This window comes from Drosophila willistoni, unplaced genomic scaffold (assembly GCF_018902025.1).
Source record: "Drosophila willistoni isolate 14030-0811.24 unplaced genomic scaffold, UCI_dwil_1.1 Seg153.1, whole genome shotgun sequence".
NCBI classification, from domain to species: Eukaryota; Metazoa; Arthropoda; class Insecta; order Diptera; family Drosophilidae; genus Drosophila; species Drosophila willistoni.
In genome coordinates, this window is record NW_025814115.1 from 30,446 (window position 1) to 99,197 (window position 68,752).

The 68,752-nt window shown below is 39.0% G+C and overlaps 1 long non-coding RNA gene across 3 annotated transcripts; it reads left to right on the forward strand.

Annotated features, from left to right (window-relative positions):
• Nucleotides 1-38,351: 38,351 nt before the first annotated feature.
• Nucleotides 38,352-44,209, forward strand: LOC124460913. 3 transcript variants are annotated; one of them, XR_006954847.1, is made up of 2 exons: nucleotides 38,352-38,369; nucleotides 42,875-44,209. It is a non-coding gene; the product is annotated as an uncharacterized LOC124460913 (long non-coding RNA). The 3 variants fall into 3 exon arrangements; XR_006954846.1 differs by lacking the exon at nucleotides 38,352-38,369 and adding an exon at nucleotides 42,715-42,781; XR_006954848.1 differs by lacking the exon at nucleotides 38,352-38,369 and adding an exon at nucleotides 42,793-42,820.
• Nucleotides 44,210-68,752: the final 24,543 nt, after the last annotated feature.

The following is a 68,752-nucleotide window of genomic DNA, read 5'->3' on the forward strand; positions in this document are numbered from 1 at the left end:
CTCTCTTTTCTGAGAACGTTGCGATAATATTTTATGAATCACAGCTGCTGATCGTTTCGAACCAAATTCTTTGCGCAGTGCTGCTTTTAATGTCTCGCAATTGTTTTTACCAAGTTGACTCCGAATAAATGATTTAGCTGCTGCAGCTAACAACTGTTTGGCGTTTATAAAGGACTGTAACTTGTACCATTGTACTGTAATAGCACACTCTTCTATCTCTTGTACCCACAAATCAATGTCGGGACTACCTGAGCCGGAAAAATAGGATACACTGCCCTCAACATCTTTTAAGGTGTACCAAGATCGACTACAATTGTTTATGGGCAATTCGCCTCTAGCTGTAACTACTGATTCTACTTCTTCATCCTCGCTATCTTGGTCTTGAATATCGTAATGAGTAAGAAGTCTATTCTGTAGATCACGTTTTCTTCCCACTGTGCTTAGGTTCAATTCGGCCAACTTATTTCGCAAATCTGCGACTCGCAATGCCATAACCTCGTCAAGCTCCATATTAAAATATTTTCTTTTGTTCAATACCAATAATTAATGCTAAGGTTAGTTTTAGTAAATTCAATTAAGGTTAGAACTATCTATATCATATAGTCCCCAAAAAATTTACCCAAGTCCGCTCCTGTCCCACGAAGTCTTCGTTTAATTTCTGCCAGCAGGTTGTCTGTCCTCTTCTAACGTTTTGTCTCTTGCCGCGTCCAGCTTCTGCCTCTGGTTACCTCTGCCTCTGTCGACGTTTCACTTCGCGCTACGCCCAGCTTAGCGTCTGCCAACGGGTTGCCCCTGCCTCTGCCGACGTTTCACCTCGCGCTACACCCAGCTTTGCCTCTGCCGACGTTTTGCCGCACGCTACGTCCAGCTTTGCCTCTGCCAACAGGTTGCCTCTGCCTCTGCCGACGTTTTGCCTTTGCACAGTGGTTCAAAGTTTGAAAGAAATGTTCATAAAATGATGCCGAGTGTTTAGAATATTTTTTTTTGATTTTGGATTTGTTAATCTTTGAATATGAATCGTTATGCGGTAAAGTTTCGAGCTATATTTTTTTTTAGAAATTACAAATTAATAATCATTTATTTAATTAATTAATCATTTATGAAATTGTAAATTTTCTTATATATTATAGAATCGTTTTGGGTTTATTTTATGACTTAACTTTGTTCTCAGAGATACTACTGAATGAAATATTAGATTTTAAGAAACGAATGATTGTGGAAAATTTAATTTAAGTGAACAATAATGATATTTATAATGAGGTTGAATGATCTGCCCAGTTGCAGATGGTACAAAACTCCAATGCTCAATTGCATGTGGAGTGGTGTAAGGAAAAAAAAGTCTTCTCCTCTTCGATTTCCAGAAAGAAGTCATTTTTATATTTAGTTTTCATGAGTTAGAAGCTCTTCATGAGCCATGTAACAGAAGCCTTTAGAACATGTTAATGTAAATACAGTGGTAGAAATTCCGATAATTTTAAACAAATAATATAAGAAATTGAAGAAATTGATAAGAATTGAATCGATGACGTCTCCTCCAACATACTCCCCCATTGAAGGATGAAGTATGACTCCTTCAATTTATAAAACGTCATCTCTTAAAGGCAATGGAGAAAGTTTGCAGATTGGGCGACGAATAATTCCTTTCTTGGTGCGAACATCGGCTACTCTGACCCTTCCATCTACACCAAGTATGGCTTCGACCACACGACCAGTAATCCAGTATTGCGGTGGAAGATTGTCTTCATGGATGAGAACTAATTGATCCTTTGCTATGTTGTTTTCGGGATGCAACCACTTAGAGCGTTCTTGTAATTGATGTACATAGTCGCGCTTCCAGAGTTCCCAGAAGCGTTGCTTGAGATAGGTCACCCTTTGCCAACGAGATAGATAAGAAAGTTTTGAGTCATTTACTACCGGTTCAGGGATCGCTTGCAGTGAACATCCGATCAATCAGTGTGCTGGCGTCAGAGCCTCCCCGTCTTTGGGATCATGGCTGTGAATGGATATTGGACGGGAATTTAATATCGCCTCCACTTCAGTTGCAATCGATTGAAGCTCTTCATATGTGAAATGAGAAGAGGTCAAATTTTTGATGAGCAGAGTCTTCATTGACTTTACTGCGGCTTCCCATAAGCCTCCAAAATGGGGAGCACGCGGTGGAATGAAATTGAATTCAAAGCCGGCATTTCGACTAAATTCCCCCAGATTTTTTGCATTGAGTTCTGAACAGAATTGCCATTTGAAGCCTTCAAGTTGCGAACATGCTCCGACAAAGTTGGTGGCAATGTCACAATAAATCCTTTTGGGTATGCCACGTCGTCCGATGAATCGCTCCAAACAGAGAATAAAATTATTAGCAGATAGGTCAGCTTTTGAAGAAAAGCAAACAAATATATGTTTTGTAAGGAACTTTGCTTCGAATGCGGTACGACGTAAGAAATGGTCCACATAGATCCATTCCGCATATCAGAAACGGGCGTTCGGCCAGGAGACGGTCAGCTGGGAGGTTACCCATGATTTGTCGCATTACGACAGGTTTGTAATGATAGCAATGTGTGCAACTTCTAACAACCTTTCGGAACAATTCGCGAGCATTTACAATCCATAATGTTAGTCGCAGAATCGCTATCAGAACCTTAGCTCCCGCGTGAAGGTTTCGCAAGTAAATATCTTCAATATATTTATAAGTGAAATTATGAGTCTTCGGAAGCAATAACGGCATTTTAGCGTCCAATGGTATGTCAGCCATTGCAAGACGGCCTCCAACACGGATAAGTCGAATATTTTGAGAACCTATCTGTTCATTTGAGATGAATGGATTTAGCTTTTGAAGCTCCGGCTTCAGACTTCGTCCTGCTTGTAAGTCCTTTAGTTCTTTCGCAAACACATCACTCTGAATGGAAGAGATTATATGATTAAGAGCCAATTTAAATTCTTCTACTGAAATGCTTCTTGTAGCATTTATCATATTATTGCGGTTAATAGAAAACTCGTAAAACGTATGCTAAGACTCTCACAATCATACGAAACGATGATAGTCTACTAATGATCTGCTCAACTATGCTCTTTTCTTTATAACTAGTGCTACATTTCAATACAAGTGTGTTTTGCAATTCTAATTCTTTGGGCTCGAAATCTGTCTTTCTTTCAGATTTCGGCCAATGTAATGCAAGTGTTAAGAACCTTGGTCCATGAAACCAAATTGTCTGCCTCAAATCGCACGCTTCACAGCCACGTGAAACAATGTCGGCTGGATTATCCTTTCCAGGCACCTGACTCCAAATGATATCCTGCGATTGAGCTTGTATGGTTGATACGCGATTGGCAATAAAGCTTTTTAGAGTTGATGGGTGCATTTTAATCCAATGGAGAACGACAGTTGAATCTGTCCAAAAATATGTTTTGCTAAAAAGACCATTTAATTTGTGTTTGATTTTAGTCCATGTTTGGCAGAGTAAAACGGAAGCACAAAGCTCTAAACGAGGTATGCTTTGCGATTGAGTGGGCGCAACTCTCGATCTCGAAATGATCAATGAAGTTACATATTTTCCGTTGTCTAAGACCCTTGCGTATATGCAACATCCGAAAATCCTGGATTTCACACTTATTTTTCGGTGATGTGTTAACAACGATTTACGCGAACCATGTCAAGATTAGATAAATCCCATTAGATAAGTCCCAGTCCAAGCACTCGATCCACAAGTCTTGGATCAAGATTTTGTAGCGTACTACGTCTGTAGCGAAATAATCCTAGCAGATCATAGAGCCTGGCCATGATCGATACTATTCTTCGCTTTGTTGGTATTGCAGTTAATTGAAGATCAAATCGAAATAATATAAGATCTTCAGTTGGCAGCCACGACATGCCAAGAGCCTTGGTGACATCACTATTGAGATTATATTCATAATCTGTTGGTGCCCCACTAAAATTCCACTTTGTCAATTCTAAGCCTGCCTTGGAGAGCAATTTGGTAACTTCATTCGTCTTAGCATTGAGATCTTCTATTGAGTCAGATTGAGTCCATAAAGTAGATCGTCGACGTACATATCCTCAGCTAATACAGCAGCTCCAATTGGAAACAACTCCTTATACGTCTCTGATAAAAACTTTAAGGACCTGATTGCGAGAAATGGAGCGCACGACAACCCATAGGTAACAGTATTCAATTGAAATAATTGAATAGGTTCTTGCGGTGACTTTTTCCACAAGATTTGTTGGAAACTTCTATCCTCAGGTGCGACGAGAAATTGTCTGTACATTTTTGTTATGTCAGCTGTAATAGCATGGCGATACAAACGAAACGAGAGTAATGTTAGGATTAGATCTTGTTGAATAGTAGGACCAACCATGAGAATATCATTTAATGATTTATTTGATGATGATTTAGACAAAGCGTCAAATACTACGCGAAGTTTAGTTGATGAGCTCTGCGGTCTAAGGACACAATGGTGAGGAATAATGTAATGATTTCCCGATTGCAAATTATCTAACGAAGCCTCCATGTGATTCAACTTAAGATATTCATCTAAAAAATCGATGTACATTTCCTTTAATTGGTGTTGAGATGCAAGCCGTCTTTCGAGTTGAAGAAAACGTCTTTTTGCACAGGACAACGAGTCTCCAAGTTGTTCAGGAGATTCCTTGAAAGGCAACCAAACCTGTATGCGCCCTGAATCCAGGAATTGTGTGTACACCTGAAAGTGAGTTTCACATGCTTGTTCTTCTGAGGTTAACGAAATATCTTAATTTTTCCATGTGTTTCATCCATTTTCCAAAACCTTTCTAATAATATGTTAAGGTCCTGCTGTTGCGTTAAATTACAAGTGTAGTGTTGAGTTGATTGAGGTTCAGCAATCTTACACCCGACGATCCATCCTAATGCAGTTTCCACTAGATGAGGAAGACCAATTCCTAAACTAATTTTACCAGTCTTAAGTAGATCAAAAAACTCCTTTACGCTAAGCAATAAATCTACCTTTATGGGCTTATAAAAGAATGGGTCGGCTAACTCAATTTCTTTGGGAATGGCCCAATTTGACACATCTAGTCTCTCTTCAGGCTGAGGTAGAGATATAGATTTAGTCACGATAAACTCCATATTCCATTCATCTGGAGATATTCTTGAACGAATTTTGGTAGATACGGAATGTTTCATATGTGTACGTATTTCACCGATTCCAGCAATCTCATAATGATCGTAACGAAAAGCCTTTTGGCTAATTCTTCAGTTATAAAGGTAAGCTCAGAGCACGAGTAATGCTCTTGCGAGCTGAAACCCACCAAGTATGTCTTGAATAAAAACTATTGCTGTTGGAAGTAATCCCCGCCGAGCGTGGCGAGTCAACATTGATGTTGCAAATGTTTTACTTTCGTCATGTGTATTATGAATGATTTGTTGCGATTGATTATGAATAGAAGGTCCATCTAGTTGATAATTTCCCTGGACATTTGAATCCTTATGCATGTTTGTGTGATGTAAACCTACACAATGACGACATGTATTCAATAAAGGACACTTTGAGGCTGGATGACCCTTATTGAGGCAATTCAAACAAAATGACGCTGTTTTAACAATCTTAAATCGCTCAATAAAAGGTAGCGAATTAAAAACTGGACAGAATGCTAACCTATGCTCAGTTGACTGACATTGAATGCATCTACTTTGGGCAGCAACAAATACTTTGGAAGTACTATGAATTTTGTCTCTGACTGGTCTTTCCTCTTGTCGGTTTCGCAGATACCCTTCCAAATACTGACAGTGTCGACTGAGAATTTGATAACAGTCCAGGCCCAGTCTGGCAATTTATCATATTCTTGAACGCGATCGTATGCTTGTTTGGATTCAAGATCAATTTTTGACATAACAATGTGAATAAGTACTGCGTTTAATTCATCAGCTTCAGACCCAGACAACAATGATCCGCGTAGAGCTGAAACCGTATCCAAAATTGTACGTAGGGTAACAGCGTCTGCCTTTTTCATGCTAGCAATGTTAAATAACTTGAAATATGTTCTACGAAAATAAGAACTTGCTTGTCATATCGCTCGTTGAGGCGATCTAGGGCCTTGGGATAATTTTCGTCTGATACTTGAAATGGCGAAACTACGCTTAGAGCTTGGCCAGATAGACAACTTATTAGATAGTTGAATTTGTCAACATTGGACAATGAGTTGTCTTCATGTACCATGTTTGTAAATGAAGTAATAAATTTTTTGAATTCCCCATATTTGCCGTCGAATTTAGGTAATTTGAGGGATGGAAGCCGATTATGATGTGCCCCATGATAAGTCGATCAATTAAAGAAATTAAGTTCTTCTGGTTTTTCCTTTTTACTTGCGTCAATGCGCCGTAATATGATTGCCTTTGTTTCGATAAAAAGATTTTCTATCTCTGCCCGATTCGTGTCTGCTGGATCTAGCTTCTCAATATTGGTTAGAACTTGTAATGCTTGTTTAAAATACGACTCAATAATTTGAGACTGACAATCTAATATAATAGGATCATTTTCAAGATCGATTCTAGCTCTTAAACTATGAATATTAGATTGCAGTTGATTCCGTTGTTGTCTGAGAGGTAGAAGCTGCGTTTCATTTGGTGGAGACATTTTGGGCCCTTAACGAAAGAAATGTAGAAAGTTAGAAATGAATTAAACGTGAGCTAAACGAATTCTAATTTTAATAAAAACACTCAAATGCATTAAGTTTCGCTCAAGAGCTTAATACTCACTCCGCTGTGCTTAATACTTAGCACGTGTTAAAGCTTACGAGTGTTTTACATGTGAGTGTAAAGCATGTGAAAGCTTCACGATCGCTAATGAGTGGTAATTGAGTCAAAATTTGAGTGGAAATTGATACTGTAAATGCACACACTCAAGTTGACTTAGGTTATGATAGGGCTCCACGTAAATGTCCACGATGATATGTCTTGCAAAGGCCAATGATGAAGAAGTCCGATGACGACTATCCAAGATGATTATGTAATGATGACGAAGTCCAATGATGAATGTGATGATGATGTAAGCTGAAAAGTCCAATGATGACTGTCCAAGATGATGTAACGATGAATGCAATATAATGAACGAATAAACGAATTTATATAGTTTTTAAGTTTTTATGTTGGGACTTGCGAAGTGCAAGGTCCTGTCACGGTCGCCAATGTTTGATCTGGCCAGTTGCAGATGGTACAAAACTCCAATGCCTAATAGCATGTGGAGTGGAGTAAGGAAAAATAAGTCTTCTCACCTTCGAATTCCAGAAAGAAGTCAATTTTATATTTCGTTTTCATGAGTTAGAAGCTCTTCATGAGCCATGTAACAGAAGCTTTTAGAACATGTTAATGTAAATACAGTGGTAGAAATTCGGATAATCTTAAACAAATAAAATAAGAAATTTTAATATATACAAATCTAAGTTAACAATGACGTCTCCTCCAACAGAGGTAATTTTCCAATTTTTCTTTTTGGGCAATCTAATGTGAATAAGGACGTTTTCTTTGGGATTTTCCACTAGCGCTGAAACGAAAATCATGGTAGGGTGGGTAGAGAGCGCGGCTGTAAATACACATATGCAGCCAACACTAGGACTATTTTCTTCTAGTCTTTTCTCTCTATTCTATTTCGAGTTTCAGCACAGGGACTTTATTTAAAGTTGCTGACGTGTGAGTGGGTGAAACACATTCATCAAAGAACCACTCCAGCCGATTGTCATGCTAGCCGCATTAAGAGTCACGCAGATGAATTGTGTTAACATCAAGATAGGCCTCACACAATAACGTATAGTTGCCGATTCAATGGTTGGTAAGCCTTTGTGGTTTCGTATTTATGGATATTTAGTTGCCCATCAACAGCATTGAGACTTTGTACGTTACAGTAATTTTTGGCGCCCGACTGAGGGGCCTATTCTAATAGGTGCAACTCAAAAAAAGAAATTAAGATTTTTTTTAGAGAATGGAACTATGGGATTTAGAGGCAAGAGACTCCAACCCAACCGCTTAAAAGAAACCTATGTAAATTTCAATTTCCCGTTACTAAGCAAAAAAAAAAAATAGTAACAGAACGCAGATATCAAGAGTAGTCCATAGTGATAAATTAAATTATTACTCCCGAATTCACTTAGAGTAACCTGAAACGAAAAATTATTTATAAATTGATTTCAAAAAAAAAATATCAAAGAAGCTAACATCAGCTATGCCGAAGTTTATATACCCTTGCAGTCCTTGGTAATAATAATTTTACATGTTCAAAATTTGTTTTCTGCAAATCAATTCATCAATATACAAACAAAACAATTTTACTCTATATTTTACAATTTGTTCTTCTTCTTCTCTCATTCCCAAAGCAAAGCAACGCACGCATACACATACAGTTCATGTAGCGTTGCGTCTGTGTGTGTATGCATGTACTCTGTTGATGACGAAAGACGTAGTAGACAACAAGCAGCGCTGCCGGCAGATCTGGGAGCAGAGCCTATTATTATATTGACTGTACCTTGTCATCACATATGTAAATTTCATAGCATACTCCGATTTTTATGAAAATGTTTCTTCTAGTTCTTCTAGAGCTATATGATATAGTGGTCCGATCCTGATGGTTTTCATATATATTTTTTTCATATATTTGTCTAGATTTCGACCTTATTGAAGTTAATCAAAAATTTGTTTGAGCAGGCTTCAGGTCAATCTTACTGATTTATTTGTAAGACTTTAAATCATAGGCAGCACAAAAGGTGAGCAGGTTGTCTGTATAGCTATTTCAAGAACCACCAAGTTCTATCATCAGCAGACTTCGCTAAAGAATCCACAATTGTAATGGCCATACCATATCTTCAACACTAAAACTAGTTGGGAATTACATTGCCAACTAAATGAAGCGAAAAAAGAACGGCAAAGCTTGCAACTGCAGATTCCACCTTTTTTGTGTGCATACCCATGGGCGCCAGCTGAATTAGTGTAAAGGGCTTCGCCTTAACCAACTAATCGTCGCGCCCAAATATTTTGTAATAGTATATTGTACTATATGCAAAAAAGGGGGTTTTTACACTTTTATAAAAAGGGGGTTTTTACACTTTTATATAGTACAATATACTATTACAAAATATTTGGGCGCGACGATTAGTTGGTTAAGGCGAAGCCCTTTACACTAATTCAGCTGGCGCCCATGGGTATGCACACAAAAAAGGTGGAATCTGCAGTTGCAAGCTTTGCCGTTCTTTTTTCGCTTCATTTAGTTGGCAATGTAATTCCCAACTAGTTTTAGTGTTGAAGATATGGTATGGCCATTACAATTGTGGATTCTTTAGCGAAGTCTGCTGATGATAGAACTTGGTGGTTCTTGAAATAGCTATACAGACAACCTGCTCACCTTTTGTGCTGCCTATGATTTAAAGTCTTACAAATAAATCAGTAAGATTGACCTGAAGCCTGCTCAAACAAATTTTTGATTAACTTCAATAAGGTCGAAATCTAGACAAATACCAAAAACGGAAGGCCCGCCGTTTTACACTTGCTGTAAAAACCCCCTTTTTTGCATATAGTACAATATACTATTACAAAATATTTGGGCGCGACGATTAGTTGGTTAAGGCGAAGCCCTTTACACTAATTCAGCTGGCGCCCATGGGTATGCACACAAAAAAGGTGGAATCTGCAGTTGCAAGCTTTGCCGTTCTTTTTCGCTTCATTTAGTTGGCAATGTAATTCCCAACTAGTTTTAGTGTTGAAGATATGGTATGGCCATTACAATTGTGGATTCTTTAGCGAAGTCTGCTGATGATAGAACTTGGTGGTTCTTGAAATAGCTATACAGACAACCTGCTCACCTTTTGTGCTGCCTATGATTTAAAGTCTTACAAATAAATCAGTAAGATTGACCTGAAGCCTGCTCAAACAAATTTTTGATTTTTTTCATATATATATTTTTCCCTGGTAATCAAAAACCCCGAAAAAAAATTTCAGACCGATAGCTCTTAAGACGGCTGAGTAAAACGCATTCGAACAGACGGACGGACGGACAGACGGACAGACGGACATGGCTATATCAACTCAGCTTCTCATGCTGATCAAGAATATAAATACTTTATGGGGTCGGAAACGTCTCCTTCTGTGCGTTACAAACATCTGACCAATTGTATAATACCCTCTGCAAGGGTATAAAAAAAAGGAAATTTAATAACATTTGGTGGATTTGAAAACGCTATCAAATATTTAAAATGCCATGAACACATAGTGATGAAGATTGCGAGGAGATGTACAAGTTAGAACTGAGTTAGCATGAAATTTATATTCAGCGACGAAATACCTGTGTATCAGCACCCGAGACGTTTAGCCCTTTGTGATAAGGAAATCGTTGATAAACAAATTCAAGAATGGCTAGCAGAGAAAATAATTAAAACTAGTACTTCTGAGTACGCGTCTCCAGTTGTCTTAGTCTCGAAAAAGAATGGTCAGAAGCGTTTATGCTGTGACTACAGGAAATTAAACGAAAAGATTCCTCGTGATAACTTTCCTATGGCTCATATGGACAGCGTTTTAGAAAAGTTACAAGGTGCCAATATGTTTTCAACTTTAGACTTAACAAACAGATTTTTCCATGTACCGGTAGTACAAAGCTCTCAGAAATACACTTCTTTTGTTACTTAGAGTGGACAATATGAATTCCTGTGTGTTCCTTTCGGTATTTCAAATTCACCAGCTGTATTTACAAGATTCATAATGGTTGTGTTAGGAGATTTGATTAAAGCAAGCGATTGTGTAGTCTACATAGACGACATCATCATTCCAAGTACAGGTATCGATGATGGTTTGGCCAAGCTAAAACGCGTACTAGACGTGTCAGGCAATAACGGTTTACGAATTAATTGGAGTAAATGTCAGATGCTGCAATGAAAAGTCCTATTTTTAAGGTATGATGTGGAAAATGGTACCATAACGCCGAGCAAAGAAAAGATTAGGCTGTTTCGAATTTTCCTATCCCAAGTAGCAAAAAGGGGTTACAAAGATTTTTGGGTCTAACTTCCTATTGTAGAAAGTTTATTGAAAGGTATGCAGTAATCGCGAAACCGTTGTCCGATTTAATGCGTAAGGATTCGAAGTTTGAATTCAAACTCGCTTTCGAAGAACTAAGACTAGACTGTGTTGACTAAAGAACTCGTCCTTAAATTGTTTAACCCGAAATTGCAAACTGAAATACATGCGGATGTTTCAAAATACGGATTTGGGGCAGCTTTGATACAAAAGCATCCAGAGGATAATTCATTTCATCCCGTTGAATATATGAGTCGTAAGACAAAATTGTACGAAGAAAGGTATCATTCTTACGAACTCGAAGTGCTTCCTATAATTGGAGCACTAACCAAATGGCGTGTTTATGTCGTGGGATCTCGATTCACAATAGTTACTGATTGTAACGCATGCGCTATGACCATGAAAAAGAAAGATGTTCCTTTGAGAGTTGCTCGTTGGGCTATGTATCTTCAGGATTTTGATTATGTCCTTGTGAATTGATTGTAGTGCCTTCGGCAATGAAACATGAGATCATGGTTGTATCCCACTAGGAGCACAGCTAAAATGAGTTTAGATAATCTAGCTTCAATGGTATAAACACGTAGGGAAAGTTCAGCAAATCATCAACGATACGGCTCCAGAAGTACAAAGATAGCTCCTTTTAAAATTCTAACCGGTATTGACATGCGTAGAACAGAGGATGTAAACCTTAAAGAACTACTCGATGATCTTCTAATCGAAGAACTAGCAAAACACAGAAAAAACCAGAGGGCCGGGGCTAACTTCAACCGCGTCAAAGTTTGTATAGCCTTGCAACTTTTACGGTAACTCTTTCCTTACCTATAACCATCAAAATGGAAAAACATTCAAGCTAAAAAGGTTAATGTTGGCGAAAGAACTACAATCTTAGCATAGGAAATAACGAAAATATTGATCAAAGTCACTGTTTTCCACCGATCATTCCTATGGGAGCTATATGATATAGTTACCCGATCTTTATCAAATTCGGCACAGTCATTAACAGATATATTAAACTAACAAATGTTTAATTTGAAAGCAATCGCGTCAAAAGTAACAAAGTTATTGACAAAAGTCACCTTTTTCGAAAGATCGTTCCTATGGGAGCTATATGATATAGTCACCCGATCTTGATCAAATTTGGCATGTGTAATTAACCAATATTAAATTTCATGACAATAGCTCGGAAAATAACGAAGTTATTAAGAAAAGTCACAGTTCGTGACGTTGCCATTTGTATGGGAGCTATATGATATAGTCATCCGATCCGGCTAAATCCGAAATAAACAACGCCTGCAGTATATACAAGTTTACATGCAATATTTGAGCTCTGTACCTCCAACGGTCTAGGAGGAGTTTGCGTTGATCCAGACGGACGGACAGGCGGACAGACGGACGGACATGGCTATTTGAACTCGTCTCGTCGTGCTGATCAAGAATATATATACTTTATATGGTTGGAAATGCTTCCTTCTATGCGTTGCACACTTCTGACCAAAATTAATATACCCTTTTTGCAAGGGTATAAAAATACGAATGGAGGCAGTTGAAAATATATAACAAATTCAGGAGAACAAGAAGCCAGCTAATCTAAAGAGAAAAGAGAGAAAACGATTCAAAATAAATGATTTGGTTGCTATTAAGCGTACCCAATATGGCGTTAATCTGAAACTTAAAGGAAAGTATTTAGGACCCTATAAAGTAACGGCGATTAAAAATCATGGAAGATATGTAGTAGAGAAAGTTGGACAGGCGGAAGGGCCTAATAGGACATCAACTGTATCGGATGTATATGAAATTGTGGGGACCGTCATTCGGGTCGAATGTACCGTCAGGAGGGCCCAATGGGGGAAATGGCATTGAGAGAGAGCAATCCAAAGTGATAGAAGAGAAGAGACAAACACGTAGTGGCCGAACTTTCTAGTAGTAGTAGAGAGGGTAGGGCATAGGATCATTATATAAGTTGAGAGACAGCTTGTTAAAGGGGCCGTAGATTATTCGCAAAGAGACTGTCAAGTGAATCGCACGTCAAGGTCCATAAGTAGTCCAGTGTTATTTCTATAAGTATGTTTAAATCTTAACAATATATTGAACTCGATTGTCATCAAACAATTCAAATATTAATAAATAAATAAATATAGTAACGATCATTAAATCAACGCTACATAATATATACATATATCTTTACGAATTCTCCAACCAATCAAGAGATATCTGCTCAACGAGATTTGCTATAAACACTGAAAGAAAATGACATCAGAATTCTTAAAAACAAGTTGATAAGAGAAGTGGCATGACCGAAAAATCAAAACAAAACGGAAATGAAAATGTAATTAATCATTTTCAACCTCTTGTCAACCTTGCTTCAGATTTATAACACTTTCTTTGCGAATTAAATAGAGAACTGAACCACAAAAAATAAAAAGGACTATCTAGAAAATCAAAGAAACGAGAATGCACAATTTAGTTACACATTTATATTTTGAATTATGGAAAAGATGCTTTGAAACATTTTCAGCCCTGTTTTAAATTAGGATTATTGAAAAGTCTTCTTCCATGTGAAATTCATACAATTATTACAGCCAATTCCGCGATATGTTAATATAGAAAATTTTTTCTTCATTTTTATGCAATTTTGATTGGCAATGGAAACGTCTGTTTAATATCAATTTACGATATTAAACTTGAAAGTTCGAAAAAAAAACATGACGCAGAGCGTGCATCCGAAATATGAAGAAAATAATGTTGTTTCTATATTGAGCAATATGATTTATCACCTTGGCTTTGGAACTATCCTACTGGGCCAACTGTCTGGCAGCAATTATTCCTTTACGTAATTCGTCCTTCATCTTGGTCTGACTGCCCCGCTGGCTAAGGGCACGTCCGATCATTAGGACGACAGTGCGCATCAGGATGGGCATAAATCCGCGAAGTGGAACATAAGCCATTTTTTCTAATGTAGCCCTAAGGATCTTAACAATTTCACAAAAAAAAATATTTCTAAAAAATAAAATAAATTTTGTAGTCAATTCGAGAGTAGAGACATTTTTGGTTGTGCTCGAATTGAAACTGAAAAATATTCTGAGCAACTAACGTGTAGCTCCAGTAGGTCGAATGAGAACTTCAAGCAACGGTTGCTTAAATTGAATAAAATTTGGTAATTTTCTTGAATTTTCAACCTTTTTGACGTTAATCAAAACTGGGGATTAGCCTACTTGAGGCGAAGCCCTTTGCCGTAACTCTGATGGTGCCCAAGGGCACTTTTTTTTTTAATTAAACTTTATATAAAATGATTCAATAGTTTCTTGGCAGATCATTTGCTTCTTATTCATCTTTAATATATTTAAATTGAATTGTACTACAGCGGAGAAATTCATTATAGATATATACATATATAAGTGATGACAAGATGTTTCTATTCACTAATTTTAATAAAATACAAATTAAAAAAGTAAAATGTTCCTGTTCACGCCACCGGGTGAACAGCAGAGAGTGAGGGGTCCAAAACCGAATTCGGTCATACTGAGGAGGGTGACGAAGGGTTCTCCTGTAAGTCGCCATATTCAATCCAGTACGAGCATCTAACCCGGACACCCGATCTCTCATTGCTTTCGATAATATACCTTTTTTCAACCCGAAACATTCTCGTGTGTGTCGGGACATCTAACATGTAACATAAATAGAAATAAACCACAATTAATCTTAAACGAAGTTCTCGCGCGTTTTAATTGCATTACTCACTCACCAGACCCCTGCAGAAATTGGCACCCGCCAACCACTTGCGTCTTATTTGGATCCTTCCGCCCCTCCACGAACATTGGTCCTTCGAGCCGGATATCCTTCCGCTATTCCAGCTTGCATCGGCGGAATTTCTGATAAGTACAACATTTCTTATTATATCCCATTACAAACTTACAAAAGTGTGAGGTTTCCCGCTCTTCCATAGCAACCTACACACTTCTGTATACTTGTATGTACATACCTGACCTGTTCCAAGGGTTACATGGTATTTCCCGATCATTTTTGTGTTTAGGAAGTGCATTTTTTTCCATTCTTCGAAATTCTGATTGTCCAAAAGTCCAATTGCATAGCAATACATAAAGGTGTTTAATAATCGAGAATGAATTTATAAAGTACCACTTACCTTTACTTAATGTGTAAAGTACACTTCACGGGCTGATCATTAGTCCATCGGCATAAATTATTTATGTCAAATAATTTTTACATCCATACATACATATGTATGTACATACAAATGTAATAATTTTTGCCGCGGTAACCACACTCCCGTGACTCGGTCACGACATCCATATTTTCCTTCGTGATTTTCGTATTGTGCAAAAATATTTCAAAATATTTTCTAAAGAAAAATAAAAACCTTTTATTTATATGGAATTAATATTTTTGCTTGTCTCGGTGCATTTTGATCTTTTCCTCACAGATCCATGAAATTGATCTTGTCCGTTTAACGAATTAATTCCAAGTTTTTTTTTTTTTTCCTTCGTTGAAAAGTTATCGGCACTCCCAATCCTACTGATCTCAATTTTTCCATATTTTTAAATAATACTTATAAATTTTAACATTTTTCCACATTGTATAAATTTTAATATCCAAGTGATTATATATCCTTATAATTATTCACACAACTGCGAGGAAAATTATAAATCCTTCTAACTTCATTTATGCGATCTTTGCTTATTCATTGTGGTCATTAAAAAGAGGAGACATTTCTCCTTCTCACTCCTCCTCTATCCTTAAATTATACAGTCCACTTACAGCTTCGTTTCGATCTCCTCGCTTGAGAGCTCTAAGACCACGTTTGTTGCCATTCGATTCGTAATAGCTCAGAGGACACTCTACGATGTCTCTTTCCGACTTTGTTGCAGTGTGCGAGGAATGCCTCGCACGGCGTTCGAGGCTCGCGAGGCCCAGGCTTTAGCTGACGATGTGCCACTCGTCTCTATTAAAATACACTTAGACCAGCTTAAGTCACTTTGGGCAAAAGTCGAGGCAGATTTTCACGATGCTATAAAGCCTTGACGGCTCAAAAGAACGACGATAGTCCGAAGCACATAGCTACAATTAAAGCTAAGCATGATTATTGTTATATGGTATATGTTCGAGGCGGGACTTTGTTTGGAGAGCAAATCGAGCAGTTGTCCACAAAAATGGCTCCCCCACCAGTCAGGCTCTCCGTCGATTCCACCCATCAAAGCCACACAGTTCCCCCGTGCGAAGTAGAAATCTTTAGCGGAGACAGCCTGGCTTGGCCTACATTCCGTGATTTGTTTACCGCGATTTTTATCCATAATCCAAGCCTAACACAAGTGGAGAAACTTTACCACTTAAGTTGCAAAACTCGCGGTGAAGCCAGAGCCATTGTTTCTAGGTCACCCTTGACCAATGAAGGGTTCCAGTCCGCGTGGGATAACCTCACTGCGCGATACGAAAATAATCGATTATTGATTATGAGCCAAGCCAAGCAGCTTCTACAGATCCCAGCTGTAACACAAGAGTCGGGCAAAGCGTTGAGAGAACTGCAGACCTCAATTCAAGGTTGCTTAACCGGTCTTGAGCTTTCCGGAGCTCGTACAGACAATTGGGATATCCTTCTTATAGCAATCTGTACGAGCAAAATGCCCAAATCCACCCTTCTGTTGTGGGAACAGTCCGTTCCAAATAAGACCGCCGTTTCATCCTGGGACGACCTTTTCGATTCCTAACTGATCGCCACCGTGTACTAGAGGCCACAGATGTCCTTCAACCAAGCTCTAGCGGTCAGACCTTTCCATCCGTAAGCCGAAAACCTACGGCACGAGCTCAGGCCTTTTCCGCTCAAGTGCAACAGAGCTCAGCACCTGATGCTTGTATAATTTCGAATCCTGCGTCCTCCGATTCTTCCAGCAGCCCTCATGTAAACGTGGGAAGTTACTTCGCCTCCACTCGCAACACTGGCCTCCTGGGTACTGCGAGGGTAACTATTCATCATCGTGGCCAGCAGTTTCAAATCCGCGCTTTGATTGATATGGGATCCGAAGCGTCCTTTATTTCCCAAAGAATGTTTGAATTGATTAATCCTCCAAGCTGCAAAGTATCAACTAGCATTCGCGGCATTGGGCAATGCGATGCTGGTAGCGGCGACAAAGTGTGCCGCTTACAGATTTCTCCTCCTGACGAACCGCTGCGACGGTTCCAAGCAGTCGCCGTGGTGATGCCTAGTATAGCTGAAGCACTTCCGTCCCGCGGCGTCCCGAATAAGGTGAAGCAGGATTCGCTTGACCTTCCGCTCGCTGATCCGCAATTTCACCAAAGAGCTCCTGTGGATTTGGTGCTTGGAGCCGAGCTCCTTCCCACTATCCTTGGGGAACGAATCATCAAGAATGTTGGTGATTCCTTCGTGGGGATCGAGACGATGTTCGGATGGGTTCTCTGTGGATCCGTTACTGGAAAATCCAGAAGGTCTCGGTCCACTTCCTCCAGCAGTCCGAAGATGTCTCTAAGGACAGCAGCACCATCCGATTTAGAACGCAGTTCCAATTGCTTCAGGTGCCGCGTTTGTCAAGGGGCACACGCGCTCCGTCAGTGCCGACAGTTTCGAGGACTACGAGCTGACGACAGTCTACGGGTAGTCTTGAGCAACGGATACTGCCCGAACTGTTTGGTTCATGAGCATTCCAATGGTTCCTGCAGGAGCACAGCAGGATGCCATCGATGTGGCAAGCAACACCACACGCTCTTGCACATCGACAGCTCAGTCGCCTACATCCAACCCAAAGAGGAAAGACCCGAAAGGCACCCGCCTTTCATTCGGACTTCTATCCAGAGGTCATCAGCCATCGTGCCGCCTACTCCATCTGCATACAAAGTTCCCCCTCCATCTCCACCCGTGTCTTGGCGATCCAGAACGCTGCCATCCCGCATCCTTAGACATGTCCAGCGAGGCAATTGCAACTTGTTGCAAGGGGGGCGGTATGTTCACGCCACCGGGTGAACAGCAGGAGTGAGGGGTAGGGTTTTTTCCAAAACCGAATTCGGTCATACTGAGGAGGGTGACGAAGGGTTCTCCTGTAAGTCGCCATATTCAATCCAGTACGAGCATCTAACCCGGACACCCGTTCTTTCATTGCTTTCGATAATATACCTTTTTTCAACCCGAAACATTCTCGTGTGTGTCGGGACATCTAACATGTAACATAAATAGAAATAAACCAGAATTAATCTTAAAGGAAGTTCTCGCGCGTTTTAATTGCATTACTCAATCACCAGACCCCTGCTGAAATTGGCACCCGCCAACCACTTGCGTCTTATTTGGATCTTTCCGCCCCTTTACGAACAGTTCCAATAAATAAATAAACATTTTTGGGGAAAAAACCATGGAATAACAACTTGTTTGGTATTATCTTTAGGAGCATATAAAACACACCCTTTAAATGTTCATTTATTTATTTAAATCTCAACAATTTCTAAGAATTATTGAAAAAATTTTGATCATGTTATTAAACTTAAACTTAAAGTAATAAACATTTTAAATAAATTTGTCCTTTTCTAACTCTAGAGTATTATGCATTTAAATTTCTCCAGTTATATCGTAGTAAACAAGAAGATTTGAAATAAATATTGACGGATTTTACGTTGGCTAATATGAAAACTTATTAGAGTTAATACATTGAGAGCTTAAGAAAAGAGAGAAAGAATATGTAATTGGCCTGCACCCACAAGATCTTTGAGACTATGGCCATGGTACGGATCCCTTCTTTTAGGTGAATATTTTCGTTACTTTTTACGTTTTCGTTTCGTTTTATTTTTTTGTGTGTTGACTGATGTGTCACGGCTGTCAGTAAATAATTAAAATAATTTTGCAACTAGATTTAGATTTCATGTCTTTTATCGACGCTAAATGAAAATGTATCTCCTCGTATATGTAAGTTTGTTTGTATCCGCATATATATATATTTATATCTGCATCCAAGGGAATCTAAGCACAGTCGGTCAATTAGTCATCATTTAGGTGGAAAATCGTCTGGGGATGTCATAAATTGGGGGAAATTTCAACATTTATTATGTCTTTGGGAATTTTCAAAAAAATTAAAACCAAATTGAGTATATATACTTAAGTACTATTGTTTATTTGGAAAAATAGCACAGTATAGCAAAGAGGCGTATCAAGAGGGAAATGTAAAGACTTTTAAATTCAAAATTTGAGGTTCAGTTTAGGAGTCAAACTCTATCAATCAAAAAATATATGTATGCACATATATCCCAGAAGCTACTGAACTTAAGTTGCTGCCAGGTGGTCTACTCCTTGCCACTATGACGCCATCAAACACATGCCACAAAATGATTATGATAAATCGCCGCATAAGAGTCTCATCTGGGGAACAATCGAATAAATAATGTATACATATATCTTTACGAATTCTCCAACCATTCAAGAGATATCTGCTCAACGAAATTTGCTTTAAACACAGAAAAGAAAATGAAATCAGAATTCTTAAAAAAACAAGTGGATAAGAGAAGTGGCATGAATGAAAAATCAAATCAAAACGGATATGAAAATTTAATTAATCATTTTCAACCTCTCGTCAACCTTGCTTCAGATTTATATAACTTTCTTTGCGAATTGAATAGAGAACTGAACCACAAAAATGAAAAAGGACTATCTAGAAGATCAAAGAAACGAGAATGCACAATTTAGTTACACATTTATGTAAGACATAGAGATACCAGATAGCTGGCAACACACCGTTCTACACTGTTTGTTGGGTAGTCTGGCTCGGAAGCAAGTGTTCGTTGGGTAATCGGCTCTCAGTTGGTAGTCTCTCTCGTTGGTCGTCAGCCGAAGTACGAAGTTGTCTCAAAAGTTGTGTAAAAAGTCGATTTAAAACTAGTACATGCATCATATATATTTACTCTGTATTTACATGAACCTGTTAAATAACCATTATAATAAACATTAAATTAATCTAAACCTTACATTTGGGGGCTCGCCCGTGTCAAATACAAAGACTTAAATGCATATGTGATCGCGAAAAGTAGAGTGTTGTTTTGTTAAAAGTTGCTAATTTGATATATGCTGCTAAAAAGTTGTTAAAGTTGTTACAAGTAGCTAAAAACATTAAGTTGTACTATTCAAAAACAAACCATCCTTTGCAGACGCGTGGTCTTAAAAATCAGTTGCATAAAGTTGTGAAATTCGAAGCCGCCGTAGCGTTGCAAGAAAATTCTCGAAGTTAGGCGAAAAAAAAGGGAAAAGAGACAAAACAAAAAAGGCGCGAAATATCATGTCGACGACTCAGGCGAAGAAAAAAGTTGCCAAAGCCAAAAAGAAAATCGTGCTCGAGAGTATAGTTCTAATATTTAAAACAAATCTCAGGTAAAAACAAGTTCCTAAAATGGCAATAGATTGGCGCATCCAAATTATTAAGCCGAAGCCAAAGTGGACTGATGCATCAAAATGTGCTTAATTTAATGTTCGTCCAAAATTCCAAGGTTTTAAAACGGAGCAAACGAAGAAGACGGTCTTTACCGCTAATCCACAAGTAATCGTGAAGGCTCCTTTGGCCACGTTTCCCGTGAGGTACGCCCACTCACTAGAAGTCCGTCTAGTCCGGCCGATAACGTGAAAAAAATGGCGGTCAAAAGCCTGAAGCCAGTTGGTAAAGAAGTACAAAAAATAAAAAAAATAAAAATGAATGGCTTAAGGCCGCAGCTAAGGTTGATCAACTGGAAAAGTTCAAGAAAATCGTTGCTAAACATCCCCGAGAGCTGGCCATCCGAAGAGGACACACCAAGATAAATATCGCTAGAAATGACCAAAAAGTTTTGGTTAAGGTGAAGAAAGAGAAGGACAAAGCTATAAGCAATAAGGCCATATATTTTTTTTTTTTTTGCATTAGAATTGACAACGATTCTACAAATTTTTTAAAATTTCTATAATGACTTTTTTCGACCCATATTTGTATTTAAAAATAAGTAAACATCTGGATTGTTAATGCAATTTTATATCTTTTGCTCTTTACAATGGGGAAATTTGGTTGTTTGGTAGTTCGATTGGGCGTCCTTATTTAGGACCGGAACTCATCCAATTAGCTATTGCTTTCAGAGAGCTAAAAACAGGCGAACATGGCCAATTTTTCTAGCTAGCAGACTGATGTACATTTTTACATTTGAGCAGTGACAGTAATCGATATGTATAATTGATTATAAGTTTAAGTTATATTTTTTTACTTGATCCTTAGAATAAGAAGTAGATGCAAGAATATCCAAGTAAATGGTGGAAAGGTTTATATTGAATAGGCCCAAATATGTAATAATTAGGAAGTAACACCAAAAGCTTTCCTAAGTTGTTATGGTAACAATGGAATAAGTGTTTAATTCCACTTAAAAGCCATTCCCTCAATATTCCACTGTAAGTATGTCTATGTCCATTTGCCTAGTTTACCTGCCTCATTTCCTACTTCCATACTTCACATTCTAGAAAATCGTGCTCGAGAGTATAGTTCTAATAATTAAAACAAATTTCAAGTAAAAACAAATTTCAAGTATGTAAACATTAGGAATATTTTAAAAAAGCCCGCTCCTCGTCTCAGTGAATTTCCCCGATAACCGAATTTGGGCACACTAAAAGGGTATAATACGCTAAGGCGGGGTACGGGCACACTTTCTTGAATATAGTCAATAAGACCGCATGGGCACTTTATTTTAAAATAAATAAAATCCGGAAATATAAAGACAATCCCAAGGGATTAATTACTTTAAAAAGTAGAGAGTTTACAAATCAGGTGTGGGGTTTGCCCTTAAGAACCTATTTTCATGAAATACACCGAGATCATTAAATTAAACAAAACAGCATTGCTTGAGTTGCTAGCGGCCAAGGAAGTACCTTGCGACAAAGAAGCGTCAATTTACCAATTGCGAGCATTGGTAAAACAAGTCATGGCACAGAATCAGTCTGGAGAGAGTGATGTACCCGAAGAGCAGGCAGTCAGCCCAGCAGTGTCTGCAAATGTGCTTGCCGGACAACTTGTGGATGTTGGTCCGGTGCCTCTTATTGAGCAGCGCGGCGTGGGAAACATTGAGCAGCCAAGTACACCGGATCAAGTGGGTGCTAACCAGTCGCCGACGATGTCTCGTGAGACCTCTGTAGGATCAGACGCGAACGTGCATATTCGTGAAAGCGCACAAGCGAGCGAAACCGACGAATTGGCTTCGATTCTTAGTAGCATCGAATTGTATACAGCACGTAAAAATCTGGCGGAGCTAAAAACACGTGTTATGGAGCTGGAGGAGAACTTAAGCGGACCGGAATATAATTGCCGCATGAACTTGAAAGATGTCGAAACTACTGTACCTAAATTCTCTGGTGATGGTGATCTGTCCATTCACGTATGGATTCGTGAGCTGGAGAAAGCAGCAACAGTGTATGTACTGAGTGATGCCCAATGTTGGTCGTTGGGCAACCGACTGCTGGAGGGATCTGCTAAAGCATACATGACATATGAAAAGACTACAACCTGGAGCGAGCTGAAGGATGCCCTTGTGAAGGTATTTGGCCTACAAATGACAAACTACGAGATTGCTAACCAGATGAGGAAGCGCTCAATTGGCAAAGGAGAGTCACTCTTGCAGTATTTCATCATTATGCGAAATATTGCTCAGCAGGGCAATTTTGAAGACACCGATGTGGTCAAATACATTGTTGACGGACTACAAGATCGAACCGGATTGTCAGCTCCTTTGTATTATTGTACTTCTCTGAACGAATTGCGAGAGAAGATGATGCGTTTTCAAACAGTTCAGCCACCAGCCAAAAACTACGTTCCTCAGGCTCGTCAGACTTACGCCTGCTGCAAAGGATAAGAGATGTTTCAATTGCCGCCAGATTGGTCACTTAATGTTTGACTGTCCACACCCGGAGAGACCAAAAGGAAGTTGTTATCGGTGCTTCAAAGTGGGCCATCAGTACCGGAATTGTCCAATGCGAACCCAGATCGCCGCCATGAGCTCTAGTGAAGACCCGGACACCATTGATGATAAGTCATTTATTCAATTAGTAAGTTTAAGAATATCTTGTAAAGGGGGATGCACTGATGTTAATAATATTTTTGCCCTATTAGATTCCGGAAGCCCAGTAAGTTTTGCCAGTAGAGCGTTGATGCCGCATTTAGATTGCGTTAAATATATGATGAGAATATGTCTGACAGATACAACACCATTTCATAGTAGTCCTAGAAGGTTATCATATTATGAAAGAGGAATCGTTTCTAAAACGGTTAGTGAGTTGTTAGCCAATAATGTAATCCGACCAAGCAACTCCCCCTATGCGTCCGCCATCGTCCTAGTGCGAAAAAAGGATGGCAATATACAAATGTGCGTTGATTATCGAGGTTTAAATAAGAAGACTGTGAGGGATAATTTTCCATTGCCTTTGATAGAAGATTGCCTAGAATACCTGGAGAGCAAGACCGTTTTCTCCGTCATAGATTTGAAAAGTGGCTTTTACCATGTAGGCATGGAAGAGGATTCAATTAAATACACAGCATTCGTTACACCCGATGGGCAGTTCGAATATCTGAGAATGCCTTTTGGTCTAAAGAACGGACCAGCTGTATTTCAGAGATTTATATCGAACATACTTAGTGATATGATTAGAGATCGAGAACTTGTAGTATATATGGACGACATTATTCTTGCCACCCGCACCGTAGATCAGCATCTTAAGTTGTTGGCAAAACTGTTAGATCGTTTTATTCAGTACAATTTAGAGCTCAATTTGAAGAAAAGCATTTTCCTACAGAAGAGCATAGATTATTTAGGATATGAAGTCAGTGAAAAGGGAATTTTACCAAATAATACACATTTAAAAGCTATTCAAGAATACCCAGAACCACTTAACAGCACAGCGTTACACTCGTGCTTAGGCTTATTCTCTTATTTTCGCAAATTTGTTCCGAATTTCTCCCGCATAGCTAAACCGTTAACTGAGTTGCTTAAACAAGGTGGTCCATTTCCGATGAACAAAACCGCTAAAAATGTATTTCTTACATTAAGATCCGCCTTATCCAGTCCGCCCGTATTAGCTATCTTTAACCCTAACTACGAAACTGAGTTGCATACTGACGCCAGTTCAAATGGCTTTGGTGCCTCTTTGATGCAAAGACAGACTGATGGTAAAATGCATCCAGTCTCTTATTATTCCCGTAAGGCGACAGCCGCCGAGTCCCGTTATCACAGTTTTGAGCTTGAAACTTTGGCCATAATATATGCCGTGCGCCGATTTCGCGTTTATTTAGAACACAGACCATTTTTGATCGTTACCGATTGTAATTCATTGGTCCAAACCTTGAGTAAAAAATCAATAAATCCCCGCATTGCGCGGTGGTCGTTGGAATTGGAAAACTTTGATTATACCATTGCTCACAGACCCGGTTCAAACATGGGCCATGTAGACGCATTAAGTCGGCAAACCGAGTTGTTAGAGCATATTGTAGAAGGTGATTTTGATCCTTGCGATTTATTAGTGAAGAGAGACCAGAATGCCCCAATTGAACCTTGTGAACCGCATATTACTTTTGAGGAAAGTTGCGTTAAACTGTGTGAGTCTGGTAGAGATTTGACCAAACTGTGTGCCATTCAAGATGATAACTCATGTGAGTTAGTTAAATCGCCTGAGTTTGAAAGCGATTTTATAGAACCGTGTGTCCCCTCAGAGAAAAATGAGGTTAGTAGAGATTCGATTAGACCGTATGCCGTTTTAAAACAGAGTTGTTCAGAATCGTGTGAGATAAAACCGTGTGAGATAAAGCCTTGTGAGATAAAACCGTTTGAGACAAAACCGTGTGAGACAGACCCGTGTGAGATAAAACCGTGTGAGATAAAACCGTTTGACACAAAACCGTGTGAGATAGACCTGTGTGAGAAAAACCCGTGTAAGATAGACCCGTTTGAGAAAAACCCGTGTAAGATAGACTCGTGTGAGATAAACCAGTGTAAAATAGAACCATGTGCTCCTTTAGGGAAGAATTATTTAGGACCGTTTGGGACAAACCCGTGTGTTCATTTAGCGAAGAGTTGTTTCAGACCGTGTGAGCTATGTTTAGAAAGAAGTCGGTTAAAACTGGTTAAAAATAAACCTTGCGTTTCTTTAAATGAAAGTTCTGTTGATCCGAGATTGAGTAACCAAATCGAAAGAAGTGACCAGCTCGATCGAAATGAGTCGGCAAACCTGGTTGGTGTAGTGGGTGCGTCTCCGCAAGATGTTGATTTATTATTGCAGTCAGAACAAATAAGAGATCCGGATATCCGTAAACTAAGAGAAAATTTAGAAAAATGCAATGATGTTGGATTTGAGTTAATAGATGGTATAGTGTACAAAAGAAATGCTAAGGAAAGACTGTGTTTGTATGCACCGGCTCGCATGCAAGGGGAATTAATAAGAAGGTGTCACGAGAAACTAGGTCACTTAGGCGTTGAGAAATGTGTAAACAATTTGAAAGAAAAGTACTGGTTCCCATTGATGAATCCAAAGGTTGAGTCGTTTATAAAAGATTGTGTGCCGTGTATTCTACATAGTGTTCCAAGAACTATACATAATAGAACCTTGCATAGTATTCCGAAAAGTCCGATTCCATTTGATACTATCCATGTTGACCACTTAGGTCCCTTACCGAGTGTTACATCAAAAAGAAAGCACCTTTTGGTAGTGATTGACGCATTTACAAAGTTTGTCAAATTGTATCCCGTAAATTCCACTAGTACCAAAGAAGTAACCGCCGCGTTAGAAAAATATTTTAATTATTATAGCCGACCAAGAAGAGTTATATCCGACAGAGGTACGTGTTTTACGTCGTTTGAGTTTGCTGAGTTTGTAGAAAATCGAAATATTGACCACATTAAAGTAGCGACTGCTGCCCCTCAAGCCAATGGGCAGGTCGAACGTGTGAACCGTGTGTTGACCCCAATGTTGGGAAAGCTGTCAGAACCTTTAGCCCAAGCCGATTGGTATAAATTAGTTAATCGTGTCGAGTTCGCTATTAATAACTCAGTACAGTGTAGTACCGGTAAAACTCCGTCAATGTTGTTGTTTGGTTGCGATCAGCGAGGCCCCTTAGTAGACGAATTAACCGAGTATCTTGACGAGAAATTTAGCTCAGAAATCCTCTGTAACCTTGAGGCCACTAGGCAAGAGGCAAGTGCGAAAATTCAATTATCGCAGGAGCGCAATGAAAAGCGGTACGCCTTAAGGCATAGGGCACCATTATCCTATAGAGTCAATGATTTTGTTGCCATTCGCAATGTAGATGTCACTCCCGGGTCGTGCAAAAAGTTCGCTCCTAAATACCGTGGTCCTTATAAGATAAATCGAGTTCTTCCAAATGACCGTTACGAAGTCACTGATATTGACGATTGTCAACTTACTCAATTGCCCTACAAAGGTATCTTAGAATCAGCCCGACTCAAGCCGTGGATGCATGCGTGTGATAAAACTGTGAGTTTCTGTTTGTAATATGTATTTGATAAGCAGTATTTATATGTATATTGTATGTTTGTTGAATTGTATGATCGAGGTCGATCAAATGTCAGGATTGGCCGAATGTAAACATTAGGAATATTTTAAAAAGCCCGCTCCTCGTCTCAGTGAATTTCCCCGATAACCGAATTTGGGCACACTAAAAGGGTATAATACGCTAAGGCGGGGTACGGGCACACTCTCTTGAATATAGTCAATAAGACCGCATGGGCACTTAATTTTAAAATAAATAAAATCCGGAAATATAAAGACAATCCCAAGGGATTAATTACTTTAAAAAGTAGAGAGTTTACAAGTAAAAACAAATTTCAAATAAAAATGCCCAGACCTGACTGGCCTAACTTTAATAAACCCGGAAACGGCAAATTTAAAAAATTAAATAAATTAAATAAATGAAAGTTCCTAAAATGGCGACAGATTGTCGCAACCAAATTATGAAGGATGCACGAAAATGTGCTAAATTTAATGCTCGTCCAAAATTCCAAGGTTTTAAAGCGGACAAAGTTAAACCTAAGATCCAAACGAAGGAGGCGGTCTTTTCCGCTAATACACAAGTAGTGTTTGCATTTGCTGCTACATAGCAGTAATTTCAATAAAAATATTGCCCTGCTCCACTACTGCTCTGATTTCGAAGGGCTACCTAGCATAGCAGAGAGCACAAACGGAAAACGATTGCTCTTCTGCTCTGCTCCGTGGCATACATCGTCGGAGCATAAAGTAATAGCAAGAGCAAGAATTTTCGATACGCTATTTGTAGTTGTAGCAATAGCACAAGCATTAAAAGCGAGATGAGAGCGGAACAAACAAAGTAAATTTTTGTGCTACTGCTACGCAGAATATCCTTTTCTGTTTAGGACATTCAGAGGAAACTGTAATTCCACAAACTGGGAGCACATCAGGGATAAATCCAACATGCAAGTTAACATGGACAAGAGGGTATAGCGGATGCATCTGCAATATTACCAGTGGCCACGATCGCTGGGTAACATGAGTCAGCCAATGCTTTTGGTTCTTGGATTTGGCGCCTACACTCACAGTTGCTTGGCGATAGGCATCAATGTATTTCGCAAGGTGAAAGTCCAAGGATCAACTCTGGAGTGATGCCACTTTGTTGGTTGATGTTGTTGTGTTTGGCTACCCTGGTGAGCTGGCAATTGCCTTTCTTTCCTTTCCGGTATCTGCCCCATACCCTCCCGCACCCAACTCGAAATTTGGTTATTCAGCTCGCGCGGTACCCGTAAAAAACCCAGCCCATGCCCACCTCTTGTCTCTACCAAATATAGCCGTTAAGACGTTAATTTCAAATTGTACGAATTTATTTTTCATGACATTGGCTATACCATAGTATATATGTATACGAATAAAGCAAATTAAAAAATTAAAAATTTCGTCTTCAAATGAAGGAAAGTTGTCGATGGCACGATCCAAATGAGATGAGTCTAGTTTAATCAGTAAAATATTTTCCAAAGTGTCGTGGTTTGACCTATTTCGATTGTCGGCCAGTACAAGTCTTAATGATGAAAATGCTCGTTCTATTGTGACCTACATAAATAAAATAAAACCAGAGGGCCGGGACTAACTTCGACCGCGTCAAAGTTTGTATACCCTTGCAACTTTTTTGGTATCTTTTTCCTTACCTATAGCCATCAAAATGGAAAAACGTTTTATCTAAAAAGGCTTCTGTTTGCGAAAGAACGGCCTACGATCTTAGTATAGGAAATAACGAAGATATTGACCAAAGTCACTGTTTTCCACCGATCGTTCCTATGGGAGCCATATGATATAGTCACCCGATCTTTATCAAATTTGGCACAGTTGTTTATATGTGTAATAAACTGACCAATATTTAATTTCACGACAATAGCTCAGAAAATAATGAAGTTATTGAGAAAAGTCACTGTTCGTAACTTTGCCATTTGTATGGGTGCTATATGATATAGTGATCCGATCCGGGTGAATCCGAGATATACAACGCCTGCAGTATATACAAGCCTACCTGCAAATTTCAGCTCTGTAGCTCTAGCGGTCTAGGAGGAGTTTGCGTTGATCCAGACCGACGGACAGACGGAAAGACGGACGGACAGACATGGCTATTTGAACTCGTCTCGTCGTGCCGATCGAATATATATACTTTATATGGTCGAATATGCTTCCTTCAATGCGTTGCAAACTTCTGACCAAAATTAATATACTCTTGATATATACTATAATATACCCTAATATACCCTGAAACCTCGGATCTAAGTATAGGCATGCATCAAATCCAACATTCGATACACGTTTTACCGTTCGAGTATCTATGCTTTCAATTAGGGTTTTACCAATTTTAAAACTGATAGAATTTTCGCTATCTGATCGTGATAGCCAAATTTGATTAGTAGTCAGCTTACATGTGAGCCACAAAGCATAAAAATTGCCATAGTGCAATTGCTCTTCTTGGAACTTTACTATAGTTTTTTGCAGTGAGTTCATTATACATGTGTGTAGGATCGCGGTATGGTAGAGGTGATTTCGAGTGAGAACGGGTATCGATGTAATATCGATTAAAAACGATATACGATGGTGAGGAGTGGTCAGTCAGTCCGAAGAGAGTCAGTCGAATAGAGGGAGCCGGTAAAGTTGCGTCTCGAAGTGTGAGCAGTGAAATCAAAAATAAAGAGAAACATTGTGAAGTAATTAATAATTTTACTACTAAGCTAATAAACTAATAATAATAAAGTACAATAAAGCTGATGAAAATAAAACCCAGTGTGTGCGAATTAAATCTCTTCTACTTGGTGAAGGTTGAATCTCCTCAGCTTGCGAGGCTCGTCCGGGAAAATGCTGAATCCCACAACTTGGGGGCTCGTCCGGGATGCGTTTGACGGTAGGACTATTCATCAATCATCAAATTGTTGCAGTCTGAGATCCGTTATTGTACATCAGTCATTAAATTGTTGTACAAAAAACGTTAAAAAAATGGGAAAAATTGTGAAATCAGTCAATTCTTGGATGGCGTGACGTGATGAGAAGAGCAGGAAAACGAAGAGGCAACAAGAGAAAAACCTAAGAGAGGAGGCACGAGGCACAGAGAGTGTGAACAACGAGGTACAGACTGTGCGAACGACGAGGCACAGAGAGTGCAAAACCGAGACGAGAGAGCGACGCTCACACCGACGGCGGCATCAACCCCAAGAGTGTGTGTGACGCGACGATCGAGAGCAGAGCAGTGACGAGGCAGCAAGACACAAAGAGTGTTTAATAGAGCAGCACTCACACAGACGACGGCATCAACCATCGCAAGGGTGAGTGGCGAAACTTACAGAGTATTCAGAGGGCGGCGATCAAGCAGACGTTACACCAAGAGAGCAGCATTCACACAGACGACGGCATCCAACCATCGCAAGTGGAAGTAGTAAAACGTAGAGTGCGTTATTGAGGCCGACAAGACACAAAGAGTGTCCAGAGAGCAGTATTCATACAAACGACGAGAAAGAGTATCCAGAGAGCAGCATTCATACAAACGACGACAAACAGTTTCCAGAGAGCAACGCTCACACCGACGGCGGCATCAACTCCAAAAGTGTGTGTGACGCGACGATCGAGTACAGAGGCGTACGCAGCGATTTTGGCTTACGAAAGGGACGGCAACAGAGTCGAGATACAAGAGCAGGTATTAACTGAGCAAGAAAGGGCCATAACCAAAGTGTAAAACATTTGTATAACATTGTAGATTGATATCAATTAACTTAACCCACTAACGTTAGCTTAAGATACATATTCAAAATTTGTTATATAATTTGTTTGAATTCAAATTATGCCACACGACGAAATCTTGCAACTCACGGTATCTGAGCTTAAAGAAAAGTTGAAAGAAAATAACTTAAGTATTAAGGGAAACAAGGCAGAGTTACAAGTAAGACTAATATCTTTTTTCGAGTCAGGAGTTGAGGAAGCATCCTTCTACGAGGATTCACTAGAGCGTAGCTTACAAGTAGTAAACGATCAACAAGAGGTACAGAGTATAATGGCGTTTACGCTAAGAGATATACAAGATTCATTAACTGTATTCGATGGCAGCCAGCAGCAAGATGTCGACAATTGGCTTGCAGATTTTGAGAACTGTGCAGAGACAGTCAAATGGAACGATTTACAGAAATTCATTTATAGTAGACAATTGTTAAAAGGGGCTGCGAAATTGTTTGTCAGTAGCGAAGGCGGTCTTACCGATTGGATTAGTCTAAAGTCAGCTTTAGAGAGAGAATTTTCGGAGAAGTTGTCCGCAAAACAAGTACATAAGCTACTCGAGAATAGAAAGAAAAAACAGAGTGAAAGTTTTGTTGAGGATCGAGTGGATTGCGTTAAATTATAAGTTTATCTTTATTAAGTGTCCGTACACTTTCAAGGGCGGAAAAGGAAGAAGAAGCCAAAATATACAGAGTTACAAAGCATCTTATATCGATAACCTACAAGCTTAGTACAATCGATATAACCAGGGATAAATACAGGGCTGCAAACAGAAACATATGGTATTTTCAACACCCTTCCTCAATATGATTCTGTGTGCCAATTACAATTACTTTCTTAGTTTAAATTCAATAACTTGACACAATGATTATGCTTTTGCTTAGACAAATTTTTCGTTAATATATCAGCTACCATGTCCTTAGTTGATATATAGTCCAGATCAATCTCGCCTCTTGTAACAATTTCTCGAACGAAATGATGTCTGATGTCAATGTGTTTCGATCGAGCATGAAACACAGGATTCTTGGCCAGAGATTGAGCACTCAAATTGTCTCCAAACAATTTCGTAGATGTCCCAGCGTCCCCACATCCAATCTCGATCAACAATTCGTATGTATGTATTCGGCCTCTGTGCTGCTCAACGCCACACTGCATTGTTTTTCTGACTTCCAGGAGATAGGGCCACCTGCCAAGAAAAACACGTACCCTGTGTACGATTTGCGGTTGCTCACATCACCGCCCCAATCTGCGTCAGCGTATCCCGTAAGAGCATCTCCACACGATCGGTAGTGCAACTTAAGATCCTTCGTTGCCGCCAAATACCTCATAACATGCTTAACTACTGCAACATGTTCACTGTGAGGTTCCTTATTCCTTTGCGCCAATTTGATAACTGAATGGTAGATATCAGGTCTTGATGTTAATGCAAGCCACATCAACTCTCCGATTGCTGACTGATACATTGTCACATCCTGTATGACACATTTCTCGTCACTGCACGCCACTTGGAAACCAGCATCCAATGGAGTAGCAACTGCTCGACACACTTCCTTACTATGTCTTTGAAGCATGCCTTTTATGTACTGAGTCTGATTCATCATGATACTGCCTGTATCATCATTCCGGTCTACTTGCATGCCCAAAAACTCTCGTAACGAACCCTTATCGACGCATTCGAATTTCATCGCAATCTTTGCCTTGATTGCGATCATGTCATCCATCTTTTGGCAAGCTATAAGTAAATCATCTACATATATTAGTACAAAACAAAGTCTACCTTTTATATCCTGTTGATAAAGGCACGGCTCGTTCTTGGAAGAAGTGAATCCAAGATCACATAGAGCTCCATTCAACTTGGCATTCCACTTCCTTCCTGCTTGTTTCAATCCATATATAGCTTTATTCAGCCTCAACACCTGTTGTGAATTTGTCTTATCCACATATCCCTGAGGCTGCCTCATATAGACGACTTCGTTTAGGTCACTGTTAAGATAGGCTGTGCACACATCCATTTGGTGCAGATATAGTTTCAGCTCCGCCGCTATAGCCAAAACTAGCCGTATCGTTTCGTAACGACACACTGGTGAGAAGGTTTCGGTATAATCGACGCCGTATATCTGTGAGCACCCTTTAGCCACCAACCGAGACTTATACCGCTCCACGCTTCCATCGCCACTCCTTTTGATAGTATATACCCACTTTGAACCAATCGCTTTTTGTCCCTTGGGTAAATCTGCCAGTGTCCATGTCTTATTTGCCAACAGAGCCTCATATTCCTTATCCATAGCAGTCTTCCAGAATGAAGATTGCTTACCTTGCATCGCATCATCAAATGTCTGTGGCAAATCCAGTTCCTTTACATGTAACTTGTTTACACGATTGTATATTTTCTTGGGACGTCCTGGCTTACCGGTGCGAATCAAACGTGGCCTTCCAGGACCGATCTGTCCTTCCTGTCGTATCTCTTGTTCTGGTTCTTGTTCTTCCGCTTGGCAAGATTCATCGTCGCTCTGCCCTGAACTCTCATCTTCGAAATCTTCAGCGCTAACAAATTCCTCATTTTCCAGATCGTCTTTACTTGATTCGTCCCACCGCATTTCCAAACCTGTGACTGTTTGTGCTGGACCTGGGGATTCAACAATCGAAACCACATCATTCGGATCCTTGAACATTACATCCCGTTTCTCAACGACCTCTCGTTTTTCTTTGTCATACAACCTGTATGCTTTTGACACCAGTGAATATCCTACGAGTCGATATTCTCTGCCCTTGGCCTGAAACTTGCTTCGTCGTGTCTTATCCAATGCAACTGCTATCGATCCAAAAATGCGCATACCCTGCACATTGGGTTTCCTTCCAGTCCATGCCTCATAAGGTGTCATACCAACTAAAGCTGCTGTTGGTGATCTGTTTCGAATGTAACACGCTGTCATTATTGCCTCTGCCCAGAGAAACTCTTGCATATCCGCGTGTACAAGCAAACATCTAGCCATCTCGACTAGCGTCCGGTTTGCTCGTTCAGCCACTCCATTCTGTTGAGGGCTATATGGAACCGTCAACTGACGCACAATTCCATGATCCTTTAAGTACCCATCAAAACGCCTGTTGATGAATTCTCGGCCGTTGTCACTTCTTATTGCTTTCAATTATTGGCCAGTCTGTCTTTCAGCCATCTCTTTAAATTCCACGAATTTCTCGAATACTTCATCCTTCGATTTTAGACAATAAGCAAATATTCGTCTCGACATGTCGTCTATGAATGTCAAAAAATATGAAGAACCGCCTAGAGAACGTTGCTTAAAAGGTCCACATACATCGGTATGTACCAATTCCAAAAGATGCTGAGCTCTATGTTCAGACGCTGACGGGAAAGGTTGAGTATGAATCTTGCTTCTCATACAAGTCACACATGGCATCTTCTCGGAAAAATCCACATTTTCCATGCCAGTCACCATCCTGCGTTTAACAATATTCATCAGACTTGAATAATTCAAATGACCATACCTGTAGTGCCAATCTTCTGCACTTATTTGTTTCGCTCCAAAGCATCGATTGCCTGTCTCCTTAAACACAAAGAGCTTTCCTTGCCTCTCTGCTATTAGCACCATCTCGTCGTCTTGGCGAACCGTCGCTGAATTTTTGTCGAAAGTCACAGTGCATCGCCTATCGACTGCTCGATCAACCGACATAAAATTCGTCTCCAACCCTGGTAAGTGTAAAACATTCTCCAATTTCAGCTCACAAAATCCTGTTTGTACAAGCACGTCACCTCTGCCAACTGCTTTTATGACGTGGTTGTTGGCCAATACAACATCTTTCTCATGTGCAACATAATTCGCAAACATACTGCGCCAGCCACATAAATGAGCCGTTGCTCCCGAATCCACACACCAGCTCGAAGCATCTAGATTTCCTGCCTGTGCCGCATTTAGAATAGTGTACGATCGATGTTGTGATTGCCGATTTTCCTTTGGCTTTTCTTGAAACTTTGGGCAGTCCCTCTTATAGTGACCTCGTTGCCCACAACTGTAGCACTCTATATCCACCAGAGACCTCTTCTTACGAATTGGATTTTTTCGCACATTTGCCTGGTATGCCCGTTGCTCTTCTGGGTTTGACATTCTCTCGTTACTCCTGCGATCTCCTTCTTCCAGCAACTTAATCCTTAGACTGTCCAAAGAAGGAAGACTATCACGAGTCTCCATCGCAATAACGAAGTTTTCGTATTCCTTTGGCAAACTCGAAAGTAATATGATCACCGCTAGTTCGTCTTCTAGCTTAATATTCACTTCAGCAAGTTTGTCCTTTGTAGAGAAGAAGTTAAGAAGACTATTGATCTGGTGGAAAAAGAGTATTTTATCCCAAGTTTGCCGATCAAAGTAGAGATAGTAGTGAGGTCGTGTAGAGAATGTATTGTAAGTAAAGAGAACGTGGACAAAATGAGAGAGAAAAACTTGAAATCGTTTAATAAAGGTCGAAAATCTGCAGGTGAATATAAGGTTGACCAGCTAGTGGCTGTCAAGCGGACGCAGTTTGGTTTTGGCCTTAAGCTTAAAAGGATATATTTGGGACCTTATCGGGTTTTTCGGAAAATGAGGCATGGTCGCTATGCGGTTGAGAAAGTAGGAGATGGAGAAGGTCCGAAATGTACTACCACCGTGGCAGAGTTTATGAAAAAATGGTGTCAATCATTCGGGGCGAATGTGGAGGTCGGATGGCCGAATGTAGGATCGCGTTATGGTAGAGGTGATTTCGAGTGAGAACGGGTATCGATGTAATATCGATTAAAAACGATATACGATGGTGAGGAGTGGTCAGTCAGTCCGAAGAGAGTCAGTCGAGTAGAGTGAGCCGGTAAAGTTGCGTCTTGAAGTGTGAGCAGTGAAATCAAAAATAAAGAGAAACATTGTGAAGTAATTAATAATTTTACTACTAAGCTAATAAACTAATAATAATAAAGTACAATAAAGCTGATGAAAATAAAACCCAGTGTGTGCGAATTAAATCTCTTCGACTTGGTGAAGGTTGAATCTCCACAGCTTGCGAGGCTCGTCCGGGAAAAAGCCGAATCCCACATGCGTAGCAATCTATAAACATAGAGCTAGCGTCAAAATTTTCATCTTCCGTTTTATTTTCGATTGCTTCAATTTCGCTTTAAACGTCCTTAGCTTTATGCAGTCTATCGATCATTTCATACGTTGATCCCCACCTTGTGGGACAATCCAATTGAGGTAATTTCAGTTGACGAAACTCAAATACCTCACGATATCACAATGCCGCACACCGGCATATTTGTATATTACCCACATGCAACTCATTTGGTGTCTCAAAATTATCCATTTTTTCAGTATAGTCTATGTTTTTTTCCACTTCCTCTGTGCCTTGAAAATCATCACCAAATATATAACTTTGTGATAATATTTTTGTTGTTTTAATCATATTAGCTCCATTGTCTGATGTAATTGAAACAATTTGATTCAATCGGATATTGTACTTGTCCAAAGTTGCTATTATTTCTTTGGCCAGATTTTTTGATGTACTTCCACTAGCGCCTTTTATTTCAGACAAGCCTAATATCCGGGATACAATTTCAGTTTCATTAATAAATTGCGCACTTATTCCAAAAATATTACGGTTGAGCCGAGTTGCGCTACCTATTTTTAAAGACAGTAATCGGCCGTGCATTTCTTGTTGCATTTCGGTGCGTATGTTTTCCGTCACATATTTTAGCATGTTTGTGCATTTATTGCCATTTAGTTTAAAGCTTTTTCCGTTCTTTTCTGCAAGACCATCACAAATCGGATCTATTATATTTTTTATGTTTTCTGAATTTAGAACATTGAAAGGGATACTTTGTTCTGTCACCAGGCCTATGTACGAACGAATCAACTGTTTTTATACCCTTGCAGAGGGTATTATAAAATTGGTCAGATGTTTGTAACGCACAGAAGGAGACGTTTCCGATTCCATAAAGTATATATATTGTTGATCAGCATGGGAAGCTGAGTTGATATAGCCATGTCCGTCTGTCCGTCCGTCTGTGCGTATGCGTTTTACTCAGCCGTCTTAAGAGCTATCGGTCTGAAATTTTGTTTCGGGGTTTTTTATTACCCGGGAAAAATAAAGTATGAAATTCATAAGGATCGGACCACTATATCATATTGCTCTAGAAGAACTAGAAGAAACATTTTCATAAAAATCGGAGTATGCTATGAAATTTACATATGTGATAATATTGGATATAAAACCCCAGATCCCAAAATTTGAATGTGGTCGGATAAATATAACACACACAGACGCAACGCTACATGAATTGTATGTGTATGCGTGCGTTGCTTTGCTTTGGGAATAAGGGAAGAAGAAGAAGAAATTGTAAAATAGAGAGTAAAATTGTTTTGTTTGTATATTGATGAATTAAGTTGCAGAAAACAAATTTTGAACATGTAAAATTATTATTACCAAGGACTGCAAGGGTATATAAACTTCGGCATAGCCGATGTTAGCTTCTTTGATATTTTTTGTTTATTTTCACTTTGATTATTTCTTTCCTGGGTTGAGATATGTTTTCTGAACAAGAGCACTAGTTGTCTTGAATATCTATTTTTATTTTGTGCACTCCAATAATATGTTTTTTCAAATTAAATGTACGATCCTTCCTTAATAACCGATCACAAGATTTGCACTGTACATATAATGACCCATCATCTTCAAAATATTGAAAAATATTAAACGAAGATTTGCGCGAAGCGGTGTTGACGCAAGAGACCAATTAATATTACTGCGTTTGTATAGGAAACTATAAGAAATGCGAATTATATTGAAGTGTTTTAATATTTGTTTTTCCGGCTTATTTTTAGGATTACTTTTTATAGTTTTTGCGTACGTTGCGTCGTCTATGGGACAGAGACCGGAAAGAAAAAAAGAAATCAGAAGATGAAAACAAATCACTCCAGAGTTGATCCTTGGACTTTCACCTTGCGAAATACATTGATGCCTATCGCCAAGCAACTGTGAGTGTAGGCGCCAAATCCAAGAACCAAAAGCATTGGCTGACTCATGTTACCCAGCGATCGTGGCCACTGCTAATATTGCAGATGCATCTGCTATACCCTCTTGTCCATGTTAACTTGCATGTTGGATTTATCCCTGTTGTGCTCCCAGTTTGTGGAATTACAGTTTCCTCTGAATGTCGGGTGAAAGTTTAAGCCCATGGGCTGAGTTGGGTTGGATGTAACATTTCGGCCCACGCCCACCTCTAGTACAGATCTACTATGAGAGCGACTACGAAGTTGCTACGAGAGCGACTACGAAATTGCTACGAGAGCAACAGAAAAGGAAATGCTCCGTAGCAGTAGCACAAAAATTTACTTTGTTTGCTCCGCTCTCATCACGCTTTTAATGCTTGTGCTATTGCTACAACCACAAATAGCGTATCGAAAAGTTTTTGCTCTTGCTATTGCTGTGTGCTCCGACGATGTATGCCACGGAGCAGAGCAGAAGATCAATCGTTTTCCGTTTGTGCTCTCTGCTATGGTCCTTCGAAATCAGAGCAGTAGCGGGAGCAAAAAAAAACTCCGACCTAGCATAGCATTTTCAACCCCTGTCCACAATAACAGTAATGGCTCCGTTTGGCCACGTTTCCCGTGAGGTACGCCCACTCACTAGAAGTCCGACTCCAAAACCGAGGAGTATCAAGAAAAAACGTCGTGTGGCCGATATCAAGAAAAGAGAGCTGGCCATCCGAAGAGGACACACCAAGATAAATATTGCTAGAAATGACCAAAAAGTTTTGGTTAAGGTGAAGAAAGAGGAGGACATAGCATATGAAAGAAAATAAGGCTTACGTATATATTGAATTTTTTTGCATTAGAATTGACAACGATTCTACAAATTTTTTAAAATTTCTATGACTTTTTTCGACCCATATTTGTATTTCCCGAGGAGCTCACCTTATTTAAGACCGGAATTCATCCAATTAGCTATTGCTTTCAGAGAGCTAAAAACAGGCGGACATGGCCAATTTTTCTAGCTAGCTGATGTACTGATGTACATTTTTACATTTGAGCTGTGACAGAAATCGATATATATAATTGATTGTAAGTTTAAGTTATATTTTTTTACTTGATCCTTAGAATAAGAAGTAGATGCACGAAAATCCAAGTAAACGGTGGAAAGGTTTATCTTGAATAGGCCCAAATATGTAATAATTAGGAAGTAACTCAAAAAGCTTTCCTAAGTTGTTATGGTAACACTGGAATAAGTGCTTAATTCGATTTTTAAAGAACGTGCTTTATCCTCATCAATCGAATAAATCTGGTCTTTCGGGTATTGTGGAGCCATTTAAAAGCCATTCCCTCAATATTTCACTGTAAATACAACTAGATTATTGACTGGAATCAATATTTTACTGTTAACCATTCATAGAAATAAAATTAAGACATAATATATTAGACGTAAATATAATATTTATTGAAATCACAACTAAAAGATGTTAATAGAAAGATTATTGTGGGATTGGGTCTGGCAACTCTGCTGAGCGGGGCGAATTGAGCTAAAGACGAGTCAAAGACGAGGCAGTCGAACTGAAGAGACGAGCGAGAGCGGTTGCAAAAAAGACGAAAGACGAAACCACGCGAAGCAGTAAAGACGACTAATTTCCAACTAAATCTAATTAAAATAATCAAATAAATTAAAATAAACTAAAATACTACAAATAAATATATTAAATAGGACAAATTCCTACATTATTATGAAATCCTGATCAGACACTGACCGACAAAGGCAGTCGGCGGGAAAGTGAAAAATAAAAAGTGAAAAGTAGGCCATGTCCATTTGCCTTGTTTACCTGCCTCATTTCCTACTTCCATATTTCACATTCTAGCATATCGTGTTCGAGAGTATAGATCTAATAATTAAAACAAATTTCAATTAAAAACAAATTTCAAGTAAAAATGCCCAATCCTGACTGGCCTAACTTTAATAAACCTGGAAACGGCAAGTTTAAAAAACTGGAAAAGTTCAAGAAAATCGTTGCTAAACATCCCCGAGAGCTGGCCATCAGAAGAGGACACACCAAGATAAATATCGCTAGAAATGACCAAAAAGTTTTGGTTAAGTTGAAGAAATAGGAGGACAAAGCATATGAAAGAAAATAAGGCTTACGTATATATTGAATTTTGCATTAGAATTGACAACGATTCTACAAATTTTTTAAAATTTCTATAATGACTTTTTTCGACCCATATTTGTATTTAAAAATAAGTAAACTTCTGGATTGTTAATGCAATTTTATTTTTTTTGCTCTTTACAAAATTTGGTTGTTTGGTAGTTCGATTGGGCGTCCCGAGGAGCTCATCTTATTTAGGACCGGATTTCATCCAATTAGCTATTGCTTTACTGCTGACATGGCGGCTTGACCAATCTTACTAGAGAATACATTTCAAAATGCTTTCTCCTCTCCTTGATCAGACCAACTTTGTGATACCCTCTTCAAGCACTTTAATATCCGGGTACTTCTCAGTTTTGCCCCCATTTGGAAAGAGTATCAAAACAACGACATTGACAAAGGTCTTTTCGTCGTATTTGTTGTTTGTATTTTGCTGATCGTCACCTTGCTTGGCAGTCCATTAAAAGCGAGTATATTAAATAAAATTATGTATTTTGTCAAAAGAGAAACAACAAAGTTGCGGTATTACTGAATATGGGTGTGGGCTTACATAATATACACATTGATGCGATAATGTTTAATGGTTATAGAATGATGTCAGAGCAGATATCTTTGCAACCTGTTCAAAACAATTTGTTACTAGACATCGACATTTAATGTGATTACAAACATGGGAGTAGCTAGAAAATCCGGTTCGGGGGTAAAATTTTATTTCGAGGGGAGACTAAAATATAAAACCCATGCAAGTCTTATGTGCAATGCTTCTCAAACTGTACTGTAACATTCATAAACTGCAGCGACCTTCAATCAGAAAAAAAGCACTAGAGAGCGTCCAACCAAGAAGCTAAAGAGATGATGAAAAAAAAGAAAACCAGAGGGCCGGGGCTAACTTTAACCGCGTCAAAGTTTGTATACCCTTGCAAGTTTTTTGTGTAAAAGGTCTAATGCTTGCGAAAGAACAGCTTAGGAAATAACGAAGTTATTGATCAAAGTCACTGTTCACCACCAATCGGTTCCTATGGGAGCTATATGATATAGTCGCCCGATCTTAGTCAAATTTGGCACAGTCATTAATAGTTATGCTAAACTGAGAAATTTTTATGACAATTGCTTCAAAAGTAACGAAGTAATTCACAAAAGTCACTGTTTTCGAAAGATCGTTCCTATGGGAGCCATATGATATAGTCACCCGATCTTGATCAAATTTGGCATAGTCGTTTATATGTGTAATTAACTTACCAATATTAAATTTGGTAAATAGCTCAGAAAATAACGAAGTTATTAAGAAAAGTCACTGTTCGTGACTTTGTCATTTGTATGGGAGCTATATGATATAGTGATCCGATCCGGCTGAATCCGAGATATACAACGCCTGCAGTATATACAAGCCTACATGCAAAATTTCAGCTCTTTCAGTCTAGGAGGAGTTTGCGTTGATCCAGACGGACGGACGGACGGACGGACGGACATGGCTATTTAAACTCGTCTCGTCGTGCTGATCAAGAATATATATACTTTATATGGTCGGAGATGCTTCTTTCTATGCGTTGCACACTTCTGACCAAAATTAATATACCCTTTTTGCAAGGGTATAAATATAACCAAACAGAAACTTGATTAAAGTTAAGAAAAACGTAAAGTTCAACTTGTTGCTGTTGTTCATTATTATGACCATTGTTGATGTTGTTGTTGTTATTGTTATTGCTGCTTGACATTTCGCACACTACACAAGAGAAAACCAGAGGGCCGGGGCTAACTTCGACCGCGTCAAAGTTTGTATACCCTTGCAACATTTTGGTAACTCTTTCCTTACCTATAGCCATCAAAGTGGAAAAACGTTTAAGCTAAAAGGGCTTATGTGTCCGAAAGAACGGCCTACAATCTTAGCATAGGAAATAACGAAGATATTGATCAAAGTCATTTTTTTCCACCGATCGTTCCTATGGGAGCTATATGATATAGCTACCCGATCCTTATCAAATTTGGCACAGTCAATAACAGATATATTAAACTAACAAATGTTTAATTTAAATGCAATCGCGTCAACAGAAACGAAGTTATTGACAAAAGTCCCTTTTTTGGAAAGATCGTTCCTATGGGAGCTATATGATATAGTCACCCGATCTTGATCAAATTTGGCATAGTCGCTTATATGTGTAATTTTCTTAACAATGTTAAATTTCATGATAATAGCTCAGAAAATAACGAAGTTATTAAGAAAAGTCACTGTTCGTGACTTTGCCAATTGTATGGGAGCTATATGATATTGTGATCCGATCCGGCTGAATCCGAGATATACAACGCCTGCAGTATATACAAGCCTACATGCAAAATTTCAGCTCTTTCGGTCTAGGAGGAGTTTGCGTTGATCCAGGCGGACGGACGGACGGACGGACGGACATGGCGATTTGAACTCGTCTCGTCGTGCTGATCAAGAATATATATACTTTATATGGTCGGAGATGCTTCCTTCTATGCGTTGCACACTTTTGACCAAAATTAATATACTCTTTTTGCAAGGGTATAAAAACAAACTAAACAAAAACAAAAGAAGACTCTACTGCTACCCCCTGCACAATTTTATGCTTTTATTTTGTATATTTCAGGGATTTCTGCTTTTCGCAATTTGTTGCAGCAACAGCATTGAAAATGCATAAAAAAAAAATTTGAAATTTCAAAAATTATTTTCAGTTTGCCTTAATTAGCTTCCTTAAACGAGAAGAAGAAAAAAACCAGAGCCCCAGCCAAATGGCATGCCAAAAGATGTGAGATGGGAAATCATCAGCATCTCGACATCAGCAACAAGTTGCCAATTTCTTTGTCGTAGTATGTCAAACTGTCAGAGTATTGGTGGGGGGAGGAGGTACTTGAAATGGGTGCGGATTCGAGTCATGGTGGGATGGGGGCGGAAAGAGAGACAAACTGCATGCCAACAAGTCTCATGCCATGCCATGTAATGACCTGTTTTCAAGGGTCTTAGAAGGCGGTATAAATTTTCAATTAATTTTCAAAGTTTCTCATATCATAGCAAGTCAATCTAGTTACCTAGAAATACGAGTAATGCGAGCTTGAAAATTATTTGAATAAAAACATACATATACATATAAAAAACTACATCAAAATTAACTACAAATTTTAGCATACATTCATCCCTCTAATCTAAACATTTTTAAAATCCTTATTGTTCCTTTTGGCAAAAATTGAGAAATACATTTAAATTAAGTAAAAATTTAAGAACATAATACACTAAAAGTTACAAAAGTTGTTAACTTTAATCATTTTATATCAAAATAAAGTAAAATTTTAACACGAAATAGGAATAGAACCGTTCATCAAAATTAAGTACAAATTTTAAAATATATTCCATAAAATGTTACAAAAGTAAAAAGTTATCAATCATTATACGAAATATTTATTTTTTATATTACATTACAGTATGTCGGAGATTGTAAAGGTGGTTTATACTCCTGCTTCACAAGGACGTGTAATTTGTCAGGATGACCGTGTCGGAGATTGAATTAGGCATTTCTAATAATTTGAATTGTGTGCCTACTGTTAAGGTGATCAGTGTTAAGTAATGAATATCATGACTGATGACTGTTTAACACTAGATATGTGAGAGAGAATTCAGTCTCTTTTCCTTCTGGAAGTCAACCGTAAAGCACGTCGAGACTCGCTGCACAAAATTAGTGGAAAAATGGAATCCAACAACGGAATCAACGATTCAGGAAACCCCGAATTCCTCTCTACGCCGATATCAGAAGTGGGGTCTAACTCAAGACCAACAATAAATGAGGAGCAGTTTCGCATTTTATTAGAACAACAAAATTGAAACTTCTGAGATAGCAAAAACTTTTCGTGCATCGCCTAGTGAATCTCGACAAGATGGTGAAATTGTTCTACCGAAATTTAACTCCGACGCTGCTGGAGCCAACGCCACGCAATGGTGTGCTACGGTGGAGTGGTTCTGGCGAGTGTCTTGCCGTGTGTGGGAGTCGGCTAATGACGTCACTTTTAACAAAATGGCGTGGCATGGATCATGAGCAAATTGCTGCATCGGTTGTTCTTGGTCATTTAGCAAACTATGACAGCAGACTACAACGAATTGCGTACACACTGACTATTCGCAGCAGACGAGATTTACGGTCCTAATTACAAGTCTTTTCGTTTGACAATAAGCGGTCCAGCTCTTCAGACGATTATTTAATTGCAAAGCGTGCTAAAACATTTCCAATCAAATGTTACTCATGTGGGAAGCTTGGACACAGGAAGTCGGAATGCAGAGTGCAGAAACCTTCTACATCTGGAGAAGATCAGCAAGCTTCGTCAGTGCGTGCTTAAGTCGTGACTTGATGTCACGAGCCGGGACACATCTCTACTCAATGCCCCAAGAGTTCGGATGGTGGCGCACGATCACATGTGCATAAGAGGGTTAACCTATGTGTCGTTGATGAACCAAAAGCAATTATGTTGCGCCCAGGTGAGAATTTTCCGATTACATATGATTCAGGCGCAGAATGCTCGTTAGTCAAAGAGAGCATAGCACACAAACTGTCTGGGAAAAGAACAAATAACGTAATCATTAAGTGGAATTGGTAATGTTAGTGTAGTTTCGTCAATTCAAATCACAAGTAATGTAATGATAAATGGAAATTGTATCGAAGTAGTATTTCATGTAGTCCAAGATAATAATAAGAAAAATAATATTGTAATTGGCCGCGAAATTTTAGCACAAGACAAAACAGTTAACGAATGTTCTGTAAAAAGTTACGAAAATGATTTTAATAATTTAGCAACTGAAGCACAGGGAGAAGATAGAAATCAATTAAGAGTGTTAAGAAAGCATTCAAAATCATTCATTCGCAGAACTCCTTTAACTCGCGTAACTACTGGTGTAATGTCAATTCGATTAGTAAAACCCACCAAAACTGTGCAAAGACGCCCTTACAGATTCAGTCCCAGTGTAAGAGAATTACTCCGGTCAAAAGTTCAAGAGCTAATAGATTATAATGTAATAAGGCCGAGCTGTTCACCTTAGTAAAAAAGTAAAAAAGAAAAACGGATCTGTAATACTCTGTGTCGATTATAGGGAATTAAATAGAAATACCATTTCAGATAAGTTTCCTCTACCATTAATTTCCGATCAGATAGCTAGATTGCGTGGAGCAAGATACTTTACTTGCTTGGACATGGCTTGCGGGGTATTATCAGGTCCCATTACACGAGAACTCCATTGAGTTTTTCAAAGAGCAGTGATGAAAGCAGTGGAAGAAGAAAGCTAAGGAAGAAGCTATTGAAAGATTAGAGATCGTCTTAAATATTTTGTCTAAGGCAAGCTTTTCGTTTAATGTAGAAAAATGATCATTTTTGAGGAATTCTGTTCAGTATCTGGGATACGAAGTACAGGCGAGTGGGATTCGTCCAAATTTGCGTAAAATTGATGCATTAAGCGCATTGCCACCATCCAGGTCAATTACAACATTGAGGCAATTTATAGGATTGGCTTCGTATTTTCGCCAATTTGTACCAGGATTCTCCCAGCTATTGAAACCTCTTTACTCTCTTACATCTATTAAAATTAATTTTGATTGGACGAATGAACATGAGAAGCTTCGCAAACAGATTATTGATATCCTTACAAGCAAACCAGTCTTGGTAATATTCGATCCTAAATACCCCATAGAACTGCATACAGGTACAAGTGCCATTGGCTATGGAGCCATACTTTTACTTCGAATTGAAAATAAACCGTATGTGGTTGAATATTTCAGTAAAACTACTAGTGTGTGTGAATCGAAATACACGTCTTATGAGTTAGAAACACTCGCGTTAAGAGTATGTCATTGTTCAAATCGATGGTTTTAAAAAATATGTTTATGTGTACCACACTTATAAGCTTGAAGCAGTTAGTTGTATTGACACATTAAAGTCATCGATTGCGCTTTTTGGTGTACCTGCTCGATTAGTGGCTGATCAAGGCAGAAGTTTCACGGGATTGAAATTTGTCGAATTCTGTGCTTCTTAGAAAATTCAGGTTCACCTGATAGCGACAGGTGCTAGCCGGGCAAATGGACAGGTCGAAAGAGTGATGAGCACTTTAAAAAATTTATTAACTATCGTTGAATCCAGTGAGCGTTCATGGCTATAGGGGACGTTCAATTAGCATTAAACTGTACAGTTAGTCGAGTTACAAAATCGAGTCCGTTAGGATTATTAATCGGTAAGAGTGCTCGACTATTGGGATTAGTTCCCATTGATAATGATGAGACAGCGATAGACTTAAATGAACAAAGATCTCAGGCTAAAAGAAATATGGACAATGCAGCAAACTATGACAAACTTAGATTTGATAAAGACAAGGCAAAAGTAATCAGATTCAGTAAGGGAGATGATGTTCTGATCAAAAATAGTGAGAGACAACAGACTAAGTTGGACACTAAGTTTCGTGGACCTTTTATGGCCATAGAAGTATTAAAAGGCGATAGATATACGTTGAAGACAGTATAAGGACCCACATGATAGTTTACGGAGAATGCCAGAGGTGCAGGTACCATTGAGTACACTGCATTCGTCACTCCCGACGGACAATTTGAGTTTTTATCGATGCCGTTTGGTCTAAAGAACGCACCTTCGGTTTTTCAAAGAGCAGTGATGAAAGCAGTGGAAGAAGGAAGCTAAGGAAGAAGCTATTGAAAGATTAGAGATCGTCTTAAATATTTTGTCTAAGGCAAGCTTTTCGTTTAATGTAGAAAAATTATCATTTTTGAGGGATTCTGTTCAGTATCTGGGATACGAAGTACAGGCGAGTGGGATTCGTCCAAATTTGCGTAAAATTGATGCATTAAGCGCATTGCCACCATCCAGGTCAATTACAACATTGAGGCAATTTATAGGATTGGCTTCGTATTTTCGCCAATTTGTACCAGGATTCTCCCAGCTATTGAAACCTCTTTACTCTCTTACATCTATTAAAATTAATTTTGATTGGACGAATGAACATGAGAAGCTTCGCAAACAGATTATTGATATCCTTACAAGCAAACCAGTCTTGGTAATATTCGATCCTAAATACCCCATAGAACTGCATACAGATACAAGTGCCATTGGCTATGGAGCCATACTTTTGCTTCGAATTGAAAATAAACCGTATGTGGTTGAATATTACAGTAAAACTACTAGTGTGTGTGAATCGAAATACACGTCTTATGAGTTAGAAACACTCGCGTTAAGAGTATGTCATTGTTCAAATCGATGGTTTTAAAAAATATGTTTATGTGTACCACACTTATAAGCTTGAAGCAGTTAGTTGTATTGACACATTAAAGTCATCGATTGCGCTTTTTGGTGTACCTGCTCGATTAGTGGCTGATCAAGGCAGAAGTTTCACGGGATTGAAATTTGTCGAATTCTGTGCTTCTTAGAAAATTCAGGTTCACCTGATAGCGACAGGTGCTAGCCGGGCAAATGGACAGGTCGAAAGAGTGATGAGCACTTTAAAAAATTTATTAACTATCGTTGAATCCAGTGAGCGTTCATGGCTATAGGGGACGTTCAATTAGCATTAAACTGTACAGTTAGTCGAGTTACAAAATCGAGTCCGTTAGGATTATTAATCGGTAAGAGTGCTCGACCATTGGGATTAGTTCCCATTGATAATGATGAGACAGCGATAGACTTAAATGAACAAAGATCTCAGGCTAAACGAAATATGGACAATGCAGCAAACTATGACAAACTTAGATTTGATAAAGACAAGGCAAAAGTAATCAGATTCAGTAAGGGAGATGATGTTCTGATCAAAAATAGTGAGAGACAACAGACTAAGTTGGACACTAAGTTTCGTGGACCTTTTATGGCCATAGAAGTATTAAAAGGCGATAGATATACGTTGAAGACAGTATAAGGACCCACATGATAGTTTACGGAGAATGCAAGAGGTGCAGGTACCAAACGAGCTGGATATCGACGGAGAGAAGTATGATTCATCTGGTGAAACGGGTGAAACAGACCGTAATGGCACAGTTGGAAAAGACTGTGATAAAGAGACGGTTGAAACAGACCGTATGGACTAGTGAATGAGGCACTAGGGGAAATGGGATGGAATGTAGGGATATTTTTAGAAAGAGTGTTGTTGTCGGTGCTACGTGGTGGTACCTTGCCGTGGATTCTTGAAACGTAAATGAGAACATAAAAAAAAGACAATGTTTGTAAAACTAAAAGCGAAAATGTTGTTTGAAAGGAATGAAAATGTGGAGGTTATAAAATAAGAAAATATTAAAACCATTGTAATGTTTAATGCATTGTAAAAGAAATATGAACAAACAAATGTTGAAATAGGCAAGTAGAAAAATATAAAATAAGAATTTTTAGTTACGAAATATGTTATAGCAAATAAGAGATTTTGAATTAACATTAAACTGGATTTGTCAAACTGCATAAAACAGAATGTTTTTGGTTCAGTTAATTAAAACAAAGATGTGAAAATGATGCTTGTAAAAGTGGTTTATATTCCTGCTACACGAGGACGTGTAATTTGTCAGGTTGACCATGTCGGAGATTGTAAAGGTGGTTTATACTCTTGCTACACGAGGACGTGTAATTTGTCAGGATGACCGTGCCGGAGATTGAATTAGGCATTTCTAATAATTTGAATTGTGTGCCTACTGTTAAGGCGAATTGATAGGTGTTAAGTAATGAATATCTTGACTGATGTAGAACTGTTTAACACTAGATATGTGCGATGACAGCATAGGCTGTCATCGAGTGTGGCTCGGTGTGCGGTTGATAGAATTCAGTCTCTTTTCCTTCTGGAAGTCAACCGTAAAGCACGTCGAGACTCGCTGCACAAAATTAGTGGAAAAATGGAATCCAACAACGGAATCAACGATTCCGGAAACCCTGAATTCCTCTTTTCGCCGATAAGTACATATAAACCTCTACATCAAAATTAAGTCCCACAACAATAAATTCTTTTATTTGGAAATTAGGCGAAATTGTAAAAATAAATTCTTTTATTTGGAAATTTGGCTAAATTTTAAAAGATCCTGTAACCTGTATCCTGTAAGCGTACCAGTCATATCCAAGATTATGTGCAGCACGCAAGGCGACAGACCGTCAGCGCAGATTTTAGGTTTGCAGGATGCTCACAGGCATGCTCATCGGACACACAGCTCATGTGAAGGACTGCAGAAAATGAAAGGTTGCGGATGTTCCGAAAACGCTTGCATACCTCCTGTGTAGCCTTGGCAGCGATGAGGCTTAGGTACCTAGGAGTCCGTGCTGAAAACGCTTCAGGATGCAGCCAAGCATGAGGCTCTTGACATTCGTCTGACACCCATATCCTGTATTCGGTCTATGTGGGATGTTCCGGATGTTCCAGAAATGCTTAGACAGATCCTGTGCAGCCTTGGTAACAAGGCATAGGTACCCCATCTAAGAAATCGCTTCAGGATACAGCCAAGCGAACAATTTATCAACTCTTGATGTCCTGTCAGACATAAGCCCCCGCTCCCGCACCCCACGGACGAAAATCTGTCTGTGGTACTCCTAGTGGATGGCCTGCTTAAACTAACCTAACCTATATCTAGAAAATCTAACCGTTATATTTAACAATTGCAAAGTAATAACTTCTTTACATCAAAATTAAGTGAAAAACCAGAGGGCCGGGGCTAACTTCGACCGCGTCAAAGTTTGTATACCCTTGCAATTTTGTTGGTAACTCTTTCCTTACCTATAGCCATCAAAGTGCAAAAACGTTTAAGCTAAAAAGGCTAATGTTTCCGAAAGAACGGCCTACATAGGAAATAACGAAGATATTGATCAAAGTCACTGTCTTCCACTGATCGTTCCTATAGGAGCTTTGTGATATAGTAACCCGATATATATCGAATTCGGCACAGTCATTAACAGATATACTAAACTAACAAATATTTAATTTGAAAGCAATCGCGTCAAAAGTAACGAAGTTATTGACAAAAGTCACTGTTTTCGAAAGATCGTTCCTATGGGAGCTATATGATATAGTCACCCTATCTTGATCAAATTTGGCGTAGTCGTTTATATGTGAAATTAACTCACCAATATTAAATTTCATGACAATAGCTCGGAAAATAACGAAGTTATTAAGAAAAGTCACAGTTCGTGACGTTGCCATTTGTATGGGAGCTATATTATATAGTGATCCGATTTGGCTGAATCCGAGATATATAACGCCTGCAGTATATACAAGCCTACATGCAAAATTTCAGCTCTGTATCTTTAACGGTCTAGGAGGAGTTTGCGTTGATCCAGACGGACGGACGGACGGACGGATATGGCCATTTGAACTCGTCTCGTCGTGCTGATCAATAATATATATACTTTATATGGTCGGAGATGCTTCCTTCTATGCGTTGCACAATTTTGACCAAAATTAATATACCCTTTTTGCAAGGGTATAACAAACGATTCTTCATCAAAATTACACCAAAGCACAAGAATAGGGAAGTAATTTTTTAATTAAAAATTAAACTTAGTGTTCGTTAAAATTTCAGAATTTAAAAATTTAAGTTTATGGTGTTTCGTGGTTGTTTTGGTTTAAAAGTATCTATATATCCCGTTTATATTAGTGTTTCCTAAAAACGCGAACTAAATTCAAACTTCGAAACCGCGTCTACGACATTCATACAACATTCCAACAACGTTTCGAAAACAAGTCACAAATTAAAATTTTATGACCACATTAAATTTTTCGCAGATATTTACTTTTAGGTGTACGAAATTCGCCAAATTCGTCTTGTTTTCTTAGGTTCACAATCAAATGTCAAAAACGTGCAGCAGCAGTTTTGAATTACGACGGCTTTGATTTTATATCGATTCGGAGGATTTTGCAATTTGATTGAACCGATTACTCATTGATGTATTTAAGAATATAGGCATATCATTTCTATGAATATATTTGTAAAATTAAGTCCACATCATATATTTAAGAAGCCCTTTTCCGTGGTGAACAAATACTGACTGCATACAATGGAAACTTGCAGTCTTTAAGGCAGTGCATTGGCTGTTTCCACCAAAATGTTTGTTTTCGCTTTGTTTTCGCTTGTCTAATTGTTTATTCAAATCGCCACACTGAACATTGTCCATTGTAATAAATTCCAAAGTCATCATAAGTAAACTTGTATTATGCCACTGTCAAATTCTCTCTTTAGAATGTAGGCAAATGTGTCACCATTTTGGAATATAAGAATTAGTTAGATGGTTTTTCATTTGTAGGTCAAATATGTGAGTAGAAATTTTAATAAATTTCAGTTTTTACAATTCGATAATAGATAGAGAAGCATAAAAAGTTAAAGAAGTCGATCTCGGTTTTTTGCTTTAAAGGATGGAATAAATTTTCATTCGTAAAAAAAATTGTGTTCACTCCAATAAGCTAAGCTGCAAAGCTCACATATAGAAGCTAATAATGCAGTGTCAACGGAATGTAAGAATGAACGATTTAATCTACCTTCAGCGGATTAGAGTTAATGATTATTAAAATTACCAAGAACTCTTGCCAGTGCAAAAGCTGAAGGTACAAACAAAGTAGTAAAATTTCGAATTTTTCCGTGGCTACGGCAAGGGGATTCGAACCCGTATCGAATATATATAGCGGAGTAAGCAGCTCAAGCGCTCGACCATCGTATGAAAACAACTTGTTGCTCAGTCGGCAACAGTTCTAAATTAACAGAGCTTTCTTTGAATCTGAAATGGCTCGCAAATGATGTTAACTTAACATTAGATACAACTATTTCCGTTAAGCACCGAAATAATTTATTAAAGTTTTCTTTAATTTGTGATTTAGTTACTAATTTATAACCCGCAATAATAGATTGAACTTTAATTTAATTTTAACTATATCCTTGCTCAATAAAATTTTTAAACTGCGAAGTGCGAAGATCGAACCTTAGAAGTTGGTTTCCGGTGTTAATTGTTTAAACAGTTTCAGTTCTGCCTTGTCCCATTTTGTTAAGATTTGCCTTCTTGACATTTCAGATAATTAATCAAACTCTCCAACTCGAAATGTGTGAGGGGCATGCAGCAAGTCCTCGTCGTGTTCTTGCATGTGACAATAAACGGAAATTATTTGTATATTACCAAGTGCTTAAACAAAAAACAAACCGAAAAAAATAATGTGTGAAATTCAAAGTAAGGCTTACATATGGTGGGCGTGTTAACCCATTGCACTTCAGTTTACTGTACTTCACTTCACTTCATTCCATTTGAGGCTTTAGGCTCTTGCATAAATTTTGCCTGATAAAATTTTCAATGGGCTGCGGCTGCTGCAATTTCGTTTGAAATATTGCGGCTATATGATATTTCAATTTTCAATTAGTAAGACTAAAAAGAAGTAAAAAAAAAACAAAATGTGTACGTTTGTACAAGCAGCGAAATTCTGTCGACATGTGGCCCACGAACAAGATTTGACTTTTGCGTGGTCTTTGAAATGCATTTCTGAGTTGTATCAGTTTCTTTTTATGGCCAAACATTGTAGGTCAAAGAGTCAACAGTTTTGCTGGAGAAGTGACTCATGGTAGGAAAAGTGGGCTTAAGTGTGTTATTAAGTCGTGCCTGAGAAACCACAGAGATGGCTCAGAGCACTTTCCCGAACGGCTTTTTAAGTTTCCTAAAACGATACTGTCCGTCGCCAGTGGGTTTCAAAATGTAATTTGCAATCTGACATCAATGTTGACAAGGCGTTGATTTGCAACTTACATTTTGAAAAAAAATTTGTCCGCGTAAAATATCTGAAAGCAGGTGCTATACCGACTCTTCGCTTATGTAAAGAAACCGACATAAAGTTGAATATCTCGGAAAAAGATAATAATTATGATGTGTATGATTTTTGCACAGAAAAAGATTCTGAAATTTTGAATTCTCCAAATGCTGCAACCGAGGTTGGTAATGGAAATAAGAATAATTGCAGCTCTATTGAGACACAAATTGAACTCTGTGCAAATTGCCTTAAAAATGAGCAAAATGAAGCGTACTACAGAAAAAAGTACTTTGAAATGTCAGAGAATTTAAGAAAAGAAAAACAAAAAGTCAAATTTTTCAATAAAAAAAATCGACACTTAAGAATTCTTTTGCAAACGGAAAAGGTACGAAAAATTAAATATCTGAAAGAAAAAAACTCAAACAAAAATATTTTTGAAAATATTAAGAAAAAATCACAGAATTCAAACATGATTTGCGCTATGTTACTGAAAAACAAGCAATCGTGGATAGAAGATGAAAAAATAATTGCTCAAAGCATTAATTATACTATACACCCATAGGTATTAAAGTCGACAAAATGTATGTATGTGGTATTTATTTTACGGGTTTTTATTGGCGGTTAGTTTGACAATTGAATATTATGGCTTTGATATAAAAAAGAAAAGAAATTGGCTCCAGGTCTGTCCCGAGGCGTGTGCTCGCTTTCGTTGCAAACTTAGAAGTCCCGTGTGACCGTCATTTATTATTAGGTTATGCCGGCCTAGCCCCACGAACTGGCTTCAGAAACGATGACCGCTTCTGGTTCTTTTGTTGTCTATCGGTACCTCATCACCGGTTCCTACATTCGGCCCTCCTGACGTTTCATTCGACTCGAATGAAGATCCCCAAGGTTTCATGAACTCGGCCACAGTGGATGTTGTAGTGGGCCCTTCCGTATCTCCCATCCTTTCAACCTTATATCTTCCGTGTTTCTGGACTGATACTACCTTGTACGGCCCCAAATATTTTCCTTTGAGCTTAAGACCTACCCCGTACTGTGTCCGCTTGATCGCTACTAAATCGTTAAGTCTGTATTTCCTTTCGATCTTTCGTTTTGCATCATAGGACTTTCGATTTTCGTCCTGTAGGACTTTAATATTTTCAATCGCCCTATCTCGGATCTCCTTTCGCTCCTCATCCAACTCGTTCACTATGCATTCTAAAATACGCTCTCTTAGCTCTGCATCTTCAGGAACTCTCATATCTAAACCTGTTAGTATCTTAAACGAACTCACTTTTGTACTTCTTGGCTCAGTGTTGTTTATCATTTGTTGCACCTTCCCTACATACCTATACCAGGTTACTGGACTTTCCAAACTCAATTTCGTTAACATGGGTACAATGATCTTGTGCATTCGTTCGACCTGTCCGTTTCCCCGCGGAACACCAGCTGTAATTAATAAATGTTGTATGTTATTGTCCTTACAATACTGTTCAAACAAATGTGACGTAAACGCCGTTCCCCTATCGGTCACTACTCTCACTGGGTTACCAAATATTATTGCTTGTTTTTCCAAATGATTTACGACTTCTTCTGCTCCGGTACTTCGGGTAGGATATAACCATACGAACTTACTAAAACCATCGACGACTACTAGCAAATGATTGTACCTCTTCTTAGTGAGATCCATCGGACCCACATGGTCAATATGATATGTAACTAGAGGTTGATCTCCCTTATCGATCGCTGTCAGATACCCTTCTTTTCTACCCAATTTCGTATTTGTTATAATACACTGTAAGCAACTCTCAACTAATCGTGTAACTTTTCCTTTCAATTTGCGAATGAAATATGATTTTTCGACCAATAACTGCGTTTTCTTTGCTGAGAAATGTCCTTGTTTATGGGCAAGCAAGATAATTTCATTCTCCATCTGCTCGGGTACTACGATTAACCGCTTATTGGCATCTTTGAACAAGACCTCATACAAAATATAGAAATCCTCATACCCTCCCTTTTCAACTAAACTTCTTATAGCATTTATCCAATCATCAACCAATTGAGCTTCTTTCAGACGATGAATAATACTATCCGATATCGAATAACAGGCGACACGACTCAAAGCATCTACATGCCTCATCCTTGATCCTGACCGATGTTCTAGACTGTAACTAAAATCCTGCAAAAACATGGCCCACCGGGCTACTCTTAATGGAACTTCCTGTTTTTTCATGGTCATAGTAAATGCATTACAGTCTGTAACTATAGTGAACTGCAAGCCAAGAATGTAAACTCGCCACTTCTTTAGAGCCTCAATTATGGCTAAAACTTCTAGTTCGTATGAATGATAATTCTGCTCACATGGCTTTGTTTTCCGGCTCATGTACTGAATGGGATGGAACAAATTATCCTCCGTATCTTTCTGCATTAGAATTGCTCCGTAACCGTATTTTGATGCGTCAGCATGGACCTCTGTTTGCGCTTTCGGATTATATAACCTCAATACCGACTCACTAGTTAACGATGCCTTCAATCGTTCAAATGATGACTCCTCAATCTCGCTGAACACAAATTTACTATCCTTTCTTAGCATATCGGAAAGTGGCTTCGCCATCAAGGCATATCCCTCAATGAATTTTCGAAAATACGATGTTAAACCGAGAAACCTTTGCACTGCTTTCTTATCATGCGGTCTTGGGAAATTGTGTACCGACGAAATTTTCTCTTCACTCGGTTTTATTATCCCTTCACTAATCACGTATCCTAGAAAATTAACTTGATTTTGTAGAATCTGACACTTTTTCCAGTTAAGCTGTAATCCGTTCTTCTCGGCTACCCCCAAAACTAATTTAATTCTTGACATACCTTCTTCAATGTCCCTGCTTGGAATGATGATATCATCCATATATACGATCGCTATACCTTTCTGAATCAACTCCTGCATTGCTGCCATCATGAATCTCGTAAAGACCGCTGGAGAGTTTGAGATACCAAACGGTACATATAAGAATTCGTACTGTCCTTTCTGGGTAACAAATGCCGTGAACTTTTGCGAACTTGCTTCTACTGGTACATGAAAATATCCGTTCTTCAAGTCCAGTGTAGTAAAAACCTTTCCTCCTTGCAATTGATCAATTACACTGTCCATCAATACTATCGGAAAATTATCGCGAATTATCTTTTCATTCAATTTTCTATAATCGCAGCACAACCTTTTAGCTCCGTTTGACTTTGCTACCAATACTATAGGGGATGCATACACTGATGTACTATCTCGAATAATTCCTTCCTCAAGCCATTCTTGTATCTGATTATCTACAATCTGCTGATCGCAGTAGGCCAACCGTCTTGGGTGTTGGTATACGGGAATATCATCTTTCAAAATAATTCTCATTTCAATCTTCGCATCAGGATTGCGTTTTGGCTTGTATCGCTCAACTATCATTTCGACCTCTTTAGCCTGTTCTTGGCTTAAATGAGACAACTCTAAACCGATTTCGTCCTTCCCTTCAAAAACTGTGCAGACATCTTCAAATTGTTTCATCCAATCCTCAACAGATTCAGTATTTTCTTCTTCTAACTTCTGCTTACTGCTAATCAAAAACTGAGTGCCATTTTTTGTTATCTTCATGTCAACACTATCAAGAATCGTTCTTCCCAAAATAGCGTCAAACCCCATGTCCTCATCGGGAACTACATGAAACTCAACTACTATTTTGATTTTGTCGATGATCACCATTAAAGAGAAACTACCAAACGTTAAAATTTTCGCATCTCCTATTCCTACCAAACACTTTCCAGGACCTGTTAGTTGTTTAACTCCTAGCTTCCAAAAAATACTTCGACGAATCAAGCACATATCTGCTCCTGTATCTATGAGCCCTTTAAATTCAATATTCTCATAGCTAACCTTCTTTAGCTCTAACCCAGACGGAGTGAACGTACTCGAACTAACTTCAACTTTGTCATGTTGAACAACATTCGCGTGCTTTTCTCGTTTAATCTGCGTTTCGATACTACACTGAGCTGCACGATGACCTGGCTGACCGCACTTAAAACACTTTCGATCGAACTTAGGACAATCTTTTCTTAAATGAGTCGCCTCTCCGCAACCAAAACATTTTCTCTCTCGAGCCTGTACTGCCTGTGCTTCACTTGAACCATATGCCTTACTTTCAAATCTGTTCGTTGCCCTGTATGAATCACGCCCCTTCTTATAAACTTCGATTTGAAACTTTAACTCTGAAATATTGCGAGCTTGGAATAACATCATTTTGTTGGTTTTTGTATCCGGAATACCTTTAACGAAGTACTCTATCAGACTCTCCTCATCTACGTTTACCGGCTTCGCAATTTCCATCAATGCATATAAGTATTCATTTAGAGTTTCGCCTTTCTTCTGTTGGCGCTGATTTAACTTTTTATGTACTGCAGCTGAAGATATTTTTACACTAAACTCAGCCTGAAGAGCTGTTTTCAAAGAACTCCAGTTTTTAATATTTCTCTGACTCCTTATGAAAGATTTTGCCGCCCCACACAATAACTGTTTTCCATACACAAATAACTGTAATTCATTCCACTGTACCGTGGCTGCACATTCTTCTAGTTCTTCAATCCATTGAGCAATGTTAGGAATATCTGAACCAGAATACTGTGACACACTGTCCTCCACATCTTTCAAAGTAAACCATGATCTCTCGGTCTAACTACGTTTTCTGCTGCAATCTCTAGTCCCCCATTCGCTGTTACCACTGACTGATCGTCTGATTCCTCATCTTCCTCCTGCACACCATAATGGGTGAGTAACCTATTCTGCAAATCCCGTTTCCTGCCAGTCGTAGGTAGCCCTAGTTCGGATAATTTCGATCGCAAAGCCACCACGCTTAGAGACAGAATCTCTGCAAGCTCCATCTCAATTACAAGAACTTAAAATAACGTACAATTCTTCTTATACTATGTTAGTATTATTTTCTAGCTTTGAAAATTGTTATCAGTTTTCGCTAGATCTGAATAACATACGCTTTTCCCGTCTTTCGTTGGTCCCACGTCGTCCTGCTTTGTCGTCGTCTTCGATGTTGATTAGTCTTATCGCCAAATTCCTTCACAAATCCTCTCTCAGCAACAATATTGAAGTTTCTCGCCAACCTTTGAGTTGTTGCCGCTGCCAAAATATTCTCACGCCGCCGCCACCAGAAGTTGATCACACCACCGCCACCAACGCAGTTCACTCCTAGAACTCAACGCTAGTCTCCGTTGTTCACGCCGTCACCACCAGATTTTGTCCACTACTAACGCAGTTCACTCCTAGAACTCAACGCTAGTCTCCGTTGTTCACGCCGTCACCACCAGATTTTGTCCACTACTAACGCAGTTCACTCCTAGAACTCAACGCTAGTCTCTGTAGAATTTCAAATTCGTTGCGTCCAGCCCTGGCTAACCGCTGTACACTTCTCCAGCAGTTATCACAACCTTGAAACGTTGTTGCCACCAACACTGGTAAACTACTGTACACTTCTCCAGCAATCTACACAGCCTCCGTTGTGGCAGCCTCGTATCGCCTTTGCAACCTTGAATCAATCTTGCAACCGGAATCGTTGTTGCCCTTCGATCCGTTCCTGCCTTGCCTTATTATTGCTGGTGTACCTCAATGGTACCTTCTTCGGCCAAACTTCACGAATATTTCGTCACGTGCTGCGAAAATTCCAGAACCACCTTTCTGATCAGCTTTCTCACTCCTTCTGCAGTTTCCTTATGTCAGCGTCACTTGCTGTCTCCCTCGTCGGCCAAATTTTCTAGTTCTTGTTGCTCGCCGATACCGCGCTTTTACTGCAGCTATCTCTCTTCCTCTCACGTGAACGTTTCTTCGAGGCAGCGTCACTTGCTGTCTCCCTCCTTCTTAGAATTTTACAAGTTTTAACGAATTTGTAAAATTCAATAGCCAATATCAATTGTTTCACTTTTAAGCTGCCATCCCGGTTGAGCCCCCAATTTGTGGTATTTATTTTACGGGTTTTTATTGGCGGTTAGTTTGACAATTGAATATTATGGCTTTGATATAAAAAGAAAAGAAATTGGCTCCAGGTCTGTCCCGAGGCGTGTGCTCGCTTTCGTTGCAAACTTAGAAGTCCCGTGTGACCGTCATTTATTATTAGGTTATGCCGGCCTAGCCCCACGAACTGGCTTCAGAAACGATGACCGCTTCTGGTTCTTTTGTTGTCTATCGGTACCTCATCACCGGTTCCTACATGTAACAGGCAGAAGGAAGCTTCTCCGACCCCATAAAGTATATATATTTTGATCAGGATCAACAACCGAGTCGATCTAGCCATGACCGTCCGTCTGTATGAACACGCAGATCTTGGAGACTATAAGAGCTAGAGCCACCAAATTTGGCATGTAGACTCGTGTGATATGTAAATATATAGAGTTAGTTGGAATTTTGGCCACGACCCCTTACGCCCCAGCATTTACACAAAACTGTTTTTCTGAAAAAGTATAACAGATAGAGACATCAAATTTGGTTTGTATACTCGTTTAGTTAGCGCGCAGAAAAAAATTGTTCCACCTTTTTGCCACGCCCCCTTCCGCCCCCGAAATTTACATAAAACTGATTTTCTTAAAAACTATCAAAGCTACCGACATTAAATTTGGTATGTAAGCTACCTTGATAGACGCGCAGATTTTGACTATTTAAAAATTTTGCCACGCCCATTTCCGCCCCCGCCAATTAAACAAAACGCAGAATATATATATTTTATAATGTTACTCCTCCATAATTTATAAAAAACCGATTGCCTCTTGCAATTTTTTGACCATCACAATAAAATTTGGCGGGCTTATTAATCTTATCTATTTCTACCAAACTACCAAATTCAAAACGGACTAGAATCATGCAAAATATGCGTATGAACGTATTTTGCGAACGTGATCCTTAAGGGCAGAATGGGCAGTTGGCTGGTGGCGGTGCTCGAGTGCTCGTGTATTTGTAGAGTGAGCGAGATGGCATATGGTTATGAGGCATGTTAAAACAATTTAATAGACATACATTTTGTTTTCGAAATTTTAAATATTTATTTCACCTGATGTATGGTATACCCAAGTCGACGAGTCGACTTACTTACTTCATTTTTATTCTTCGAAGGCCTATATGAATGAGATTGGATAAGTGGAAGGATTTGTGGATGATGGCTACGGAAAAACTGACGCTTTATGTAAGCAAATATGTGTTTTCATGGTGAGGGGGCTATATGCCAACTGCTCATAAGTTAACACAATTAATAGATTCAAATATAAGAGCCGCAATCGAGGGCATTCAATAAACTTGGAATAGTTAACGAAGCACCCTATTTTTCTCTGGATGACCAGAAAATATATGGCATATATGATGTCCCCCACCTCACACAATCCATTAGAAACATTCTAATGCGAGATTCTATTGAGACTCCTGATGTTACAGTCTCCTGGCATGTAGTGGTGAGGTTGCTTGAGGGATGAAGTATCCGAGGCTGATAAAGAACAGCCAACTGAAATCAGTATAGCCACTGAGAATTCATTGAAATATTTCGTAGGATTTGTTATGCATAAAGCCCAACAAAAGTTCAATTTCGATTCATGCCAAGAAATTTTAAAAGAAGAGATTGCAAATTATGATGAATCGGAATTTTTTATCATTAACAAAAATTTTAAAACTATAAACAACAACCTAAACCTTAAAGCCCCACAAAATCATTTATTAAACCTTATGAAGCAGCATTATAAGTTCTTTAAAAATTTCCCACATGCGCGCAAAATTTTTTTTTTTTTTTTTTTTAACGTTTATTATATATTTGTTGAATCTACTCTTAAATTAGAGCCTAACAACAAGTTTGAGATATTTTTCTTAGACTAGTACTTAAGATAAATCCTGGGGATATTGCAGGCGGCCCTAATCACTTGTTATTGGGTTGGTCTGTCATTTCTTTTAAGACGAGTTCTATTATTAGTTCGCGTAAGGGAATTGGCAAGAACATTTGGGTGTGCATCCAGTTTCGCAGAATACTTTAGTTGTTGAGTACCTATTTCAGATTTTACGCTAGGTATATTTAGATCATTTTGAATGTTGTCGTTTCGTATATACCACGGGGCCCCCGGGATTGATCTTAAAATCTTCGACTGCGCTCTTTGTATAATATCGACATTGCTGGTACTTGCATTTCCCCATAGTACGGCTCCGTAAGTCCAGATGGGTTTCAGTACGGAGTTGTATAGGAGGACTTTATACTCCAGACGTAGAGGGGACCGAGCATTGATGATCCAATGTAGGCTACTCGCTTTCAGTTTAAGCTGTGACTTTTTTGCTTCGATGTGCTTGCGCCAAGTTAGTCTTCTGTCTAGGTGGATGCCAAGGTAAGTGACATCCACGGCTTCAGGAACTGGTACGTTGTTTAGCATTAGAGCTGGGCAGTTTCTTCTGTTAAGCGTAAATGTAACATGTTTGCATTTCTGCTCGTTGACCCGGATACGCCAGGTTGATAGCCATTCCTCTACCACCTTAAGGTGTTCCTCTAGTTTTGCAGAGGCTTGTATTGGGCATTTGGATCTGCTAAGGATTGCCGTGTCATCGGCAAAAGTGGACGTTGTAAGTCCTAAACTCGTTGGTAGGTCTGCAGTGTACAGCAGGTAGAGCAATGGGAGGAGTACACTGCCTTGCGGTACACCAGCTTTGATTTCAAAATCAGCGGAGACGGAGCCATTAAATCTTACAGCGAATTTCCTATTGTAAAGGTAAGATTCCATGAGTTTGTGTGTGTACTGTGGCAGTTTTTGCCGAATTTTGAACATCAGACCCTCTAGCCAAACTCTATCGAAAGCCTGGGCAACGTCGAGAAAGACAGCCGAACAGTATTCTTTTAGTTCGAATGCTGTTCGTATTTCGGATGTTATGCGATTGACTTGTTCAATTGTACCATGTTTTTCGCGGAAGCCAAACTGGTGTGAAGGGATTGTGTTCTCCGATGCCAGAAATGAGTTTAGGCGGATCTGCAGGACCTTTTCAAAAAGCTTCGAAAGACATGGCAGCAAACTAATTGGCCTATAGGATGATGGCTGGGTTTTGTCCTTTCCCACTTTAGGAATCATGATGATAGTGGACTTTTTCTATGTTCTTGGGAAGTAGCCAATTTTTATTATAGCGTTGAACAGTTGCAGATATATTGTATTGCAATGATAGGGAGTTCTAGGATCATTTTCGGTGTGATTAGGTCATGGCCAGGGGCTTTTTTCGGCTTTATGTGGTTTTTAATAACTGCAGTGATCTCGTCCGATTGGAGTTCCGAGTACTCACTATCCGTTAATGTGTTCGAAGGGGGAAGTACAGATGAGTTTGATGTTGGATTTGGCTGGAAAACCATTTTAAGATGTGTGGCAAATACGGATGCCCTCTCTTCGTCACTGCAGGCCCATCCACCGGTTGGACTCCTTATCGGTGAAATTGTCTCTGTAGGAGCGCTTAAAGTTGGGTGGGCTTTCCACAGAGGATGTTTACTGCTGGTTGGACTGAGCTTTTCTATGTATTTCCTTTGAGCCCAGCTTTCCTCTTGTCTTAACGCCTTGGAGAGGTTGCGATGAGCTTGCCTTAGGCGAAGTTTTGCTGCTGGTGATCGAGTAATCTGCCATTCTCTTCTTAGACGTCGTTTTTCCGTTACTAATTGTTCTATCCGCCGGTTCGTAGGCCTGTCAACAGGTTTGGTGTAAGAAGAGGCATGTGGAGTAGATACTCTTGCTGCAGCTCCCATCATCGACTCAAGTGCAGAGACGCACATATCAATGTCCTCTGCAGCATCCAGTTTCGGCGAACAGTCAATGTGGGCACTCATGTACATTTTAAATTTAAGCCAATTTGTTTTGTTGTTTGTAAGCCTATATGGGCGATCAAGTACTTGAGGTCTTGTTAATAATGTGAATAGCACTGGAGAGTGATCGGAAGTTAAATCTAGTAGTGTTTCCGCAGTGATCCGATTACGTGGAATCCTCTTGGTTACTGCGAAATCAATCAAGTCAGGCACTTTCTGTGGATCTGTGGGCCAATAAGTAGGCCTACCCGGTGAGACGCAATCCATCTTATTGAGAGGGTTGACTATTGTGTTGTACAACTGCTTTCCTTTAGGATTTACCAGGCGAGATCCCCAGTGCGTATGTTTGGCGTTATAGTCCCCTGCTGCAATAAAGCGATCTCCGAGTGTGTTAAAGAAATCGGTAAATTCCTTTTCAGAGATTGCGAAGCGTGGTGGGCAGTACAGGGCGACCAATGTAGTGTTGCCGCAGCTGGTTTGGACGGTTATAGCAGTTGCTTGTAGGTGCTGTGTTTCAAATCTGTTGAGGAACGAGTGTTTTATACGGTTTTTGATTAGGATACCGGTCCCGCCATGAGCTTTTCCGTCTGGATGGTTTGTTGCGTAGAAGGTATATTTTGGTATTTGAAAATTATTTTTTGATGTTAAATGTGTTTCCGAAATCAGCAAAACGTCGATTTCACTTGAGTCTAGGAATAGTTGCAGTTCATTTTTGTGCTTGGAGATGCCGTTAGCATTCCAAAGACATAGACGTAGGGAAGCCATTATTTATTCTCGATCAGCTTCTGGATAAGCAGGTTTTGATTCCGCATCAGTTCGTGCATACAGTTTTGCATGAACGTCATAAAAGTGGTCATGTTTTGATTGAGTGAGATCAATAGGGCCTCTAGACCACTTGGAGTTTGCTGGCCAAGCTCTGGTGCGCTAGGTTGCGGATTCTGTAGATGGCGGAGTGACGGGGTCTCTTTCGCGGGCTCCGTCTGTCCAGTTCGGAGCACACTAGCGAAGGATACACTAGGACTGGTTGTAGCAGTTATGTTGGATGATCTAGCAGCCTTGGCGAAGAAGACCTCCGGTGTAGTTTTGGAGGCGTTGAAGATGATTTTTGGTCCAGCTGGGGTTTCCGCCCGTTTAGGTGTGATTTAAGATCCTTAAAGATAGGACATCCTCTGTAGTTGGCCGTGTGGTTCCCTCCACAGTTGCTGCATAGTCTTAGTGCGACGTTGTTTCTGGTGCAAATTCCATATTCATGATGTTCGCCGCAGCCAACACACACTGACCTAAGATTGCAATTGTTAGAGGTGTGGTTGTATTCCTGGCAGTTTTTACACTGCGGTGGTTGGCGTCTCTTATGGGGCTCCTCTACGGTGATTCTTCTGTGCAATAGAAGCTGTAGGTTGTAGATCGGGTGCACTTCATTTGGCTTCGACCGCTTTGCATCTGGTTGGAGCTCGATTTTAAAGAGCGGCTGTGCGACTTTGTTCCTGTTGATGATGTTGACAACGGATTTGACCGCAAACCCTTTTTCGCCCAACGCGTCTGCTATTTCTTGAGTAGGGACCGATGGCTCAATCCCCTTTAACACAACCTGGAGCCCTTTACTGCTTTTTAGTTGGTAGGTATAGAAGTTGATGTTAGCATTACTGAGGTACTTTTCGATGATGCGGAAATTGTCCTCAGTTTGGGCTTGACATTTAATTTCTTTAATGTTACCCCTATTGAGAGGGGTTACAACAAAGTTATTTGCCCCTACTGTTTCTACTAGCTTCGAAATCAGGGCGCTGCAGTTGGCTCCACGGATGTATAAAGGGGGTGGTCTAGCCGATTTAACTTTATCTACAGCACCGGCTTGATCGTCTTGCTGATCGGCAAGAATTTTAAAACGATTCCCGCTAAGGGGTGCTACTCGTTCATTTGGTTTGGTTATTTTCGGCGTATTGCCACTTTTTTTCTTTTGCGGGCTTAGCTTCCGCTTAGTTATTTTAATATATCTGTCCATTCCAGTTTGGACAGAAGTCGTTGGGTTTACTATTGTGGCTGACTCTGGGCGACTTGTCGTTGACGGCTTGAGGCAGGTCAATACTTCGGCAGACGTTGCAGTAGTTGCTGTCAACGAGCTGACGGTGCTGGTTGCTGTCAACGAGCTGACGGTGCTGGTTGGTGCAATTGGTGACCCAGTTATCGATATTGATGGAGAAGCACACTGCTCTCTCCACGGTAAGTTGCTGTTAATTGCTGAGTGGCTGGCACTTTCGGTGTTATTGTTTACGTTAGCATTCGGTGGGTCGGCGACACCACCGAAAAGTACGCGTTGTTGCGTTGGACCGAGAGTCGACGCTCACGTTGTTGTTGTACAATTAGTTCTTGTAGCTATTGTTGGTGGGGATCGAGAGAGCTTGGGCCCGAATGGTGGACATGGCTTTTGTAAAATTACGCACTTTGTTGTTGCAACTTAGTATTTATTGCTAATAGAGCAATCTAATAGCAATATGATTGTAAATAGGCGGGTCTGAGGCGACTGAGAGCGCTACACAACTTTTTGCAAACGCAGACTTTTTTTTTTTTTTTACACTCAATTTTTGCGGAGTGCATTAAAAAACACGTCTGCACACGGCGGCAGTTGAATTGGAACAAGATGATGCGCGCAAAATAAAAGAAAAAATTATTAATGAATGCCTTTCGAATATTGAGAAGGACCCGAATTACTTAGATTGGTACAGTGAATCGCATGAATAAGCAACAGAGTCGGTATTCTGGGAATGTCCGTCCGTCAGGGGTAATTTTTTAAAATATAGATGTGGGACTCGTAGTGCAATCCCATTTTTTCCTCCCGAATTTCTAGGCCGTTTTTACTGACAATCAATCGTACAGTTTTATTCAACATTATTTCTTTATATATTTATCACTTAATTATTACATAACTATACTCTTTTATTCGAGCAGCCACGAGGAACACAACCGGTCGACACAACTTGACGCCATAGAACTCTTTCTCAATCATATCGATGGTTTGTCATCGATATCGTTGATAACCTTTAAATTATGAACCTCTGAACTGGTTCAATACAATCGACCGCTTCTCGTCTCTCGACCCATTCCCACATTCGGCCGGACTGACTTATCATTCGCCTCGAATGTTGAATCTTCTGATGAATTCACTTGACCATTCCACGACTTCATATACTCTGTGACAGTTGAGGTTTTCCCAGGACCTTCGTGATCTCCTACCTTTTTTACGTCATATCGTCCATGAGACTTAACTTTCACCACCCTATATGGTCCAAAATATTTAGCCTTAAGTTTTAATCCTGAACCATATTGCGTTCGCTTAATTGCTATCAAATCATAAATTTTATTTTCAATAAGTGTGCGGAGCGAGTGTACTCACATAGTTGGACGCTCACAGTCTGGCGGCCAAAGTGCTGACTCAGCGGTCACACGCTCTCGTAGCCCTAGCTCATATTACGCATATGCATAATCAGTATGTATGCATGTGCATGCCTGCACATACATATATACAAACAATTGAAGATTGTTTATGCTTGCAACCAAGTGTTACAAGTTGAGCTATACTTTAAGTATGAATGATAGGCGACTATGTGAATACACTACACCTCCCTTTTTTAAGAAATGACGTAATATACATATGTAGTCATTTAGAGAAAAAAAATTTTTCTTTTGAGAATTAATTTTGGATATTTCTGTTTATTTTTTGTCTTTTTCTTTGTATGTTTTTTTTTGTGTTTGTTTTGTTTTTTTTTTTGTTTGCATAAAATTTTAAAAAAAATTTATATAAAATTAAAAAAAATCTTTCTTTTTTTTTTTTGAAAAGGTTGATCAGACCTAATTATTTTTTTTTATTATTTCCATGAAACGTTTCATTTAATGTAAATTTTTAATCTATCCTTATGTACTTTTGTCTCTTATTCTTGGTATCTTTTATAAAAATGTTTTGATTATCTCCTATTTTTTCTACTATATATGGTCCTAAATATACTGGGTCTAATTTATGCCCTGCTTCATTTCTTATTAATACTTTATCTCCTACACTTAATTCAAAATTTTTACTGGTTTTATCATATAAATCTTTCCTATAAGCCTTGGCTTTTTCTAACATAATTCTAGCTCTTTTATATGCTATTTCTAATCTATATTTTACTTCTTTAGCATAATCATTTAAATTGTAAAGGGGGTCTATTCTATCAATTTTATTAAAATCTATGAACTGTTTTGGCAATCTACCAAATACGAGTTCATATGGACAATACTCGTGTGTTGCTGATGGTGTTTCGTTGAACAATAAGTGAAATATTGAATCCAATCATCCCAATCAGACTTATCTGCAGAGATATATGAACGAATGTATTCATTGAATGTTCGATGACTTCGTTCAATTGTCCCTAAAGTCTGGTGGTGATATGCAGTAGAGGTGAGATTCTTGATCTTCATATACTTGCATATATCAGTGTAATAACTTGGTTTTTATACTCTGTTCCCATGTCCGAAATGAACGTCTTCATTGGACCGTACTTGAGTATAAAGTTTTCAAAAATTGCTTTTGCGACATTGTTTGCACTTTTGTTTTTGATCGGTATGGTTACTAAATATTTTGTTAGGTCACATATTAATGTGACTATATATTCGTTACCATGCTCCGATTTTGGTAGTGGACCAATTGTATCCACTATCACTATGTCGAAAGCGTTTGCTGGTGTTTCAGTGAAAGTCATAGGAGTTTTTGTATGTGTCGTTGTTTTAGACACCTGGCATTTTTGACATTTACGTACGTACTCTTTTATATGACGTGTCATATTTTTCCAATAGTAATGTCTTTTGATTTTCGATATTGTTCTTGTAATGCCACTATGACCTCCTTGAATTGGATCATCATGGTATGTAGACAGTACTTGTTGTATCTCTTCTCATTTCTTAAATGGGTCACCGCTGGAGTAGCGCTACTCGTAATGATCTTAATATTTTATTGCCCATTTGTTTGAAAGTATCTATTGAAATTGATTCAAAGACCTTTTCACTCGGTGCCACTTTGAGTTGGCGGATGTTTAATATACCGGCCTCTTTTTCAAGCCTTTGGAAGGGCTGACCTAAGTCGAGAATTCCATTAGTATATATGTCGCTAACTTCAATTCTTGCGATCACTTTATTTCCATGCTTAAAGAAACATTTAGATTCTGTGATGCGCAAGGTCACTACTTTTCGTACTTCATCATTTGCAATGACTTCGTACACGTTGGGCTTGGATACATTTAAATGATTTTGCCTTGGCAAAAGTTCATTGTTTTTAACTGTACAGTTCTTCTCTTGTCTACTTTGTCGCCTGGTAGTGACTTTCAGGACTTTATGTTGAATGTCTTTTAAATCGGCTATTGTTATGCGGGAAAGTGCATCCGCAACAAAATTATCTTTTCCCTTTAGGTATTCTACTGTGAAATCATATTCTTCAAGTTCCAGCCGCATGCGTGTTAATTTGGAACTTGGATTTGTCATTGAAAATAAATATGTTAGTGGTCTGTGATCTGTTTTTACTGTAAAATGTTTTCCATAAATATATTGTCTAAAATGTGTTATTGCCCAATGAATTGCTGCTAACTCTTGTTCTGTTGTACTTTTATTGCTTCGCCTTTTGTAAATGAACGTGATGCATAAGCTATTGGGAGTTGAAGTCCACTATGGTTCTGAGTTAGAACCGCTCCACAAGCTTGTTTACTAGCATCAGTTATTATACAAAATTCTTTGCTAAAATCGGGATATTGAAGTAGTGTTGGATGCATAAGCTTTTCTTTAAGATGCATAAATGCGTTTTGGCATTCGCTCGTCCATTCAAAAGGGACATTCTTTTTGCATAATCTAGTTATGTGTCGCGAATGGTCGGCGAAGTTTTCTATGAAACGACGGTAGTAATTACAAAATGCTACGAATCGCCTCGCGCTATCTGCATCATGCGGAACCGGATAGTTTTTTATGACATCGTATTTTTTGTCATCGGGCAGGACTCCTTTATCAGTGCATTTGTGACCTAGGAATGTCACTTCATGCATAAAAAATGAGCATTTTTCTGGATGCAACTTTAGGTTGTATCTCCTACATACGTTAAAACATCAGTTATGTTTTAATCATATGTTTTTCGCAACATCCTATCACCATTAAGTCATCCATATAAAGGAATGCCTGCGAAGGTTCCAATCCTGAAAATGCTATTGTCATCATTCTCTGGAAAGAGTTCGGTGCTATTTTAAGTCCAAATGGCAATCGCGTGAAGCGATATGAGCCATTGCTTGTTGAAAAAGATGTTACGTTTCTTGAACTTTCTTTTAGTTCAATTGGTGAAAACCGGACATTAGGTCGAGGCAGGAGAAGTATTTAGCTCGACCCAATTGGTCTAGAATGTCATCAATTCTGGGAAGCGGAAATTTATCGGACATAATTTTTTGTTTATTTGACGATAGTCAATTACTAATCGCCATTTCTTTCTTCTGAGTTAGATTTCTTTGGGACTAATAAGAGTGGGCTATTGTATTCGGATACAGATGGTTCTACGATTTTATCATTTATTAATTTTCCTACTTGTTTTTGGATTCTTCTATTTGGCTATGCGGACTTCTATAGTTCTTAATATAAATAGGTTCATCATCCCTTAGTCTTAATGTTTGCGTATAGAAATTGTTTGTTGATATCGATTCGGTTTCTAGTCCGAATACATCGCTATATTTGGTACATAATTTTGTTATGTTCTTTGAATTGAGGGGGGAA